Source organism: Emydura macquarii, unplaced genomic scaffold, assembly GCF_026122565.2.
Source record: "Emydura macquarii macquarii isolate MOO-44397 ecotype Brisbane River unplaced genomic scaffold, CSIRO-AGI_Emac_v2 contig_2636, whole genome shotgun sequence".
NCBI lineage: Eukaryota > Metazoa > Chordata > Testudines > Chelidae > Emydura > Emydura macquarii.
Window position 1 is genome coordinate 41,936,211 of NW_027132773.1, and position 60,948 is coordinate 41,997,158.

Here is a 60,948-nt window from a genome sequence, read left to right on the forward strand (position 1 = left end):
TGCAGGGAATTGTGTCTGATACAAGGGGAGGGAAGTTGAGAGAGACTGTTTAAGAAAGCTGCCCCTGTTACAAGAGGAGTAGGAATGATGGTAGAAGAGATGCCTGTGACAAAGGGACAATAAAACTGTTGGGTGAAGAGGAGGGCAGGTACACCCTCCCACACAGGAGATAGGTGCCACTCCCAGTGAAGCGAGTTGACAAGCAACAAGGAGGGATATAAGTCCTCATGAGATAGCTCTTAGAGAACCAGAGATGACAGTGGGAGGCGCAGACGTACCTGCAGAACTACGTGATACAGTTGGTTGATAAACAGTGATATTGGCTCAAGATCCTCCATGATGTGAGCAAGGGCCAGAGAGGCTGCGGGAAGAAAAGAGGCCCAGAGGCCAGAACCCTGAGCAAGACATTGTCACACCTATGAGTAGAGGGGACACTTTAAGAGCAAGTGCCCCTATTGGGAAGATATGAAACCTCGCCCCAAGGGAAATAAGTCAGAGAAACCCCAAGGTGTCCGACCTGTGAAGAAAACAGGAAGGGGGGGACACTTGTTTCACCTATGGAAAACCAGAACACATGAGGAGGTGATGCCTTCACAAACAGAACAGTAGCCCAGGGAAGGGCAGAATCCCAATGGGGGAGGAGGAAAAAGAGACAAGCCAGGAGAAGGGCAAGGGGTCCAGACAGGGCCAAGAGGAAATCCCAGATACCCAGAGAGGGTGCACTAATGTGGTGGCAAATGCCGAGTGTTACAATGTCTAAACTTTGGACCACATTTGATTTGATGGATGTTATTCTGTTTCTGACTTGAATATCTCCTTTTCCAACGTCTTTCTTAATTTTGGTTAGCATTTTTAGTGTCTTGTTTGGACTTGTCTTTACTTTTCTTCTGATTTTTCTCTGTCACTTCAGTGCTCCAGCTTTTCCTTTCCTTACTACCCAATCCACTGACGATATTTAGATGATGTTTCTTTATAGGGCTGATTCTTCTTCACTTCCTTAAGATTTTCTTTTACTCTTTTGTGTACTGTTTTGGAATTGAATACTAATGGGTGTCTCCCAATTGTTCCCAATTAATATTCCTTGTACATGCTCAGAACAAGATTGGCAAAACATGACAACAAAAGCCAAATAACCTTGGCTTACTTTCTTGGCATTCTTCTGAGGATGGCTTCTGCAACTTCAGGAAATAGCTAAATATCTTTAATACTTAAACTTCTTGCTCTGCAGAATCTGGACAGCTGTTAGGTCCTCCCACAACAATTACCAGTTACATTAAAGAATCCTAGTGCTGATAGCATCAGAGTTGGACACCAGCCCTAAAGATCATAATCAGATCTGGGTCCAAGCCTTCCCAGAATTCAAGGAGTGTTCGTATGACAAATGGCTCATTGTCTGTCTGACTTACAGAGGATAAAAGTCTGATACAATTGCAAGCTAGAACCTGCTCTTATGCTTATTTTATGCTCTTGAACCTGGAGTTTGTAGATTAATTCATACTCTGAACACAGGATAATTAGGATTATCTATTTATTCCATAAAGGGGAAATTCATGCGTCTGCAGAGAGACAGCATAAAAACTGTGAACCAAAACAGGGTTTAATTTGGATTTAAATGTCCAGAGGACACTTTCTACAATAAACAAAATGTGTGCAATCTTGCTGTTTACCAGTCTGAAGTCCCTGGTTGAGTTTATCAGGTTGCCTTCATAGAGGTTTCTTCCCCCCTTATGAGCACTGAGCAACTTGGGAATATGAATATAAAAAATACCTGTTGTTTGGGAAAAACAAAATAACTGCTCATACCTACGAATAAAAATGAGCCTAACCCACATGGTTTGAGGCCCATCTCTTATTTGCAAGTTAATCCCCACTCAACCTAAAACCTCATGCATGATGCCAAAAGGGACTCATTGATAGCCAAGTGGGCTCTCTTCTCTCTGCTGGCTCCAGTCCAGCAAAACCAAAAGCACCAGGGCCTGCTCCATTATGTGGCTCCCCAGTCCCATTGCACTGTAAGCTCCTCCGGCTTAACTGCTACCCAGTGCAGTCCCACAAAGGTAGCTCTGCTGCCTTCACTCTGATACCACAAAGATCATAGAGAGTTCCACCAGGTCAGCTCTACACAGGCTTCTGTACATGTCAGTAGGAAATCCAGAGCAAAACAGAAGCACTGCTCTCTTAGACAGAGCTCCTCAGACTCCCTTGTATTTGGGCCCTTTACCCAGCCAGAGGCAATTACCTGACAGCTCATGGTGACCTATAGGATATATTTTACACAATCCTTTCAGAAATACCAATACATTAAACTATCATCATTCATCAGATCAGATCCTAAACTCCAAGTAATGCAACACAACATACTATTGAAAACTATGGGTTAGCAAAATTTTGAGTTAAGTGAATGAATCTTGACAGCAGCAAGACTTTCCCCTTTCTCCTAGAGGGTGCAGCAGAGTCCCATCCCTCTTAGCCATCTACTTCATATGACCTGTGTTACAAACAACCTCAGTTATTAAACTATTTCACTTTTAACATATCAACTTTATTTTTCACTATTTTGGCTGCTTTTTGGAATTCACACAGCTTGCACTACGCAAGCAAATTAGTCAATTTCACTTTATTAGTCAGTTTTTTGTCATTTTTGACCAACATTTTAAAAAAACCACTAGTAGTTCTGAGTATCTCAATTTTTGTGTGCCCAGTAAAATCACCCTAATGGGGCAATTTTCCAAAGGTGGGGATTCAGCACTTTTCTGGAAATCAGGACCTTTTAAGATGTCTCAAATTGGGCAACAAAAAAATTTAGGCACCCAGAATCACTAGTCACTTCTGAACTTCTATATTTTGTGGTTCATATATAGCCGTGTTATGCTGCAGTGTTTGCGTTGTGAAACACAGCAGAGAGCTATTCATTTTGGACATATTAGGGTTGCAGGATCAAATCTATGAACAACAATGGGTCTCACTGTGGCTTGGAAAAATTGAGTAAAAGAACAAAACTCCCTGAGCCTGTTTCTCCTCTTCCTGATACTGGTATAATAACTATATTAACTAGAAAGAAGTTTTCCTGCATGTGCTCTGTTATAAGAGAGAGGAAAATCTGGCCTTATGCTCTTTTTTCCATCCATCTCGCCATGTACTCTCATACTGATAATGTTTTATTAATAAAATAGCGACAAATACTGAATTGCTCCTTTAACACAAGTGGTAGGATGCTTAAGATCACAGCTACTATACCCGGTGATGATAGTGGTACTTGTAAAAATGAGACCAGGAACTCAAAATCAGTTGAAATGTCTTGAATTCTTGGGCCCCTAAGATGCTCTAGGATGGGCTTTGCCTAATAAGAAGAGCATGTGAATAGGCTGTGATCAGAATCTGTGATGTCTATTAAGCTAATATGGAGTTCTCTAACTCCCAGAGAAGTCAATGGGATTTGGGAGTACTAGTAGGATACTTTCAATAACTTTCAGGGTTGCACTTTTAGGGTGAAATTCACCCCTGTGGAGAGGGGCAGCACAATGCCTTTGTACCACTGTAGCCTCATTTTTGAGGCTCCACAAAAGTGGCTTAGCCTGGGGAAAGACTGGCTTCAGTACTTCACTGTACTGTGGACACCTTTCTCTAACTATATGACCAGTGCTGGTGGACCCAATAATTATGTAAATGTTTCCATGGTTCAGATGTGAAGGAATGACATACGTTTTATCTTATGTTGTTTGCTGAACCTAATTCACAATAGCAGTCACTGAATATTTGGCAATAAAAGGTAACTAATCCTTCTTTTTTAACATTACGTAACATCTTCTCTAATGATCTGGAGGATGGAGTAGATTGCACCCTCAGCAAGTTTGCAGATGACACTAAACTGTGTGGAGTGGTAGATACACTGGAGGACTGGGATAGGATACAGAGTGACCTGGACAAATTGGAGGATTGGGCCAAAAGAATCTGACAGACAGGACATTTCTGATGGGCCTGGCCATACTATTTAAGCAAGGGGATGAAGTTTTTCTGTGCAACTAGGTGAAATTCCAGTTATCTGCTGCTACAGACTCTACTAACTTGCACTGCTTCTGAATTCTGTTTCCTGACCCTGGTTCCACCACCTTGCTCTGAGACCTGGTTTCTGACTCATTTTTGTCTCCCATTTCTGACACTTGGTTACTGACCCTGAGTCAACCCCCAACTCCGATGCCTGAATTGTGACTTCGGTTCTAGTCACTAGATGGGCCATCCGCAGCCCAACCCTGACAGGAATCAGTCAGGTCAGTACTTCTCAGCTCCAAGAAAAATACAGTGGAAAAACTGATAGCAGAATGAAACACTGGTGCATAAAATAACCCCCTCCCCCCAAAATAATGAAACCCCAAACCTTTATTCCTATGTCCCACTGTGCCTGTAAAACTACTTAAACAAAATTCTGAACAAGAGTCCACCGATGCTAAACCAAGAATAATTGGGATCTAACTTGCATTAAAGTTTTTTAACAACTTTTCTAATGACTCTTTTCTATGAATCAGTTAAGAGTACAACGATAAATGCAAAGAAAAAAAAACCTCTGAACAGCAGATTTGAATGAGATCATTTAGTGTCAACATTGAGTCTTATAACTCACTTACAGGTGAGCAGATGCCAGAGCAAGGTATATATGCAACTTAAGTCCCATGTATGTCCTTACTCTAGGTTTAGGTAACCACACCCTCCTCAAGGTGAAATTCTCCCCAGTGTGAAGTCCTTACTGCAGAGCTTTAAGCCAGGGTCAGGAGAAACTATGGTGCAAAACCTGTCACTGCTGTGCTCTACCACTAGTAATGTCCTGCTTACTGATCATGTTCCAGTGCCTCATGGTGCTGAGTACAAGCTGTTTCCTGCTGATGGAGAGTTCTGTGCTGATAACTGGAGTGCCTTGGAGAAACCGGATTTCTGTCCCTACAGCAGGGTCCTTCTGGGGCACTTCAGAGATCAACGCTTTCTGTTTACGAAGAAAGTGTCTCTTCACCAAACTCCCTCTACAAAACAGACATCAGCTCCGGACACTATATCGCTCTCCCACACTCTGACTTGGCATAGGAGTTTGAGGCAGGTCATATAATGGTTTGTGAGCTTTACAGCTGCGGAATCTAGCGAAGAGATTAATCTAATGAAAATCTCTAGGTCTAGGTTGGATATTAGGAAAAGGTTTTTCACTAGGAGGATGGTGAAGCACTGGAATGGGTTACCTAGGAAGGTGGTGGAATCTCCATCTTTAGAGGTTTTTAAGCTGCTGCTTGACAAAGCCCTGGCTGAGATGATTTAGCTGAGGTTAGTCCTGCTTTGAGCAGGGGGTTGGACTAGATGACCTCCTGAGGTCCCTTCCAACTCTAATCTATGATTCTATGAATCCAACCAAATACCTTCTCAAATGACGCCAAATCTGCTTGAATCAGCTGGGGTTTAGTTGTGCAGATGGCATTGCAAGGGGTCTGTACACTGGAGGGTGGAATTGTCCCCTGTGCAAAAGACTATCACATGGCCAATGCATAACTTGCATCTCACATAAGATATCAAAGTAGTATTTAAATGGTGCATAGGCCTCGTAGTGGCTTTTCACTCTAAGAAGGGCACGGTTAAGTAGAAATATTATAGTCATCACTTATCTAGCATTTTACATTTGCCAAGTGTTATGTAAGCATAAATTAAGTTTCTCACCACAACTTGAAAAGGCAGTAAATATTAATACCTCTATTTTACAGGGAGGGAAAGGAGACATCAAGGGTAAGGACTTGCTTATCACTAGATGTTCAAAAGCTTGTGTGGGCACAAATGCTTGTGTGGGTATTTCAGGATGTGAGAGAGGAGTTTCTAAAGTGGGTGGCTCTGCACACTCAGGGTGTTTATGCAATGGGAGATGAAAAGGATGCAAATGTATGGGTGGTGGGCGTGGCTTTAGGAGACATCCAGTGACTGTGGAACAGGCACTGTGTGTACGACTGTCCATGCACGGGTGCATATGTGCTTATTTACTTTGTTGGATTAGAACCAGAGTGGCCAGTACTTTGCAGAATACAGCCCTTAACTTTGGTTATTTGGTTCTTGAACTGGGTGCAGGAAAGTAAAATATACACACAAAAATCTGTTTGTTTTACCTTAAACATAAAAATCTTCATTGTAAACAGGACCAATACATGAAGTAGTGCCACTTGGTAATGCATTTAGATTAAGTTCCCTTAACTGGGAATGTTTATAACATGTTCATGAATTATAAATATACTATAGCATGGTGCCCATATGTTGACCTGTGCAAATACATGATGTTTTGGTTCCCTGGCAATTAAAATAATGGTTTTAGATTGACACAAAAGCAATTATTTTTTAAATTTTTTAATAAAGAAAGTCAAAATAATTACATTTGGGGCTGAACTAAATATTTTGTTTCAGCCAAAATAAAATGTTTCATGTCAGCTTTCAGCATTTTAAAATACTGTAATTTTTTTAAAGGAAACTTGAAAACAAAATATCATTCTGAAATGAAAAATTAAAACATTTTTATTTTGAAACTGCTGAAACAATTTGACACTTTTGGAATTTTTGTTTGTTTTAACCAAAGAACTTGGTGAAACTGACACAAACTCACAAAAAGTTTCAGTGTCACTGTAAACGCGTCCTTTTGGGGCAGCGTCGGGGTTTCCCCTCTGAGCCCTTTCTGGAGGGGGGGGGGGGGGGCGGACCACTCCTCCGGCCCCGGCCCTAGGCAGGGCGGGCGAGCCAATAGTCTTTCGCCCCGGCCCTAAGCAGGGCGGGCGAGCCAACAGTCTTTCGCCCCGGCCCTAGGCAGGGCGGGTGAGCCCCAACAATCAGTCTAGTGCCCAGCTCAGAAGCAGGGCTGATGAGGCCACAAACAATCAGTCTAGCGCCCAGCTCAGAAGCAGGGCTGGTGAGGCCACAAACAACCAGTCTAGCAGTGGCGACGGTGAGGAGGGTAAGGTTCTCTCGGGGGCTTGGGAAGGGGGGAGGGGGACGCAGGCCCACCCTTCTCCACTGCGTCCCAGCCCAGGGCCCTGGCAGTGGCAACAGCGTTTGCCACGGGGTCGGCGGGGCTCCGGCCGCAACACGCCGCCCGGGGTTGCCTCTGACTCAGCCCCCGTTTAGGGCTGTCCCTGGGCTCCTTCCTCCCCGTACCCCCAGGTACCTGCTTCCTCCGGGCCGCCGGCAAGTGGTAGTCCCACCAGGCCCTCCTCGTCCACGGGGGGCAGTTCCGGCAACTCCATGGGCTCCTCCTCGGAGGGGAGCTCCTCTAGGTCCTCCGGCCCCCAGGCTGCTGGCAGGGCCGGTAGGTTCTCTGGGTCCCAGGCTGCCGGCAGGGCCGGTAGGTTCTCCGGGTCCCTGGCAGTGGGTAGTCTAGGTGGCTCCTCCTCTGACTTCCGGGCAGCAGGTGACTCAGGGGGGCTCCTGTCCGACTCCCAGGTAATGGGGAATTCCGGTGGGTTCTCTGTCAGTCCCCAGTCTGGGGTCAAGACGGGCCTCTCCCCTTCAGCCTGAGCTTCAGGCCCGGTCTGAGTGTGGAGCCTCCAGGGAGACGCGTCCTTCTCCCTCGGCCGTCGCCCTCTGACTGAGTTTGCAGGCCGGGGTTTTAAGGGCCTGGCCCTGCCTCCCTGCTTCCGGTCAGGTGGTGCCCGTCCGGCGTCTGAAGGCCTGGCCCCGCCTCCCTGCTTCCGGTCAGGTGATCTTCTGGGCTCTAGCAGCCAGGGTGGGTTTGATTCTCCCTCTGGGCCTCTTTCAGAGGGGAACCAGCCCTCCCGGCTACAGTCACTGAATCTGGATATTTTTGGTTAAAAAAGCTTAGTTTAAAAATTTTGCCCAGATCTACCGACATGTGTGACCAGAAGGCGGATGGTGAGAGAAGTCTAGATCTCCTCTCAGACATGACTTGTCACTTAGTGCTATTTTAAGGAGCATTCCAGGGGTAAACAACCTGCTCTTTAGTAGTAATTCCCTGACCCTGATGGATAATTCCTCTCTACCAGGAACGATTTACCAGTCTCCATCAGGGGTGGGGATATAATTCAAACTCTTCCATCAGTTAAATGGCAGAATTTTAAAAGGATGTTCATGAGAATCATCTCCAGCACATTTGTGCCCATCTAGTTCTAAGGAGTCTATGGGGAAAATATGTACCTTGAGATGTGAAATACAGGCAAGCCAGGAATAGATATTGACGTCCATGCAAAATAAATGAGACTTTGACATCTTCAGATGGGCACATGCTCTTTTTCACATGTCTACGCACTTTTGTGTTTTCAAGAACTCACCCAGACAAACCATATTCACTTAAAGTACAACCATAGAATCACAGAAGTGAAGGACTGGAAAGGACCTCAACAGATCATCTAGTCCAGTCCCCTGCACTCAAGGCAAGAGTATATAATAACTAGACATCCCTGACAGGTGTTTGTCGAACCTGCTCTTAAAAACCTCCAGTGATGGAGATTCCACAACCTCCCTAGGCAATTTGTTCTAGTACTTAACTACCCTGACAATTAGTTTTTCTATTGTCCAACCTAAACTTCCCTTGCTGCAATTTAAGCCCATTGCTTCTTGTCTTATCCTCAAAGTTAAGGAGAACAATTTTTCACCCTCCTCCTTGTAACAAACTTGTATGTACTTGAAAACTGTTATGTCCCTCCCTCAATCTTCTCTTCTCTTGCCTAAACAAACCCATTTTCTCCCCATTTTTTCCTCATAGGTCACGTTTTCTAGATCTTTAATCATTTTTGTTGCTCTTCCCTGGACAATCTCCAATCTTTCCTGATATGTGGTGCCCAGAACTGGACACAATACACGCTGATAAGGCCTGAGCTGGAGTAGAATAGAAGAATTACTTTTCATGTCTTGCTTACAGAACACCTGCTGATATATCCTAGAATGATGTTTGGTTTTTTTGCAACAGCGTTACCCTGTAGACTCATATGTAGCTTGCGATCCACTATGACCAAATTCCCAAATTTCTTTTTTGCTGTGTTCTTTCCTGGGAAGTCATTTGCTATTTTGTATGTGTGCAACCGATTGTTCCTTCCTAAATGGAGTACTTTGCATTTGTCCTTATTGAATGGCATGCAGTGTCTCTATCTGTGAGGTGAAGAAGCTGAGTTGACAATCTGAACCTTCAATTCTAGATACTTCAAACCTGATTCTCAGGCATGACCAAGACTTCTCTGGGAGAAGGCAGACAATCTGGCTGAAATGCCGTAGAGAGTGGAGGGGAAGTCTGTGTGAGCACGTGGCAGCTGAAGGCAACTACAGTGAAAGGAAGAAGCTGGTCTACAGCTGGCAACATCGGACTGGAGTACATACCACAAGAAGCTGTTGCCAGAAGCAGTCGGGAAGGGGTTTGTGTATAGTTGCTGCCTGTCCTTTGTGATCTTGCTGCTGTCCCTGCCAAAGATGGCTTGGGAGTGTCCTGCTTCAGCCTTTCCAATATCATCTTGAAAGCCTAAGTGCCTATTTGGACAGAAAGGAGAGGCGTGTGTTGGATGCACGGGCGTAATTACAGGGAGTGACGGCATTCAGCACCGCAAGCAGGGGACACACCCTCCATGATGGGACCAGCCTGTTTATAATTCTGCTCTCTCTTCCCTGGATGATTTTAGTATTTTTAAATGCTAAACTTAAAAGAAAACCTTGTTGACTTTTCTACTGAAAACACAAGGGAGTGAGGGTCTTGCTTCCAGCTATGCCAAGGGACAGCAGTGTCTTGGTCATTCCAAAGACTGCAAAACACCCCCGAGTGTCTTTCTTTGCCCCATTGCTATCCGTGCATCTGGTGGAGCTTCACACTGTCCCCCCGCCCAATCCCATTAACCACTAGAGTCTGCCCTGTCCTGGCAGCTCTGCAGGTGAGTGGCAGGAAGTGGCTGTCTCTCTGCCTTGTCTATCCCAACCTCCTTGTCCGGGCAGATCCTGTGAGGCTGCCTGCAAGGAGAATGCTGAACTACCAGCTGGGCAGAAAAAAAAAGGGAGTTAGGGAAGGGAGACCATGATGGGGGAGGGATGCTAGAAACGGGAAGGGGTTAAACAGCAGGATATGAGAGAGACAGGGAGGAGTAGGAAAGGGAGTAATGGAGCAGGGAGAAGAAAAAAAGGTGTATTTGGGGTAAGGGCAGTGACTGAGACAGGGAGCAGAGAGAATGAGGGGAGGGGAGTGAGGCTGTGGACCTGGGGGAAGGAGAGGACAGACTACGGGGTATGGTGGTGAGGGAGGGGAACAGAGGGAAGGGGAGACACTAGATGAAGGAGTGACTAGGGAGATTTCAGAGTGGGAAGGGGGACTGGAGACTGAAGAAGGGAAGGGAATCTGCTGGGTGGGAAGAGAGTGAACTGCAGTGCTTTGAGGAAGGAAGAGAAGAAGCATGGCAAGATGCTGAAGGGTCCTGTCAGGAGGCCAGACAATGAACAACAACATCGAAGTAAGTAGAGCTGGTTGGAGAGCTTCAACCTCTAGGAAAATGAAAGTCAAATCCTGTGAATGTTTTTTTTTGTCCCTTCCTGCCCCTCTTTTCTGACTAACTCTAAAAGTCAGTAATGGAGGGTCAGGGGGAAGCCCCTAGGAAGCGCGGTGGGGAACTCATCATGCTCCTGGGAGCCTCCTGGGGAAGTAGAAGTTTCCTAGGATAGCTGGGAAGCAGCTTTATTTCTCCCATTCTCCCCTAGCCTGGGGCTATGATTACCTCTTTGAATAGGTTTTATCCTAATACCAAAAGGCTTGTGGTTTAGGGGCTGCTCAGTCTGCTCAGCATCACGGTCCTGAAAGAGTGGACTCATGAGAGGTGCCCCAGACCTGGAGTGCCAGTCTGAGAGTAGCAGGATGCTGGAGCAGCTCTGTGCTTGTGGTAGAGGAGCCTAGCCAGGGAGTTGGGCCCAAAGAAATAGATGGAAATAATGCACTGATAGCAAATAATAGCACTGATATACTATCCCACATGATCTTCTTCTAGCCCAATAGGGTCATGATCCAAAACCTACATGAAGACATCCATTAGTCTGAATGGGCTTTGGATCACCCCCTAGGTATAATCCTCCTTTAGGTCCACATTCCCAAGCCCACATCCTGTGAGTGGACTCCTGGCCTGTCAGTGTATTTTATAAATAGCTATAAGAATTTCAGTTTTGGAGATTTAGTAATGATACCTCCCTCCCTAAATCCACAGGGTGTTGTGAGGATTAGCTTTCGTTTGCAGAGAGCTTTGGAGACATTGGAGCGAAGGCTCATTATCAAGGTTTCTTTCTCAATTAAACCTGTTCTCCTGGATTGTCCAAATATATACCTGATACATTTCCTCTGAGCTCAGTTATTGTCTTGGGGAAAGAGATCAGATGCAGGAGCTGGTGTGGAAAGGGTGTCTCTAGGCTGGTGCTTTATGTGAAGAAGTGGGTTATCTTTGGCCACTAGGGTTCTTATGTTTCTATAGCTCTTGAGACAGCTTTGCCGCCAGGGAATTTAAAAGGTCTCTGCAACCTTCTTTTCTTTCTTTGTGACCGATGAAAGATCAATGGACTCTTAGAGGACTGGCCAGCCAGGGTTGCTACAGTAACCAGATTTCTCTGTGAATAAGGAGCTAACTTAGCAGGCTCTTCTGCAACAATCCCTTCCTACTAACGGAGTTATTGACAGCAGCTGTCTCACCATACAGGTATGTCTGCACATTGATAAGTTAAATACAGTTCCAGAGCATGCCACTTGTCAGTGTATCCGTTTGAATATAACTGTCAGTGGACCTTGCTGCTTGGAAATGCAGTTATATATTTAATGGCATCTTCAGCAAAAGTTAGTCACATCATGTGTCTTGTCTGTTTAGCTCTCTATGAATTGCACATCTGCTAAGGCAAAGTTTAGGAAATAATAAAACATACTGTATGTAGTGCTACTCAAATGTGTTACCATACATGTTAAAAAATGATTGCTAAAGTGGAGTGTGTGGTGTGTATATATGCACCCCAGTGTATATATACCATTTTGCTGTATATCAGAAGTGTGTGTGCATGTATATACTGTAGTTAGGATTGCCAATAGTCCTGTATCACAAGAGACATCCCTTATTTAAATAGAAAATTGCCAGTCTTGTACGAAATCAGCACGGGATGCCTTTTATCCTATATTTCAATGGCAGAGGGCCAGTACTCGTGTGCATCCTTCCACTCCCCTCCTGCCCCTGGCCCTTGAGTGTGATCCTGTCTGCTTTCCCTGTGCAGCACTGGAGGGCCAGGGTCAGGACTTGGGAGTGGAGTGGAAAGAAACACCTGGGAGTACTTACTCCAGCCTTTGCGTGCAATTCCCTGGTCAGGTCTGTCTGGCAGGGCAAGTGGACAGGGCTGTGTGCCCTGGAGCTGTGCTAAAGGGTCAGGGCTCTGTCTGGGGTTCAGTAATCCAGGGATGTAGCCTCCCCATTTGCAGAGACTCTGCCAACGTCCCCAGCAGAGGAGCATCACTTCTGATTAGTGGCTGCTAGAGCAGCAGCAGTGGGTGAGAAAGGCTGGCAGGGAGCCTGGTTCTGGCAGCCGAAACCACCTGCACAGAACTGTGTCCACTTCCCTTGCTGGGCCGAGCCCCCTCCTACTCTATCCTGCAAAGATTTCTTCATCTCTGTACAACGAGATCCGGAGTTGCTGAGAGCTGCAAAAAGCATCAAGAAATACCCCTGGTGAATGTAGATGAGTATTGCTTATAATAATAATAATAATTAATAATGGTAATATAGGGGTGGGGCGGGGATGCTAAAAAACCAGTCCCTTATTTTTGAAATACAATGTTGGCAATCCTAATTGCAGAGTATATTATAGATACAACTATATCTATTCATATATGGGTGTACATTATGTGTATGTGTGTGTTTGTGTAAAACTTAATTATGATACTGCCAAACAATATGAATACTGGGTTGTATATATATAATTATATTTTAGTTTATTAATGTATTTGATAAAGATACTTATGTAAATATGTAAATTACAGTCAGGTTACAGTCAGGTTTTTTTGATGCTTGTGTTCCAGGTTCAACCAACACCCGTGATAACACAACCAAACGTGTCATTACAGTTAGCACAATCATAGGTAACTTAAACTGCGGACAGATAGCTAGCTAATAGTTTTCTTCTTTTGTCTCTCTAATTAATTAAGATTGCTAATAAATCATACTACATTTTGGGGGAAAAATCAAATTTGTAATAACTTAGGATGTTTTTATCATCTGATTCTCTTTAAAAACTCAGTATTAATTAAGATAATGAATTTTATGCCTGTAAAATTGTTATAAACAGCAGTGAATTGCAGTAAATGATGGACAATAACCATCTGCCGTTATTTTGTTACATTCTTGCAGTATGACTTACAGCACCCTTTCATTATTTTTACTGCTAGGAAAAAAGTCAGTGGTGTAGGTTTTTCTCTATTTTATTATTATGTTTTGGAACAACTCAAGGCATAACTGATAGTTATGATACACAAATATGTCAATGGTTTAAACTAAAAGAATAGGGCTAGTTCCTCAGTTTATGTAAATCAATGTAATGCCATTGACCATAAGAGAGCTACTCTGATGTACACTAGCTAATGATCTGGCCCATGTTTTTCACAAAAATAGAAGTCAGAGTTGTTATATACCTATGAGGTCACCTGTTCCATCCCTTGATGTGCAGGGCTGTCCCTGACAATATATTTCTTTGTGTCTGTCCTGCATAGTTTGAAATGTCTCTTCAGCTATAATAATTCTTAGCTATAATGTCTCTTCAGCTATAATAATTCTTTATCTGCTGCCAAAATGGTGTCTCACAGTCTTCTTCTCTCTTGTGACTTGGGGTCTTTCACCTTGTTTTGTTTGCAAGAGCAAAGCACCTTCTCAAGGGGAAGACAAAACAAACAGGAGACTTTCATTTTTCATTTGTCAATGTATGTGTGAAGAAGATGTTTTGCCTGGTACAAGGTGGAGATGGGAAAAATCCTCCTTTTCATAATAAAAGACTTTAAGCTGGAGGGCATTGTCTTCAACGCTCAGGTCACCATGTACCTGAAATATCCATGGGAAGAGGACATGGAAGGGGGAAAACTCCATAGCAATCCTGTCACAGACTTTTCTTGAAGTCATATGGGTAGCATTTCAGAGCAATCAGATCCCAAGAAATCTATAGGAGGACTGTAACCCCATGCTAGCTCGGGGGGAAACTTGTCTACCCACAGGCTTTCTGACAGGGTGGTTTCATTGGCACCATGTTGTCATGGCTTTCCCCCCTGCTGCTGTCTTCTCTGGGATTCCTGACAAATGAATTGCTCTTAACATGGAGGGGCCTTGGTCTATATTAACTCTCCACATGGCTTTCTGTAAGCCTTATGGGGCACAAGGTATGTTCTTCTGGCACAGCCCTGAGGTATCCACCATCCTGACTCCACCTCAGCCAGAGATCTTCATCTCCAAAATGGGGGATCTGAATGTTCAAGGAAGTGGGCATGGGTTTGTGGAGGTGGCTGACCTCTTCCTGCTGTAGCAAGAAAGGCTCAATACAGAAAGGACCCTCTGTACATCTAATATTGGTGGGACAATCCCCAGTTGGGTATAACACATTGGAGTTTGGGTAGTTCCATGAATTTGGAATTGCAGTCTTAGGGACGATACTATGAAGAAGGTGCAGAGGGAGTTTTTCATGGGAAGAACCAATCTCAAAGACCTCTATGGCAGGAATCTCTCTCCTTCTCTGGAGTGTGCACAAGGCCTGTCTGAGGGAAAGGATGGCAATTAGCTGATAGGACCCCCTCCTTTGCAATATTGGCAAACAGACTTTCAGCGCTTAGACAATGAGACAGTAGATTTGTTTATTCAGTTGGAAAAATACTGAGCATTTTTTTAAAGTTATTGCATGGTGAAACTTGGGAGCACAAAACAATAATTAAGGCCACCTTAACTGCAATACAGAGTGATCACCACCTCTTCTTTTGTCATGGATGGTGAGGCTGTCTCTTCTTTGGGAGTAAGGAGAACTTGGCAGGCATCATCCAGTTGAGGTACCAGTGAAGGTGTGATCTCAAATAGCTCCATTATGCTGCAACTTTGAAGCAGGGAGGAAAATTTCACGAGAGGTGGGGTACGTCCAAATGGGGACTGAATCTATCAAATCGTCAGTGACCTCCAGAAAACAGTGGATTGCTCCCTTCTCTATGCAGCCTCTTTTCCTTATCTGTCAGATGGATTCTTCCTACCGGTCTCCCTCACACCAACAGGCACTTTGATCTTCTTCCACACCTGACATAGTTGATTTTTCAGTGGCTCTTTGATTCTGGCTTCTTCAGAAAACTGAGCCAGGATCTCAAGGATCCAGGGACCCTGTATTAGGGCCCAGTCTTCTAAGGTGTCTTCAACACATATCAAAATAATATTTAATCATCCCCGGAATACCTAACACATGGTTTAAAGAACCCTCCACCTAGAGTCGGCTCAAACACTTGTTCTGGTGTGCTCATTTTTCCTAGCTCAGAGTTTCATGTGCCATAATCACAGAGAAGCAAGATTCTTGGACTGAGACGTTGCAAATGAGGGCTGGTGGCAAACTCTGAGCACAGACTCCCTCACTTATTCACCCAGTTAAGCACCAAGCTCATTATAGTATGATAGAGCTGCCAGCTTTACTGCTTCATTCATTGGGAGGAAACTATTGCATCAGTACATCCCAATGTTTGCATTGTGCTTCTGCAGCATCATGTCGCCAGTCCATATTGAGGCTAAAGATATACTGAGATATTCTCCATATCTACAGGAAAGGCAGGAACCCCACGCCTTCAACACTTATCAGCATGGGATACACTACATTTGAGTCCCTAGTAGATTATGAAGGCACCGCAGCACCTCATAGAAAGTCAGACTGCATAAGCAGCAGAACTGTCTCAGTCTCTTCCACTTTCCAAGGGGAGTGACTGTTTGCTACATTTACCCATATTCTATCTCGTGGCATGTATGGAACAAGTTGCCGGCCTGAACCCAACTGCAAATAGTCAGATGTTCATATCACAGAATCCACTGTCATCACTTACACTGATGACGGTCTCAGCAGATAGGCTGAAGACTGAATGAGCCATAACGAGTAAACTTAACTCACCCTATATTAAATATTATAGTTCTCAAATAGAGTACAAAGTACTTTGAAGATGCAAGGCACTACATCAATGTTTTTTATTAGTGGTGGCTCTTGCATAGTAGAAGTGAGATATATTGTTGGGGATAGCATAGGTGGAAAGCTCACTATGTTGCTTCCCATATTTTGCCTGTTTGGTGGATAATCTCCTTGGCAAGTCAATGCAGTATCTTACTAAATTTCACTCAGAAAAGAGGAACATCTGTACTCCTTTTGGTGCAAAAGAGACAGATCTCCCACCTGTTGCAGAGTATGTAGTATGTTCTCCATTTAGGTGAATCAGGTGATGTGATGGACAATTACACAATATCCTTTGGCTTGGATACAGTTGGGCCGGGTGCTAGCAAGTCATGAGTTCTAAACTCCCCTTCTCATTATGTTTATTTTTGTGTGGCACTTCAAATCCTTTACTATTGAACAGGGACTCATAGCCCTTCCCTCAAAGAGAGGCAACTATCATTCCTTCTATTTTTTTTTAAAGCACTACCAGATAGGCTGCAGAAGGTCATTTGTGGTGAAAGGTGGACATAGAACCTAGGTCTTAATATGACAGATCCACATTCCGACCCCACAGCCACAGCAACTGTCATAATGACTCTACCCAATTGATGTGCTAAGCTCTCTTTTCACTACTTCTCTAGTCTCTAGATTTCTTCTGCATTCCTTTTTTTCTGGGCCAGGTATTCTAGAGCTTACCTAGACTACTGTTTGCTTCATACATTTTTCTGAGCCAGCAAAAGCAGACTGGACTTCTCTCTCCTCACGAATTGTGCAAATTATGAGCTAAGATAGTAGGTGTGGTGGCTTGCCAGAAGATAGTTCCCTGGGGAAGTGGGTGGAACCCAGCCATTAACTCTCTGCAGAGGAGTTAGCAATGGGCAGTTCCAATGAGGAACCATCCAGTGCAGTATGACTGGGGAGATAGCTGTGCCTGCAGAGGATGACACCTGAGGGGCATGTGTAGAGATGCAACAATAGAAATAGTTAATAATAATAGTGTATGGAAGACAGAATGTTGGCTTGTCATCAACTGTCCCACTTCACTCTGTAAAAGCCCTCCTGTTGGATTTGGCTCTATACTAGGGGCAGATGGACGGGTATTTGGTGCACCCATGTGGGATGTAAAACTGAGCCACATTCTGTGGGGGTCAACAGCTGATGACAAACCCCTGAAAACAAGTCTTGTACAGGATCTGCATTGGAAGGTGGCTTTCAAAGGAGCCCAGTCATATCTCTTTCTCATTTTGAGAGGGCCCAGCTCCAGCTCTCTGCCCCGTTAATCCCTGTAATGTTCGTAATGTATCTCGGTGGCGGGAAGGAGCAAACGGACAAAATGGTTCAAACTTAGCTTATTTTTATTAGAGGAGATAGTGAAACAGAGAAGTTACAGGGAACATTCTGCAATAATGCCACAAAAATTCCAGCGTTAATCCAAGCACAAAGAGTAAAATAAGAACACAATCTAGAATGAAAGCAGAAAGTAATATATGACACGTAGGGATGGGCAATTTACACCAAAAGGTCCTCATCCACTTTGCAACCATGCCACAGGACTTCTAGCACTATTGCCCACATTAAGAAGAGTATAATGAGACTACAATCCACATAAAAGAAATAAAGTAACACTCAGCAGGTAGACACATGCATCTCACATCAGGGGAAAATGTCCACAGTTATTATTATTATTATTATTATTATCATTAACGGAACAACAACAGCACTTAGTAATTAAAAGGGCAAGACAGAGACCCACCAAGAGAACGCCCACTGCGATATACACTTGGGGGTCCATTAGTCTAGGTAGAGTAGGCCAAGAGGACTTACACGTACATCTTGGTCTACCTAAGTGGGAAGGAAGGCGCTTACCAATGCAAGAATGAGAAGACCCATTCTTCGTTCTATTAAGCTAGTGGTGACCAGGGAGCCGTCCTGCCCGAGGCATCCACTAGCGCTTCCACGGATCCACGGAGAGTCTCAGGGAAGGGCTACGAGGTCTTCTTATACCTTTTTACCTCAGCTAAGGGTAGATGACATATATCTCAATCCCTATGGAGATTGGGCCTTATCCTTGTGTTCCATTAGTCTATTGGTGGTTAATTAGGGACTTTCCGTAACAAGGTGATGTTAGTTGTTTATTTCAAAAAGGTTAGTCTTAATGCTGACACTACTTAATTTTAATGCTAAAACAGCCATTATTCTGATGATCAGATGGTCAACAGATGTTTATTTTCATCTCAGGGACTTTCCAGGCTTAAAGACTGTTCCTCTTTCCAATTGGGGCCTTTCAGAGGGCAGCTTCTGAGTCTGGTTCCCAAGAGGCCTAAACTCTTGCTACTTTTACTAGCAAAGCTTGCAACTACCTTCAGGGCCTCGCACTTGTCAAGCTTAGCTGATTCACGTTACAAAGTCTTGAGCGCCCTAACAATCCCCAACCCAGGCAAAAATTTCTTCAGCAAATACAGGTTGCAGAGTGGGGCCCCTCTTCATGTCTCTCAACCTTGAAACCTGCCACTATGTGTCAGAAACAGTTGGAACACATGGCAAGAGGTCAAAATGTGAAGTGCTTGAGTTTTGTTTCATGTGCTCTGATCAACCTATGAACTATGATGCTTTTTGTTAGCAGTGGTTTCTCGCTGTGCGAATCAAATAAACCTGTTTTTAAAAAAAGAAAAGAAAAGTGGGAAATCAGGCATCCTATCATGTGCTGTCACCAGGGTCTTTTTAAACAATTGGTGGGCTTGACTCACACACAGGGTAAATCTACACTGCAAACTCCTTGTGGCATCATATAGGGTATATATGCTGCACACCATCCTACAAATATAGAGTGAGGCACTGCTTAGACAAGTAAAGTAAAGATGTACCCTACATGGCTCTCTATGTATCCGAGCCATGCCTCCCCCTTTGACACTGCTATTTTTCGGGGTCTAGAGTTCCACTGGTGGAGCTTTTCCCCGACTCAGGGAGCGGCTGTGGCTACCAGAGCCTTTCTCTTCTGCCTCCCCCCATGAGAGCCTTTCATTGATGCATGCTGCAGTTTGCTTTTCCCTGAGGTGTGTAGCTACACATATCCTATATCCTGCAGGGTGGTGTGCAATGTAGATGTTGCCACAGAGAAAACATCTTTGACCAGAGGTTTTATTGTTAGAGTTATCAATTATTGACAGGAATTTCACTGATATGGTGTGTTACACAGGGCCAGGGCCCCCACATGGATGGCCTAGTCTATGCAGTTTCTCCAGATACACACACAACCTGCAGGCTCTGTTGGGGTGGAGAAGAGGACAGATTCCTGTTGTTCTATTGGGAAAGGAGTCAAACCCTGGCCCCTGGTGAAAGTGTTCAAAGTCATGGAGTTTCCTGGATTTGTGTAGAGTAGTGTAGGGCTCTTTGAGACTAACATTGATGTATATATATTTATGTGTAATAGCTGAAGAAAGACTGTGATACTACTTTGTGTAGATTGCAGTGCATAAGAAAGAGGCTACACCCTGCAATGGGAAACAAAGCACCCAACTTGTTGAACTCTGTTACAAAACTGTCCATAGAAATAATAACCTGCTCCTTATTTCAACATAATTCCACCAGCGACAGTGAAAGCATGATTACATTTGGGTTATAACTTGACTGGGGTTATGATTGCCCAGTGCCTTCAATGGAAACAGTGTTTTGTAGCAAAACAATGACATCCTAGGTCAATGTTTTTTAAAAAAAATACTGAGTACACTAAAGAAGCATGGAATTATGAATGTTATTCAGCTCTGTCTTTTTAATCTGACAAATGGGATAGGCCATGACACTGAAGAAATGATTGGCAACTAAACAAGTCAGTTTCCCTTTATCTCCCTGGCCTCTGCCTTACTTGGATCAGAATTTGACAAAAATTGAGGCTGCTGAGTATTTTACCACCAGATCTAGGTCATGGGTTTTAGTTCAGACTGTAAAAATAGATCCCATACAGAAATGCTACATCACTTTTTCTTCTAACACATGATAATATTAAGGGAGGTGACATCTTCTGGAATATATAAACACTCCCACATGTTTGGGGGGATGTGGCTTCAGTGTAGGAACTTAGATGCTCATCTCCTGGAAACTCTGGCAGGCAAGTCATAGACTGAATCCTGGTGTATTTAGCTGAAAAGTCAAACACCCTCTTTCAAGGTAAGTCCTATGATGGACATGTAATGATGAGAGGAATCTCCACATATATACTCCTTGGTTTAGGGGGAGAAGAGCTCTCCAAGATATTAATTTATAACTTCGGGGGGGGGGGGGGGGAACAGCAGAATTTGAAAAGTTCTACTTATTTAAAGGACACTGTCAACTTAATCATGTGCATTAAAACAAACAATTTTTCCCCTATGTTACTAATTTCAGGGCTGCCAGTGTTCCTCATTTTACAGCAAGACTTGTGATATTTGGTGGTTTTATTAAAGCTCTGGTTCCTTGTGTCATGTGACTATGTGGGAAGCACAGCTTTGTTTTTTTGTTTTTTGTTTTTTTTTAATTACAAGTAAAATTGTAGCCCTCAGTTGTGGACAGAGCTTGCAAACATAACTCTAATGCACACCAAAGGATCAAAAACAGAAGACAAGTCAAAATAACTTCAAATGTACATTTTTAAAATATCATAGTTTTTAAGAGATGATTCATAATTATTGAACACAGGAGGTTGTTAATAATGTTTATTATTTATGTTGAGATGTTTCATAATCCTTTTGACTTTCACTATTCATGCTATTTGTTTCCCAATTGTATTCCTCTCAGCTGGAAAGATGTCAGGTTCACTTCAGGAACATAGAGCTCCAGTGTCTGGGTTGCTAAAAAATTTAAGGCAGTGCTGATTTGCTTAAAAACATCTGTCTGAGAGAATGTAAAGAACTTCCTAGGAAAAGGCTGATGCAGTTCTTAGGCTTTTATAAAGGCTTGGTTTTACACAACCTAAACTGTGAGCTAAACTTGATTTAGTAGTAGCCTTTTAAATAGGCACTCATAACACACAAATAGCCAACTAAATGAAGCCAATGAACAAAGTTTAAGGAAATTTTACATTTCCCCCACTATTCATTTGCTATCCAGACTTTTGAAAAGACATTATAAAATAAAGGACATTTCAAAGATCAGCTGCATAGACACCAATAAGTAAAAAGTCTTATCTTCATGCCCAGCATTGCAGAAGGGGGATACTGTTGGATAGTGTTGCTAATACTAAAATCAAATCTAAATTAACTTACATTGTTTCATGACACCATATATAGTCTATTTTGTAACACTGTATTCTATTTCACATAATACATGTCACATGATGGAGTAGCTATGCTCTGAACTGGAACTTATCAACTGTTTTTTAATATTTTTATCTTCATATGTTAATCAACTGTAAAATGATAATAGCTAAGGGTTACATACTGACCTCTATCTGCAATTGAATGTTGTCAGTAATCTTGTAACTATCTGAAAGCAATTAACTATTACACAAGAAATCTGAATTGCATAACTTGGGATGTGTCTAGACAGTTATTGGTAGAACAGCAGTGAATGATTTACATTACAAAAGTAGGGAATTATGACAAAAGTTATTACCAACCAGTTGGCAAACATAGTTTGCAACTTTCATAAATGCAAAGATTTTATGTCCAGAAAGTAATATTAGATCAACTAGTCTGACCTCCTGTATAACACAGGCCAAAGAACTTCACTAGAACTAGTTAGAGAAACTTTGATGGAACAATATTCTGTCTGAATATGCAGTTCTGGTGAAAGTGAAATACTAACTGGAATAAAAGAAGTTCAGACAATGTTGAAATGTCCTGTTTCCACAGTTTTGGAACAAAACATTATATATTATACTAGAATACAAAAAAAAAAGAAAAAAAAAAGGCAAACATGAAACAAAACAATACATATTTTGGCATTTTATTCACTGAGAATTTTGAAATATTGGGGTTTCATTCAGATTGATAATAAAGTCAAATGTCAAAATCTTGACATCCTTTGCAAAATGAAATTTCTGTCCTCTGCGGGGCTCTAAATTAACCCAGTTGCCCTTGTACTGAGCCTAATAGCTTGTGTTTGATTAAAATATATCATCCAAAAAGGCATCCAGTTTTCATTTAAAGATATCAAGAGATAGAGAATCCCTTGGTAGTTTGTTCCAGTTTAATCACCCTCACAGTTAAAACTTTGTGCCTTGTTACTGATTTGAGTTTTACTGGCTTTTGCTCCCAGCCATGGGTTCTTATTATGCCTTTCTTTGTTAGACTTAAAACCCTTTAGTAACTTGTTATTTTCTCCACTGTAAGCAAGTCAACCCTCAGTCTCCTTTTTGATAAACTAAACAAAGCTCCTCAAATCTTTTACTGTAGGTTATTTTTCCAACCTTTGAATCATTTCTGGCTCTTTTTTTGCACCATCACCAATTTTTAAACATCCTTTTGGAAAGGAAACCAGAACTGGACACAGTATTCTCGTATCAGTCTTTCCAATGTCATAATCAGAGATAAAATCACTGCCTTACTCCTGCTCACTACTCTCTAGTGCATATATCTAAGAATTGTGTTAGCCCTTTATTCCTTTATTGCACTGGGAGCTCATGTATGTCCACTACGACCCCTAAAATCCTTTGGATAGTCACTGCTTTCCAGGATATAGTACCCCATGTTGTGAATATGGCAAGCATTCTTTGTTCCTAGATATTTGACCATGTATGTTTACTTAACCCTAAAAGAAAACAACTTTGTTAATGAACAGAAAAGGTTAACAATAGAAAGTAGTACAGCAACTCACAGCATGCAGCAAAGAGTAGTTTTGCTCTTACCCTGAGGTTTCAGCTGAGTAAAATTTGGCAATGGTGAACTCTGAAACTAGTATAAATTAAGAACTAACCCACTTTCTTTCTCCAGCGTTCTACTGTATCTGGCACCAACTGCAGCGTTAGGCCCCATTCCTGCATAGTGGTAATGGGAGCAGAGGGCTCACCACATTTTGTGGAGCTGTATTTTTGTTCACCTACTTGTCAGTCATGGCCAGACCCTAGACTGTGCTAGCACCTGCTAAAAGCAAGGATCAGACCCCATTTGAAAACTGAGGGCCTTCTTGGTTCTGTCACTGAATGGTCGTGTAATCATACCTTAAACCTGCCATGGATCAAAGACTGAACACTGCACATCCTACACTTCATAGCTGGGTATGAGGCACGAGAAGGTTGAAGGTCAGGGAGAGAGGAAGGAAACATTTCTCTAGCAGGCAGATTTTCTCAAAAGCTTGGAATGTTAAAATTAACCCTGGGATGGATTAGTGGGTGAGTGCAGAGGAGGTGTGTAACAAATTAAATTTATCACCTGGCTCCACACTTTACCACAGTGTTTGTGGTGTCTCAGCTAATCCTATTTGATCTGTCCTGGTATTTAGAACACGCCCTCCATGGTGGTACATCAGCACCCATCACGCGGTGTCATTCTGCAGGTAGAATTTCTGCTGACATCTCCAGGGCCTGGCACGTCTATTCAGAGCAGCACATAAGCATTTGCTTAGCTTAAAGCCGATGCTAAATTCCACTGAAGGCGATGTTCAGGTTAAGCATGGACTTAAATTCTGTCACAAATATGGATGGAGGGAGGCATGTGCTTAAGTGCTTCCCTGAATCAACATGTGGGAATATTATTCAAAGACACAGTAATAGCATATGATTTAATTATTATTAATAATATAATTTAGTACATAGATACCTCTAGGGGTAACGCAAACTGATATCAGGGCCCCATTGTTCCAAGCACCATGCAAACAGTCCATAGTAACAGACAATCCCTGCCCTGAACAGTTTACAATCTAAATAGACAACACAGACAATGGGTGTGGGGGAAAGGATATAATATAAAAGCAGACTGAACAATGGGATGGCGGCATATGTCATGTCTCTTCTACAGCGCTGAAGACTTTCAGTCGCAGGGAATCAGACAAACAGAAAGATGTGAGAAGGGTGGGCAGGGGACAAGAAGAATAGATGAAAGGAGAAGAGGTGAGGAAAAGAGCAGAGAAGGCAGATTGAAGTGACGAGACTGTGAGGGAGCGGATTGGAGTGAACAGCTAATCAGCAGAGGGGAAAGAATGTCCAGAGTGAAAACTGAAGTGCATGCCCATTTATTTATAAAGTACTGCTCTGCTTCCCTGTCAGCACATGCACACGCCTAGGGACTTGGGACACTGCACAAACACTTACAAATACGTTACAGTTAAGAACATTAGATGGTTTTAAAATGTAAGAATGCCAGATAAACTATTTCAACAGCCCAACGAGGTTTGTGCAGCTTTAAAGTTGCTTTCACTTGAGCTCTAAAAGAATCTTGTGTGTGTGCACCTTCTAGGACTTGCCTGTGGCAAATGCAAATCTGCATTTCTTCAGTGGAGCTAAACTTACCCCAATTGAGGACCTGGCTCTCCGTGTTTTAGAAGAATCTGTTTTCACTGAAGCTTTTATTCAAGCATATCAATTTCCTGACTCTGTTAGAAAAATTCATAATTGCAATGATTTCTGAAAAAAGTAACTCCAGATTCAGCTATTCTGGCAAATTCCTGTTTCATGCCAGTATAATTTCACTGATTTCAGTAGACTTGCTCCTGACTTACACCAGTGTAACTGAGAGGAGAAATCAAGCCTAAGAGAAAAGGTTCTATGGATGCACATCTGCTCTTTCATACATGTGCATATTTCCCGTTTGCTCTGGTTTAAATAGCCTCATTTATACTGCTGTAAATCCAGAGTGTGTTGAAGTCATTGCAATTGTCTGTTTAAGCAGAATTAGTACTAATGTGTGTCTTCATTAATTTCCCTGAGGGCAGAGTTTGGTTTATTCAAAGTTTATTTTTAGGTTGTTTTATGCATAGGAGATATTTTCTGCATGAAAAGTGAAGGATTTAGTCAAGATGTAGCTAATCAGGGCATACATATACAGCTTGTCAGAGTCACACAGATGTGGTCTTTTGAACCATGCACAAGTTGCTAGATGAGTTATTATGTACAATAAAAAATTTGTCTTCTTTTTCTGGCCATTGACAGAGGCAGGATTCCAGAGCAGATACCTTTGTGATATGACCCAGTCTGGCAAATCCTATGGGTCAAATCTGGTAGTCGCTACTCAGTCAAAATTCTCATTGCAGTCTCAATTCAGTGGTAGACTTCTGTAAGGAGTTTGACTGAATAATGATAGAAAGATTTGGCTGGATGAAGTTGGGGGAAGAAGGGGGGAATGAGAAAAAGTCCCAGTGTTCCAGAGAAGTAGGACTGTCAAGATGACTTCATGCAACAAATAGTTAAAATGTCAAGGAGTCTAGAAATAATTTTTTCCTGCCAAAATCTCATTGATAAAGGGGGCTAGCTTTAGCATGTTAAAACTAATCTTCCTATTTGTTTCCCCTTATGTACTTTGGACTTTGAGCTCTTGATAATGATTTTCTTGCTCTCCCGTTTTATTAGCAGTTTCAGTTGGTAAGATCTGTGGATGCATCGGGACCACACAGTTATACAAGGACCTCAAGGCTAGAAACAAGCTCCCAACCGGCACTCTGAAAAAGAAGCAGAATGGGCTGTAGCAGAAACTGTGGCCTACTCGCCGGGGCTATCATTGGCGCATTGCTGGCTATATTTGGAGGTGCCCTCATACCACTTGGAGATTACTTTATTGACAAAACAATAAGAAAGGTACAAGTTTTGGTCTCCTTTAAATCTCCTATGATTTGGGGTTATTTTAAATCTCATAACTTTGGCTGGGAATATTTTTTCTGGTTTTGAGAAAATGTGCACAATACTACAATCAGACCTGAAGGCTTTTCTTTACTGTGAACATGAAAGTTTTAGAAAACTGCACATGTCGAAAATAGCTTTGAGCATTTCAATGTAGGTTTTTTCTTTTTCTCTTATTCTCCCTCTAGTTCATGTTTAGTATGAGGGGAAACTGGTAAGAAATAAAATCATAGAAATGTAGGGCTGGAAGTTACCTCAAGAGGTTGTCTAATCTAGCTCCCTATTCTGAGGCAGGACCAAATATACCTACACTGTCCCCAACTTGGTGTTAAGTATATTTGGTCCTGCCTCAGAGCAGATGTTTGTCCAATTTGTTCTTTAAAACCTAGATTGATGGGGACTTCCCAACCTCCCTTGGAAGCCTATTCCAGAGCTTTTTACCCATATAATGAGAAACTTTCCCTAATAACTAACCTGAATCTCCCTTGTTGAAAATTATGCCAATTACTTCATTACTTTAGTACATTATATAGTAATTTCAATTACTCCACTGAAGGGAGAACAATTGATCACCATCCTCTTTTTAACAGCCCTTAACATATTGAAGGCTATTATCAGGTCCCCTGTCAATCTTCTTTTCTTAAACTAAAGATGCCCAGTTTTTTTTAACTTTTCCACATAGGGCAGGTTTTCTAAACCTTTCATCACTTTTGTTGCTCTTATCTGGACTCTTTCCAGTTTGTCCACATCTTTCTTCAAGTGTGGCACTCAAAAATGTACACAATTCACCCGCTGCAGCCTCACCAGTGCTGAGTAGAGAGGTCAGATATAGGATAAAGATATAGTTAATTATGCACAGGGAGGAGATCTGCTGAGTAGAGCTTGCGACAAATGTTTCCTGGAAACCATTTTTCCTTTGGAAAACGCCATTTCATCAAAGTCAAAATGTCTAATGGAAAATATGAGTTTTGATGAAAATTTCTTCAGGAAGTTTTCTCAGGATAAGGACAGAATACACGAAAAAGAAAGAAAGCCATGAATAACCAACAGTCTGGTGGTTCAACTTAGTCAGCTGCGATGTGAAAGACCCTGGGTCAAGCCCTTACTCTATATGATTCAGAGTAGGAACTGGACCCCAGGTCTCGCATCCCAGGCATAATCACTGCGTTATTGGCTATTCTGGGGTCTCTAAGCTATCTCTGCTGGTTTGGGGTAGCTGTTGTTTTTCATGAAAAATATAGGTCTCTTTAATTACACACTGGAATAAAAATAAATTTTGAAACCTCTACATTTTTCATAAAATGGAATTGTCATTTTCTGTCTAGCTCTACTGTTGAGAATGAAAATGCTATTTTTACAAAGTTGCTTTTGAGACTAGAATCATAAATCCATATTTCAAAGATTTTCACACTGGACTCAAATCCTGTGGGAGGACACTGGCGGTACCATTATCTCTCCTAGATCTGAGTTAATCCCTATGGTGTGTATAGGTCGATGGTTGCTCAGGGAGATGTATTTTGATATCCATCCAGGTTCAATGAATTTGGTTTATAAACTCTTGTTGCTGGGATTAAGGAAGCAATTGTGTAATAAATTAATTTGCCCTCTCAGCTGTTTAGGGTCGAGACCTGACACTGTTCAAAATAACAATGAATAACACAGTCACAAACTACTTATTGACTTTTATCCACATCATGCAATCACCATCAACCTACCCAATTCACGCCCAAACAAATCCCATTAAAGCAAATGGGACTTTGACACGAATAAGATAGGAAAGGTTTGGCTCCACAAATTAACACCATTAACAATCCTTACCAAGAAGAGCTGATTTATGTCTTGCTGGTCTGGATTGAGGTATACAGACAAAGCTGTGAACAGAAGCCTGAATAATGCCAGTGCTTCAGGGGTTTCTGCCCTATAGGCCAAACACTGCAGTCTTTACTGAAGCCAGTTTGAGGATTGCCTGAGTAGACTGCAGGATTTAACTCCATGGCAGTCCTTTGCTTTCACTAAACATATTTATTTCCATTTCAAATGTTGTTTTTTTCATCCAATACCTGTGAGGATAATAAATCCCAAACCAGATGCACTTAGTAGTTTGACCTCTAACTGCACCATTATCTCCTAGATAAGGGTCTGTGGGCAGGTGCTTGATATAGCCTGCTCTAAAACAAAGTCCACACGATATGTGGAATCAAAAAATCTGGGATGCATCTTCCTTAACAAAGACATGGCAATAACAAACTTCTCCCCAGATGTTGCTGCCTCTGTGGGCCCTAGCCTGTAGAAATGGCAGTGAACCAGGAGACTGTAGTCAGGGTAAATGCAGGACTATCTTTATTTTCTGTTTTCATGGATTCTTATCTCTTTACTAATTGCCCCTGGCCTATGTCTATATTGCAGCTATATGAGAGCCTCCCAGGCTGGGGAGACAGACTCATGCTCCCTCTGTTCAAGTTAATACACTAAAAATAGCTGTGTGGATGTTGCGGCTTGGGCAGCACCTCAGGCTCTCAAGCCCACCTGACCCCCTGGGTCTGAGTGTGGGTTGCTAGCCCGGGGCTCTGCTACACCTGCAATGTCCACACTGCTAGCTTTAGCATGCTAGCTCCAATGAAGCTAGGGAAGGTTTGTCTGCCCACTCTGTGCTGGGAGGCGCACTCCCAGCCACAGTGTAGACATGCCCCTAGTGGCCACTCTGAATAGTGGTTCTAAACATCACGTAGCCCTGGACTGCTTAGCCTCCACCCTGGAGTCTCTCTTTGTATAGTGCACTCCCACTCAGGGCTGGTGTGGTTTTCAAAGGCAGAAGCCTATTAGGGGCGTCTCCACCCAGCCTGCCTCACTCCACACCCCTGCATTGTCTGGGTGCTACACTACTGCTACTGGGGCAAGGGCACCATCAAAACCAGCAGTCAGGAGCTGTAGCAATAATGCAGTTCTGGCCCAGTCACCTGCCAGCACAGCTTTCAGACAATCTGCCCTTTACATACACTCCTAGCAGCATCACCAAACAGCAACTTTCATTGTTTTAATTATTTCATCCCCAGAGCTGTCAATTTGATTATTCTAAGGCATCAGAATGAAGCCAATTATTTTTGAGTCTCATCATTCCCTGTATTTTTTCTTTGCTAGCTAACATATGGATGATAGGGATAAAAGGGGTGGGTTCAATCAAGGAGTAAGTGACTGAAGGTCCCATTGATTTCATTGGGAGTTGTTCGCATTTAGGTCGTGGAGAGGATTTGATCCTGGGACTACTGCAATACAGAGTTGTTAAATGTCACACTCAACACACTGTAACCAATAAATGTAATATTAGAAATGGTCAAAATCTTTCCATTGAAACATGTTTTGAGTGGACAATAGCTTTTTGAGTAAATGGAAATATTTGCAGAAAATAATTCAGCTTTTGTCAAATTTTTGGGTTTTAGTTTTTAAATAAAAATTTTCAGGGCCTGATTGTTTAAATGTTAACCCAAAATATTTCCCAAGAAAAATGTGGATGAAAATGAAAAAAATTGAAATTTGTATTGAAACTTTTTGCAAGAAAAAAATAATAATTTCCTGACCCCTTCTATATCAAATTATCTGGGCTCTGACTTACTACAGAGAATTATTTCCCAAGTGTCTGGCTGGCGGGTCTTGCTCACATGTTAGGGTCTAAGTGAGTACCATATTTAGGGTTGGGAAGGAATTTTCCCCCATGTCAGATTGGCAGAGATCCTGGAGGTTTTTTGCATTCCTCTGCATCATGGGGCATGGGTCACTTTCAGGTTTAAAATAGTGTAAATGGTGGATTCTCTGTAACTTGAAGTCTTTAAATCATGATTTGAGGACTTCAGTAACTCAGCCAGAGGTTAGGGGTCTATTACAGGAGTGGATGGGTGAGGTTCTGTGGCCTGCAATGTGCAGGAGGTCAGACTAGATGATCATGATGGTCCCTTCTGACCTTAAAGTCTATGAGTCTACCTCAGTCTGTGCAGTCTCACCCATTTATCATGGATAGCAATTAAGCATTTGGAAAGCATGTTGTGGGTTGTACTTGATTTCCCAATCTTAATTTGAGTTGACAAATATAAGACAGAGAAGAAACTGCTGAGTATGGACATTTCATTTCAGCCAAGAAAATGACACAATGGATCATGTGGTGAGCTAGTCTCTGTGAAGTTCACAGCCATACCCTCCAGTCCCAGTTCTGAGAGGATCTGAATGTAAAGGACAATCCCAGCTTTTATTAGAAAAAAAATAAAATAAAATAAGGTGTCTGTAGCCCTTTTCTTGCAAAGGCTCCTTTGAAAATACAAACTGATGTCCAGTCCCTACAGACAAATGTTTTCTGCTTTGATAATTCCCCTTCTCCTACTAGCTACACAGGGCTGGATTTTCAGACCTAGTGGAACCTGTCACCCTGGGTGCTTTCAGGAAGAGCAGAGCAGTTAGTGGTTTGGGATTCAGTGCTTCTGAGGCTCCAACTTCACTGCCAAAAGAAGTGAGGTTTTACCATGGAACAATGAATGCGTGTTAGCTTTTCTGCTGTAAAATGCTAGGGGAGATAAGGCAGCTGTACTTTTACCATAAGGTTAACTACGCAAGGCCAGCCACATATAATGTTATGTTCGCTGACCTACATTATGGCAAAAACTGCAAGTGCTTTATCTCTGCTAGGATTTTACAGCAAGAGAGCGAATGTGCATTTGTTATCCCATGGTATAAAACATGCCTTTTTTTGGCAGTGAAGATATAACAACAGCCTGCCTTTTATGGTGCCAGAACTTCTGCAAGTTTCCTCTAAGCTGGAGCCTGCTGGAAAGCTAGCATGGCCTCCTGGATACAGACTAATAGCATGAAATATCCCTTGACATTGTATAGTAAATACGGGGCTGAGAGCAAGAGACTCTTGCATTCTAATCCCAGCTATGACAGTTTCCTTACACATAAATTGCATCACTTTAACTATATGGTATAATGAGAATGGTACAACTCTTCTAGTGGATGTAGTTATACTGGTACTGGCACCATTAGATTTGTTTAACTCTGTCTATACCAGGGGACGTATGATACCCCTAGCTGAAATTGTTATACTAGTACAAAAACTTTGCACAGACCATGCGTAAGTCAAGTCACCACTTTTTTTGCCATTGTTTCTCCTTCTGCAAAGTTGGCATAGTACCTACCTCCTGGAGGAGGGGGTGGCCAGTGCGAGGATTCAGCACTAAATGTTTGTAAAACATTACTCTATTTGTTCTGCAAATGAAAAGAATGGGGTAATTAGGAACTGTGCCTGGGAACCTGACAGCAATCACAGACTCTCATCTTTGTAAAATTGGCCTTGAAACACTTAAATGATGGCACAGGTGGATTCCACTTCTGCAGTAGCAGGTTGGGGGGTGGGAGGCAAAGTCTCACCCTTTAATATAAAGTAAGTCAGTTAAATGTGGGGAAGCCCAAAGAGTCCTCTGCCTGGCCCTCTTCAAAGTCAACATCATGCACTGAGGTTAGGTGTGCTCATGAGGAATGGAACATTTGGAGAAAGGAGGGTTGAGAACTTAATTTTCAGATGCATCCAAAAATGCTACAAGCAGCTCTGGCCTGAAGATTGCACCCATCCCTCTCAAAGAGGGCAGTGGGGAAAGAGAAGGAGATCAGTTAGAAGAGGGCCATTGAACGGGGAGAAATGTCAGTTGGTCATTGCTGTGGAATAGATTTCCAGACAACAGCTCCACTGATTTTGTTCTGACTTGCAAAAGTAAATTGTATTTGCAAAAAAGGGCAGCACTTGGATTTTTAAGAAGGGAGTAAAGATGTTGCCTAGAAACCCATCACCTAGCAACAGGATGCAATCTCTGCTTTTCCGACTGTCCTTTAGAGGCTGGGTCTCCTCCTGTTGACTTTCAGTGGGGGTTGATGCTCTGACCTTTTCACTATTGGTCAGGACCCTTCCCAGGTGTATATGGGGTCAGGACTGAATCCTCACTAGTGAATCACCTCCAGCCATAGAGGATAATGAGTACAGACAACTCGATCCTGAGCAGCGGGAGCTGTACAGCACGTATGTGAACTCCCTTCTCCTGGTCACATGGGGAACTCTCTGTGAACATCAGGGTTCCTCAGTTCCTCCCCTTCCCGAGAATGTGAAGATACTTATTATTAATCTTAAGGTGCCTTCTCTCTGAGAAACCCTTGGGAACTGGTGTTGTACTGAAATCTCAGGGTCCTCGGGTGCCTATGTGTTTGCCTGCCTTTTCTGCAAAATGGCTTTATAATAGAAGGTTGATCTTTTGCCTGGATCAATATACTGCTATGCCAGCCTCCCTGGCCTTCTGGGGCTTGCACAATATTAAAGGCTAGTGTGTTTTTTGAATCAGACTCTCTGTGCAAGAGCACAATCTGAAAAGCTACCAGATCTGTTGCTGCTGAGTTCCTGTTACCTCTCACTCAAATATCTGTGTAAATAAATTACTGGAGAGATTCAAACAAAAGGCCCAGACTTTTAAAGTATCACCAGGATATTTGCGAATCAGCATGAAAACTGGCTGTATTTAAACAAAGCAATTATTTTAAGCAATATCTTGATGTAGTGCTCTCTGAGCTACAGTATGCTCTTCCAAACAAAATGGTTCCTAATTTATCCATTCTTTAGGTAGTTCTGGTTTGTGCTGGGCAAGCTCAAAATGGCAGAAATTGTGGTGCAGAGAAAATCTGGAGAATTTTCTTTTACAATGCTCTGAACTGATGCTAGCATTTTGGTTTCTACTGCTACTGTAGGAGCTACAAATTAACTAATTAATATTGCACAAGACTGTTACTAGGTAGAGCTATGTGAAACTTTATGGACAAATAGTTTATTTGTCAAAAAATGCAGTTTTGGTTTGGCAAAAAAATGGGGGGCGGGAGGAGGGAGGACACAAAAAACTGAAAAAGTTAAAATATTTCATTTTGGCATTTTCAAAATAAAATGTTTTGACTTCTCATTTTTAAACAATGTTTCATTTTGAAATTTAGCTAAATTTAATTGTAAAAACGAAAAGGTTAAAAAGTCACCCCAAACCTGTTTCATTTCAGGCAAATTATGTTTTCTATTAAAACTGCAAGGAATTTTTTTTCACTTTTTGTTTCAGCAAGAAAAACCAACCCCAAACCCCCCCCCCCCCCAAAAAAAAAAAAACAAAAAAAACAAAACAGTTGGGGTTAACCCAAAATAAACTTTTTGTTACTGATTTTTGGGTCAGTGGCTGAATTGAGAACTCAGTCAGCTCTTTGCTAAGTGGTTATAACTTCTCTTTAACACAGAGAGTGGTAAGTGACTGACCTACGGTCCCAAGGATGTCTGAGGCAGAGTAGGTAGACTGGGGTTCAATGCCTATGTCCCAGGCTATTGCCCCACCATCCTTCCTTTCTATCTCGGAATGCTCAGCTCAACATTTTTGCTGTGGTTAATTTTAGTTTTGCTTTCAGCAAGATGTCATTGAAAATGGTACAATAGCTTATGACAACTGGATCATACCAGGGAGTCCAGTTTACAGGCAGTTTTGGTTCTATGATGTGCAAAACCCAACAGAAGTGATGAATGGATCGCGGCCAATACTCAAACAAATTGGACCTTACACATACAGGTAGGCAAACACTTTCAACTACATTATATGTCATATTAGCAGTATTGTGAAAGTTACTGAAAGTGCTTCTGAATGAGACACTGTCCCTGAGAAAGAGCTACGGACATAACAGATGTGCCTTAAAATCTGCATAGGCCCATTGCACTCACAACCACATTTCATGCGTGTGCACAGATTGGGTAAATGCACATATAAATAAGAAGTGAAGTGCAAAATAATCTGATTGTCATGTGGGACAGTTTGCTTGCTTCCCCGATCTAGCATGATGCTTAGGCAGGCTGGCTCCAAAGTCTGGGAGCATGCAGGGATTTATGGGCATAACAGTGGCGTATGCATTTTGTGGATGTACTACTTGTAGTATTATCAGTTCCAAGCATTCAAATATTCAGAATAGGGGCCCCTAAAATCATGAGATTGGCTTAAAAATTTTAAAAAATTATTAATGTTGCATGCTTTTTATTTGTCTTGTGATTTGTGAATCTTTAGGAGTTCCATTTCCAAGCTTCTCTCTGCAACCATCAAGACTAGAAGCTTGCTTTATTTGGGGGGGGGGGGGGAGGGCGGGGGGGTGAGAGGAGGGAGGTGGAAGAGCACTATGATTCTAATGTCTGCCTGTGACTCTGGGAGATAGTGCTTTATGAAAAGCATTAATTATGGCAAGACGTACAATAAAATTGAGACAGCTGGCAACACTGTTAAATGTTGCATCTGTAGCTAAAACTTTGGCCCTGAACGTTCACAAGTACTCTTAATGTAGTCTGCAAAATGTAACCACCAAAATATTCCTTTCTCCAAGTTTGTTTAGCAAGGCCCAGATTCAGCAGTTCATCCCTATTCAGCAAAGCATGTAAGCACGTGATTAACTTTAGTCATGACCTTAAATCCAATTTACAGACATCAGGCCTCTTCCACCTCAGTGTCCCCTGGGGACACAAGAGTTTTCCCTCCAACCCACTGAGAACAAAGCGTAATAGCTTCTATTGACCTTCCTAGGCACATGAGAGAGTCTCACCCAATCAGAGAACTTGAGAATATATGCTATGCTGAAATCCAACTAATTCAGATCAAAATTTAAAGAGTTGTTGTCATCCAAATAGTCTCACCTCTTCCCCCCCACACTATCTGATCATGCACTGAGGAAATTGCTGAAGAGGCAAAAATATTCCACAGGAAACAGTATTTTCACAGAGGCTCCCAGAACTCTGAGTGTGTCTAAAGTGCAACTGGGCTGCATGAGGGCAGCACATGTGCTAGCTTAAATCTAGCTAGCACAAACACCAATAGCAGTGACTCTAGTGCAGCCTGGGCTTCAGTGCAGGCTGTACAAGCCCACCTGGGACCATGGGTGCTTCCTCAGACTGCTAGTCCACAGTGAGACCCGTGCTGCCACGTCTTCATCACTATTGGTACCTGAGCTACCTAGATTAAAGACAGTATGGGTATATCTACATATGCTGTCATCACACCTCTCGCTGAAGTGCAGACGTACCCTACCGGGATCTGTTCACTGTCATAGTTAGAGCTGGTTGGCAAATGGTACAAATTTCTTTTTGAGAAAGTTTTGAAATTTCTCAGGGAAATCTTTTCATCGATCTTTCAAACAACAGAAACCAGCTCTAGTCGCGCTCAGTGAGTCACACGGCTCTAAAATCAACATTAAACTATGCTCTGTTTTTATTTTGTATTTTAAGGATGCGATATTTACCCAAAGAAAATATCACTCAACATCCTGACTACACTGTGTCCTATATGTTGCCAAACATTGCTCGCTTCGAGCCTGATATGTCAGTTGGAGCAGAAAACGACACCTTTACATGCATCAATCTCGCTGTTGTTGTAAGTAAAGAAAGGAAACAATAATATCACAGCTTGGGTGTTGAAAGATTATGGGCAAAAGGAGAGATGTTATTGCTAATAACAAAACTGCAGGATGGGCTCCGTCGTCCTAAAACACTGGGGGCTTGATTCTTTGCACCACTCAGGCAGTGTAAAGCAGCCTGAACGTGGGCATTTATTAGTGTCATTTAAGGCTCCTTTCTACTCTTGATGTATAGTAGTCTCAGTGTAAAGCAAATCAGGCCCATGGACCAATTACTGTCAATAAAACACAAAGCCAGCAGCAAAACCTTTCAGGTGGGATTTATCCACCGAAGGCAGGAGAAGTTTATTGGCCAGTTTTAATGTGAAATGGAACTGATTGTCTTAGAGATCGGAATTCCCTCTCTGTCTCTGCAGTGCAAGAAGTGCAGTGCGTTGCAGGTTTAAACACTGTTCTGACAGCCTCTTCAACCCTGCTCTGGAGAGAGAGGCTGGAACAAATCCCATTCTAGTTCTATACTTGGTCTCCCTGCTACAACTGCTAACGACGGTGCCAATTAGTGCAAATGTGGTTGTGTCCCCTGAGCCATTCAGTCCTATTGAGACCACAGTTCTTTTAAGAAAAGCACATTGCCCAAGACTCCTGGGACCTGATCTGTAGAGTGATAGTGAACTTGTTTTTGTCTGCCTGAATTATTTGTGTAGTTTCATATCATTAGAACATTTGGCTTTGAATGACGGAAGTTATAAAATGCATCTTCGTATTGGCTCTGCAATTCATATTGTTGCTGAATTATCTCGAGTTACGACGAATACTTTGCACTATTATTTTGTGTCTCCAGATTTTAAGCAGAACTGCTTTAAAACAGATGCTAGGAAGTGACCCCTAATTAAAACAACTACCATTTATTAATTATTATTATTATTTCAAGCAACAGCACACTTGATGCTGTGCAATACAGAGAGAAAAAAACAGGAGTCGAAAGATAGTCCTGTAGTGAAGGCACTGGATAAGGACTCTTAAGATGTGGGTTTAATTTCCATCTTTTCCACAGACTCTCTGTGTGACCTGCACTTAATTTCTCTGTGCTTCAGATCCCTATCTGTACAATGAGAATAATAACACTCCCTTTTCTACACCTTCATGCTGTCTGGTGCCCAGAGAAGTGACTGTCCTTGTAATGCCAGTAATAGCATGGTTACAGTCTAAATTTGAAATTTTTTTAATTTCAATGTTTATTGGCCAAAAGGAGATGATTTTGTGTGTGCGTGTGTGTGACAAATTTGTCCTTTTTTTTTTAAAAGCCAGCTGTAATTCTAAATTAGATGAGCATAGCTCTTTTCAATCAAGAGCATCCAAGTGCTTTAGCAATGTTAACGAAGGCTAATATTTTCGAACCTGTATGCACAAAGTTAAGTACCTAAATTGATATTAAGGCCCTATTTCCACAAAGCATATGTTAACTTGAAAGCTCTGCCCAGTCCCAGACCCTCTGTGCTCCTGTCTCACCCACTCTCTTGCAGTGTGGGAGAAGTGACCCTGACAGCTTGTTCTAACGCCTCATGTCTTAACTTGAACTCTGGACAGGCTTCACAGAGGGATAGGGTAGGTCTTTATATCTTCTTACCCCACTTCACAGCCTCCTTAGTCCCCGTCCATATCTGTTCCCAAGTACATATATAAATACTAATAGTGCATATATCCTGCCATATCATACTAACTGTTATTATTATTGTTGCAGGCCGCACCTGCCCTGTACCAAAACGCTTTTGTACAGATATTGCTAAATACGTGGATCAAGTCATCTAAATCTTACATGCTACAAACCAGAAGTGTGAAAGATATTCTCTGGGGCTATGAAGACCCATTCTTGAAGAAAGTACCATATCCTATGGACCGAAAAATTGGTGTCTTCTACCCTGTAAGTCAAAACTGACAGGAGAAATGCCTTTAGTTAAACTTCTGTGGAAAGAGACTTGGACAGCCTAATTGATTGTGGCTGTTTAGGGATATAGTGGCTAAGGTATGTCTACACCACATTTTAAAGCCTGCGGCTGCGAGTCTCAGAGCCTGGGTCAATAAACACTAAGTTAGTGGAGCTTGTGCTATGGTGCTAAAAACAGCTGCACAGACATTCAAACTCGACCTAGAGCTCAGGCTGTGAAGCCCAGGAAGGAGCTTGAGTTTCCGAGCCCATTCTGCAGCTAGTGTCGCAATGTCTACACTCCTGTTGTAATCACGGGAGTGCTCGCCCGATTCTGTAGACTTGGCCTCTGATATACCCTGCCGTAGGTTTTAAAAAGCAGGATAGTCATACCCTAATATGTCTCACTATTCACAGATATTTAAATTACCTCATGGGAAGCTAAAATAAGGAAAGAAATGGCCATAATCAATGGAAATGACTGGAGAGCATCAATATTCCATATGATCCTGATGCTGCAAAAATACCCCCATACACGGACCCTGCTTCTTTGCAGAGTTTTTACTGGAGTCAGAGGAACTCTGTACAAGAGTCTGTGTGTGTGAGGATCTGTTTTAGGAATGGAGCCGAAGATGATGATGGATTGGAAATGGGGGGAGAGAGAGCTTCTCAGTGGCATTCTTATATCCGATAAAATCAGGAGAATATGCTTTCTTCCATTTAGTTAAAGTGAGGCACAGTCGTGTGTGGGAGGGGAAGGACAGCTAGGCGGAATGGCATAGCTCTAAGTCATCCAAACATTTCAAGGATAAGTGTGCGAGTGGCTGGAGTTGGAGAAAGTGTTCTGTATTTCGAATCCCTTTTGGAGTTGCTATCTATTTGTCCACTTCTCTACATTGAAGCAACAGACAGAAAGAGAGCTACCCACCCAGCATGTACAGCAGATAGCAACATTTGTACTAGCCAGCTGGGATGGCACCCGCAGATATGGGAACAGATCCACCTTCCTAGTCCTTCCTCTAGCACTTAGCTGAAATCTTTCCCAGCAGCTGTTTAGAAAAGAAGAAATACTTTATACTGTCTCCCTGCACTAGAGCACCTAAGAAGTAGGGGGCAGGAGCTGACCCTTTAGGTCCCGATTAGCAAAGCACTTAATTCAAGTACTTAACTTTAGGCACGTAAGTCCCTTCATGTATAACAAGTTTAGCACATGCTTAAGTGTTTTGCTGGATCAGTTTCTTACTTTCTGTTTTCTATTAGCATTAACAAATACATGATTCCAAACATCAAAATCTCCATCCCAACAGTAACTCCAAAATGTATCAGGACAAAATCCAAAATCCTGATGTTTGCGTGGTCAAGAAGAGCATAAAATCCATAGAGGATAAGAACATAAAGGCTGATTGTTCATATGTGAAAGTCCCGGAAGCAGTAAAACTAAACTGTTATACTCTGTGTCTTTTGCAGTATAATGGCACATCTGATGGACAGTACAGAGTCTTTAATGGGAAAGATGACATAAGCAAAACTGGAATAATTCAATCCTATAAAAACAAAAGGTACCATAAGCATTGTTTATAAGAGAAATGTATGTATTTTCTAGGTATGACTATACAAGACATTAAAGGCCTGATTCAGAACCCATTGCAGTCAATGGAAAGACTCATTTAATTCAATGAATGCTAAATCAGGTCTAAGATCGGCAAAACCATATTCTCTATTTTAGCCCATATAACTCTGTTATGGTCTTGAATTTCAGGGAGTTATGGATAGTGTAATCTAGTGAGTTGCTACTGTTTTCCTTTGCAATTGGATCCTTTTAATCCCTTTCCCTATGCCACTGGTTTCATGGGATATGATTAAATACAGTTTGACCAAAAGAAGTTGTCACTGTTTTCTATTCTTCCTCCTTCTTCAATGCATTGAACAAGTGACTACTTTATAGTGGAGCCATTAAAGTTGGAAAGTCATGGCAACTCCAGACACTGATAATCATTCATTCATCACAATATAAAACCTGATAAAGGAGGTATTTACTTTTGGGGCAGATTAATCTCCTGATCCTTGTGAATTGCCTGCTCTGAAGAAGTTAATTGTAACTATTGTGGATTCTGTCCATATCCCTACATCTAAATACTCCTCTAATGCACTGTCACTAGAAGCATTTCAGAGAAGATATAGGGATTTTGTATAGACAGCAACCTTTATTATGCCTTTATCCCCAAAACAAAATGATCTTTCAGTCCTTCTCACAGGGAGTTACAAGAAAAACAACTAGTGGAAGGATTGTTCAGGTTGTGTGGAAATTCAGAGATTTTTCCATTCCATTTGTTTTCATGGTTATTATTTATATTTTCATCTGGAAAATTAGCTTTTGTTAGTGAACACTTATTAAGCACATATTTAAGTTCATATATTCCATCTCACCTGATCCCTGTTTAAGACAAGTCTCTATACACTACCAAATATTCTACCAGCTAGTGTTAGGAAACAGATCTGTTAGTACTAGATTCAACATAATGTAAATACAAATACCGTTGAAACCTTTGGACATACACTTCAAAGACTCCAGTTCCATTAAACTGGAATTCTTATTTCTGTAAGGGGCCATTTAACCTTTTATCCTTTTTTTTTAACTAGGAGAGCTCATCATATTTCTTGGTTATGTTTCCCCATTTGCAAAGATCAAAACATGTGCTTTTGAGCCTAGAATTAAGGGAAACAGCATGCAAAGGAAGGAAGAACAAATTCCCTTTTCTCCTTTCACTTACATTAGGAATAGTTACAGTAAAGTCAATGGAGTTATAGTGGTGTAAATGAGGAGAATCAGGTCCAAAACCCCTATGAGAAGAGCAAGGGAAGTGATTCACTCTGTAGCATTCTGCATCTGAACTGCAAATCACAACAGCCCCCTGTAACAAGGAAGGAACTTCTCTATATTGAAAGCAACCCTCTTCCCTTACATAGCTACACAGGCCCTGCTTCAGTAGTGAATGATTGCAACTATGTAGCAGGGCTTATGTAGTTAACTGGGTAATGAAATAGATTACCTTGTGGCATGACCAGGAACTGATTTTGTTTGTTTTTGTTTTTCGTTAAAGTACTCTTTCCATCTGGGATGGCCAGTGTGACATGGTCAATGGTACAGGTGAGCCTCTCTCCCTTTCTCTGCATATGTAGATATATATATGTTAAACGCATCTTTACCTAGTATTATGTGAGAACTGAGATCCAAGATCTAAATTCATGTAAAGATTTACCTTTGTTTCCACTTCTGAGTTCTGGTCATAAGAAAATTCACAGCCATAAAAGAAAATTCCCATCTTAGCGAGAACACCATGGGCTGTGGAAAAAGATTCCAGCAGTCTTTCCCCCTTAATTGTGTGCACAGTAGAATGCAACAGATTTCTTTTTGTGTGATTTCTGAATACAATCTGTCTCAAAATGCTACAAAGAGTTAAATAATGGGCTCACAGAAAATTACACCAGAGAAAGCATTATACTGCAGGTGTTGGAATCTGGTGAGCCAGGGCTCGTGGAGGCCAGAGAGAAGGCTGTTGCAATAGTAAAAGTGTTACAGACATGGACAATAAAGGCAAATGGGGGTCTGAGCCCAGGGTAGTGACAAAAGATATAGCATTACACTGGAGGATATGTGGAATGTTTCTTTCTTTGAGACACTTAGATGAAGTAAGTTGAGATGAAGCCACAAATTCATTTGGTCAAAACAAGCGAGGATGGATATGGAGGTGTCAAAATGCATGAACAGTTGTGTTATCATTGTCACTGTAAAAGCAGTAGCTAAGATTAAATGTAGACAAAAAGGGAGAAGGTAGATAGGAAAGAGTAGAGGATCAAGAAATTAACCCCCTGGGACTCCATCCTAGCAACAACACAAGGGGACACAACAAACTTTGAGCAGTTTTTTATCTCACATGTCATATGTACCTGCAGTTCTCTTTTCAATAGGCCTTAAGCCAGAGAGTATGAAAACAAGCAGGTTTATTTGTACTGTACAGTGCTAGCTAGTATAGAGCATTTTCCTTACAGGAAGGCACAAATAGTTGATTCAGATATAATAGCTTACAAGTGCTGAAGCTTCTTATGAAGGCTGAGTCAGGAAGGACTGATTTTGTGCTACTGATTATTTGTTAAGCAGTTTTCTTAGGTCCTGGGACCTTTTTTCATTTCTTTTGTCTTTGACTTTAAACTTTTTCTTCTTTGCCTTTATTTTGCTCTTCCTTCCTTGTGATAGTGAAACCAGGTTTCAGATCTGTAGACTATATACGTTCTTTGGTAAATGGATTCAGTGGCTCTGGTAAGGTATAAACTGAAGTTAATAAACCCGCTTTTGATGAATAAAAAGGATTCTACATATACATTCACAATGGCTGCAGAAGAGAGACTATGAGCTTGGAGAATTAAACAGGACCCTAAAATCATGTCAACACCTGTGAAAGCTGCTTTCTTGTCAGGTACTGTATCTGAGAAGATATGGATGGAGAATGAAGGAAAGTGTTTTGTAGCGAGAGATGGAGTCGAACCAATTGTACCTGCTTTAATTCTTTTTCTTTGTCTCTTTTATGGTTGTGAATCTGTCCTTAACCTAGAATGTAAGGAGGAGGAGGGATTACTTGCATTAAACTGTCAAAGGACTCTAAATTTTCTTTTAAATTCCCAGCACTCTAGCAAAAGAACAGAAGATTTAACAGTAAAATTAGCAGCCTCCAGAGATAACTAGTAGTCACCGTGTTATCACTCAGTTTTCAGTGGAAATTCAATTTGTCATCACAACACCATCTCACATCACCACAACACCTAGCTCTAGGTTTAACTAGGCTAACTACAAATCAAAGTTTTGTAAGGCAAGAATTCCTTCTTCTCTTGTGGACTTTCATATCACGGTGTGGAGCTGTTTCCCCTTACTAGAGAAAACAAAGTGTTTAAATTAAACACAATAGGCAATATTCTCATCCAAGGATTTGATAGTGAGTCAGGTTTTCCCATTTCCTAGACTGTCAGGATTTAGGAACAGCGCACACCCTTGTGGTTGGATAGAATCTGAGCTCGGATAAGAAAAGGCCCTGCTGGTAATAGAGGTTGAGGATGGTCTATAAGAGAATCTCCTTGCTCCTGTCATCTAGGCTGAGGATGCAAATATATCAGAGAAGTATTCATGCCTCTTTGATGGATGCTGTATAAAACAATAAAAGAAGCTGTTATAGGATCCAGAAAATGTATTGGTTAGAGGTTTGTTAGAGCTTCCTGCTGGGCAGGAACCATCTTCAGTGGGATGGTGCTAGTGATATTAAGTGTATATGTAGTTAGAAGCATGGGGTTAAAAAACCTAAGGATATGATGCTTAGAAGTGTTGAGCATCCATAATTCCAGTTGAATCAATAGGATGCTCATGTCTGATAATCAGGTCTCCAACCTTCTAGCCACACAAACCTGGGAGTTGAATCTACTAGACAGCAGGGAGCCCCAATTAATACTTTTATGTGCTCCATAGCTTGTCCACATACCCTCATATTTGCTAAAGTTATTGCCTGCTCACCACAGACTATATAAACCAAATTTAAAATTAAAAGACGTTAGATTAATATTAGGGACTTTAGAGGGGGTTTCTAAATTAGGTTTATAATAGTAAACAAGACTTACCCTATAATTTGTGGAAATCTTTGTGTGCCCAAGCACTAGATTTATCTTCCTTCGTCAGAAATTTATGGAAAAGGCCCTGGCTCAATGTGGCATTATCAACGATCTCATGTAATAAAAGTGGCATTTCATTCAAGCTCTTATTTCATTTTGTACACAGATGGTGCATCATTTCCTCCTTTTGTAAAGAAGGACCGGATCCTGCGCTTCTTTTCCTCTGATATTTGCAGGTAGGACACTTGGAGATATCCATGTTGTGCACATATTCCTATCTGTGCACACCAAAAATCATGTTCTTTGAAAACCTATTTAAGACAGATACTGAAACTGCTCTGCTTGGTCTCAGGTCATTGCAGTAATGCAATAACCAAACCTTTGGCCTTAAAGTAAACAGGTGAATCTGCTGTGTTCATGATTTCCTAATTAAGGCTGATTCTGCCACCCTCATTTGTATTTGTAGCTGCAATGCATCTGAGCTGCTAATAATGTATGCTGGTGTAATTCAGTAGTAACTCTACAGAAGATCATAGTTACACTAGTACAAGTGAGAAGAGACTCAGGCGCATTGAGTTCAAAGGGACTACTCACACAAGTAATGCTCAGTATTAGGGTTGCAGATTTTGGCCCGTAGGGTATATCTACATGACAAGCAGCAGTCGCAACAGTGAGTCTCAGAGCCCAGGTCTACAGACTCAGGATTGCGCTTCGGTGCTAAAAATTGCGGTGTAGACATTCAGGCTCAGGCTCAGAAGCCCACCCCGTTGCCTAGGTGTCAGAGCCCACACTCCAGCCCAGGTCCAAATGTCTACACAGCTATTTTTAGCACCATAGCATGAGCCCTGCAAGCCCAAGTCTATAGACCCAGCTGTGAGACTCACTGCCACAGGCAGCCGCTTGCTGTGTAGTCATGCCCTTAGAATACAATTCACCCACGTGCATAGTGCTAGCATCAGGTATTTAAGCATTATTTTGAAGGCTTATGTGGAACTTAACTGATGCACGGGCCATGTACATGGGTATATTTCACCCTTCATAGTTCAATTGCTTTATCTGAGAATATGATGTATATTACCCAAAATAAATTTAAAAAATTAAAAATTTAAAACATTTCTTTGCAGGGTTTTTGGTTTTTTTTCAATCTGGCCTTTCTGCTTTTGCCATACAATGTCCCTGAATACTCCAGTGGGATTGTTACAAACACTGTTCAATAGATTTCAAGGCAACTGTAGTTTAATTCTTTCAGGAGACACATTTGCAGGCTCAACTTTGATTTTCAGTGTCTGGAATTAACTTTTTCTTCTTTACCGGAATTTGAAATGAGTCATTTACTTTTAAAATTGCATTGGAAAAGATCAATGTTTATAAATCAAATTCTTGTCTTGGAGCAGCTTGGACCTCAAAACTGAAATCTGCCAAATCACAGCAAAGGGCTTTTCGTGTATCTGGCGAAGAAGAGAAACACTCTTTATTCAGGCTGTTGGACCCTGTGTGGTTCTTTAGTTCTCAGATCAACTAATTATAACATCTTCCTCCTGGTTACTGTGGTAGTACCACACAGGGTCTCTCTAAATTCTGGCCTAGTCTCATCAGCTAGGGAAGGTCATTTTGGATGCGCTATAGGACACTGCAACACTGCTTGTTTCTAAGGGCTTGTCTATACTAGAATGTTTTGCTGCTTTAACTATACCCCAGTAATAACTATACCTACAGTAGCAACCTCTCCCCCCTGGATACAGCTATATCAGTATAAAAGGGTTTATACCGGGATACCTTATTCCAGTTTGCCAAGTGAAATGAGCTATACAAGTATAAAGCATATTTATACTGTTAGAACTACATCCATACTAGGGCTTATACTAGTATCACTATATCACGGGGAAAAAAAGTCACACGTCTAACATAGCCTTAAAACATTTCCACTACATAGCCAGGCAGAAACAATGACTCTGAAAGACTTAAAACATTTCATCACAACAGGTTCTGTAGATGTGTGCCAGGGAAGGAGTTGTTTATACATTTATTCTTAACTATATATTTTTGTCTGTGTTTCTATATTTTATATTATAGAATCATAGATATACTATATATCATAGATAGACTACTGATCACCTGACCAGGATGGTGATAGTAACTGTGAAATGCTCAGGGAGATTAGAGAGGCTATAAAAATAAAAAACTCATTGAGGAAAATAGAAAGGATCATAAATTCTGGCAAGTGACATATAAATATATAATTTGAAAGGCCAAAAAAGAATTTGAAGAACAACTACCCAAAGACTCAAAAAAGTAAAAGCAAAATTATTTTAAGTACATCACAAGAAGGAAGTCTGCTAAACAACCAGTGGGGCCACTGGATGATCAAGATACTAAAGGAGCACTCAAGGAAGATAAAGCTGAAGATGTGAGGGAGATTCCCAAATCTGAGCCATTCTTTTTAGGTGACAGTTCTGAGGAACTGTCCCAGATAAAGGTTTCATTAGAGGAGGTTTTGGAACAAATTGATAAATTAAACAGTAGTAAGTCACAATGACCAGATGGTATCCACCCAAGAGTTCTGAAGGAACTCAAATGTGAAATTGCAGAACTACTAACTGTGGTATGTAACCTATCATTTAAATCAGCTCCTGTACAAGATGCCTGGAGAATAGCTAATGTAACGCCCATTTTTAAAAAGGCTCCAGAGGCATTTACAGGCTGGTAAGCCTAACTTCAGTACCTGGCAAATTGGTTGAAACTATAGTAAAGGACAGAATTATCAGACACATAGATGAATACAATTTGTTGGGGAAGAGTCAACATGGTTTTCATAAAAGGAAATCATGCCTCATCAATCTATTAGAATTCTTTGAAGGGGTAAACAAGTATGTGGAAAAGTGTATATAGTGTACTTAGATTTTCAGAAAGCCTTGACAAGGTCCCTCACCAAAGGCTCTGAAGCAAAGTAAGTAGTCATGGGATAAGAGGGAAGGTCCTCTCCTGGATCAGTAACTGGTTAAAAGATAGGAAACAAAGGGTAGGAATAAATGGTCAGTGTTCAGAATGGAGAGAGGTAAATAGCTGTGTCCCCCAGGGATCTGTACTGGGACTAGTAATGTTCAATATATTCATAAATGATCTGGAAAAAGTGGTAAACAGTGAGGTGGCAAAATTTGCAGATAACACAAAACTACTCAAGATAGTTAAGAGCAAAGCAGACTGTGAAGAGTTACAAAGGGATCTTACAAAACTGGGTGACTGGGCAACAAAATGGTAGATGAAATTCAATGTTGATAAAGGCAAAGTAATGCACACTGGAAAATGTAATCCCATCTATACATATAAAATGATGGAGTCTAAATTAGCTGTTACCACTCAAGAAAGAGATCTTTGAGTCATTGTGGATAGTTCTCTGAAACTATCCACTCAATTGCAGTGGCAGTCAAAAAAGCTAACAGAATGTTGAGAATCACTAGGAAAGAGATAGATAATAAGACAGAAAATATTGTATTGCCTCTTTATAAATTCATGGTATGTCCAGATCTTGAATACTGTGTGCAGATCTGGTCGACCCATCTCAAAAAGATATATTGGAATTAGAAAAGGTAAAGAAAAGGGCAACTAAAATGATTAGGGGTATGGAAAAGCTTCCATATGTGGAGAGATTAATAAGACTGGGTCGTTTCAGCTTGGAAAAGAAATGATTAAGAGAGCATATGACAGAGGTCTATAAAATCATGACTGGTGTGGAGAAAGTAAATAAGGAAGTGTTATTTACTATTTCTCATCACAAGAATTAAGGGTCACCAAATGAAATTAATAGGCATCAGGTTTAAAAAGAACAAAGAGAAGTATTTCTTCACACAACACACAGTCAACCTGTGGAACTCCTTGCCAGAGATGTTGTGAAATCAAAAACTATAACAAGGTTCAAAAAAGAACTACATAAATTGATGTAGGATAGGTCCATCAATGGCTACTAGCCAGGTTAGACAGGGATTGCTGTTTGCCAGAAACTGGGAATGGGTGATGGGATGGATCACTTGATGATTATCTGTTCTGTTCATTCCCTCTGAAGCACCTGCCATTGGCCACTGTTGGAAAACAGGATACTGGGCTAGATGGACCCAATATAGCTGTTCTTATGTTCTTAGCCATGAAGTTAAAAGGGACTGTGAGGGTCATGTAGTCTAACCCCCAGCCAAGATGCAGGATTTTTTGTGTCTTAACCATCCAAGACAGATGGCTATTCAGCCCCATTTTGGAAACCTCCAGTGAGAGATTCCATGACTTCCCTAGGCAGTTTTTCCCATTGTCCTACAGTTCTTACACTTAGGAAGTTTTTCCTGAGATTTATAAAGTCACCACTGCCTGTGTCTCTTTTTTTGGAAATGTCGTATACTCTATGCCATTGTCTGGGCAGTTCCACAAACTGCTAACCCAGGAATCACCCAAACAGATCTCAACAGTGCTTTATCATTTAAAAAAAGAGAAAGGTAGGAAGTCTCTATAAAGTATCAGACATGAATGTGTATTAGCAACCAAAACACCTATAATACAATTTAAACAAGAGACAAATGAAATATTTCTCTTTTATATTCAGATCTATATATGGCATATTTGACAGTGAGCAGATTGTGAAGGAAATCCCCCTGTATCGTTTTACAGTTCCTCGTGCAGCATTTGCATCTCCTCTTGAAACTCCAGAAAATGTTTGCTTCTGCACAGAAACTGTTCTGTCAAAGAATTGCACAGCATCTGGAGCTCTGGACATTAGTGCCTGCAAAGAAGGTATAATAATAAGATGTCACTAATCCAAACTGGGAGAAAGGATGGTTTGTAGTTAAGGTTGGATTCAAGAGACTAAGACCTGGTCTACACTTATCGCGGATTTCGGCAGCAGTCAACGGGAGATACGCAAGCTATACTGTATGTAGCTTGTGTATCTCCCATCGACTTCCTCACGTCTACCTACCATGGTGTCCACACTGCGTTGCGCCAATGGGAAATGCGCTCCCATTGACGCAGCGCTACTCTTCTTGCCAGGGTGGATTACCAGCATCGACTTCTGGGTTTGATAGATCGAACCTTCACTGCCACTCAATTGAACCCGCAAAATTGATCCTGCACTGCTGGCAGTGCTGCCAGCAGTGTAGACATACCCTTGGATTCAGTTCCTGACTCTGCCACGATTTCTGTGTGACCTTGGGCAAATAACTTAATCTCTCTGAGACATCAGTTCTTGAAATGGGGATTTGAATACTCCTTTACCTGAATGAGGTATTGTGAATATAAATTCATGAATGCTTGGGAGATGCTCAGAGACTGTGGTGATGGGGCTATGTCTGGCTTCAGAGGTGGTACAAATGCAAGAAATAAAAATATCGGAGATGCATAAGGAAGAGAGAGATGGACATATCAATACTCTTTACATATTCAGGGCTAAATTATCCCTTGTCTCTGTGAGATCTCATATACATGGTATGATAACTCTATGTGCATATAAAGGGCAAGAGCAGCAGCTGTTTTAACTCAGTGTAGTTCCACTGGAGTAAACTTACACCCACTGGAGATCTGGTCCATATGCTATATTTTTAACAGGAATTAATCTTACCCATGCAAATTATCTACATGCCAATAGGATCATAGACCTATTGACACGTAGATAATTCTGTGCTTTAGGTTTAGTAAATCTTCATAATGAATGTGTATTTTTTTGTGTATATTGCACATATACAGACACACACAAATATATATTGAAGTACATATATATGTGTGCCTATATATATATATATATATATATATATATATATATATATATATATGATGTACTTCAATAAGAGAGACCAGACTAAGGTTTGACTTTCCGAATTTGTTTGTCCTTTTATAATAGGAAAACCAGTGTATATTACACTTCCCCATTTTCTGTATGCAAGTGACGATGTGTCTGAGGATATCGAAGGATTGAGTCCAAATAAGGATGAACACGAGACCTTTTTAGATGTAGAGCCGGTAAGCCAACATTTACAGTATTTGCTTCTTGATAACCATGCGCAGTATTGCTTTGCAGTGTAATTATAATACTGATTCATTTCAAATATGATCAGAAGAGCCCATACTTTGGTGTTTGGGTTTTGCGGAACCCCATCAAATGGGGTTTAGAATTAAGCCCTGTCTTTTTCTGACCTCCAAAGTTTGGAGGCTCACATAAAAGCGTTAATTTTGACCCATCTCTATAATTGACAGATTAGGGTCAATTTGGGTTGGCAAAATCTCAGTTAGGTTTTGGTTTTTACAAAACTATGCATGGATTTCATTTTATATGGACCATTCACATTCTGAGAGAATTGGTTCAAAGAGTCTGTTTTTGCGCACTCTGATTGAAAAAGGGATACTTTAAGATGCTGTAGGAATAAATTGTTACACAGATCATGCTTTTTAAACTCTTGCTACTTGCATTCTACATTGCCAAATTGTCTTTCTTCCAGCACAAAATACAAACGTTTCTTCACAATACTATTCAACTTCTCACTCCACATGAAACCAACTCATATGTAAATCATAAACAGATATATAGAGAAATATAGAATCAAATGACCTTTTTTAGGCAAACATATGCTATATGTAATAACCACATAGTATGATAGTTTGGTGACCACAATTTTTGCTATGAGTTATGGTGTCAAATATGATCGTCTTGTTCTATGGTCGCTATTCTATGTACATATAATGTACAATGATGAATGTGGCATCATGTGGTCTTATAGTTGTATGCCATACATTTCAGAATTTCTTCCACGGTGGGTGCAAAATCTGTTGGGACCACATTTTCAGTTGATGTAAATAAGCATAACTCTATTGAAGTCAATGAGGCTACTCTACTTTACACAAGCTCAGGATCTGGCCCAAAGTTGTGTTTAAGCCAAAGTTGTTGTATACTCCTCCTTAAGTTATCTCCTACAGAGTTCATCTATTTTTGTTGTGTTTTATATATGTTTTGATTTTGTTGGTTTCATTAAGTAGTAATTCTCATCTAAACTGCAGTCATAGTTTAAGTTGACCAAGTAAATGAAGTACAGCCTGTTCTGCCATCCAAATAAATGACTGTAACAATGAAGCCTTTCATTTATCTGATTCTAGAGTGTATTTGATTGTCACACTTTTGCAACTGTGAAAAATCCCAATAAAAACATTGTTGTTGCACATCTGATTTTAATCAGCTTCAATTTTCTCTATACTTAGGTCCTAGTCCTGCAAAGCATGTGCTTAACTTTAAGCATGTGAGCAGTCCTATTGAATTATTTCAATCCAGCTATTCACATACTTAAAATGAAACACTTTTTATGCTGGATTGAAACCTGGCAGAATAATTAAAAAAACAAGTTAAGGTGGGGGAAAAACTGAACAGATGATATTGAAACTTTTGACCTTTAAGATGAAGTTTAAGATTAACCTGTGTGTCTGAGAAACTAGTTGTGAGTCTCAGTTCTCTTTCTAAGACACAGATGTCCACAAAAACCATCTCTGCAATTGGTATTAATTAGAGGTGGTTGAAAAATGGAGATTTCACCGCATGGAAATTCTGACACTTCAAAATTTGGGTGCGTCCTGAATTGGGATGGGAAGTCGAAATCTTGGAATTTTTCACAAAACAAAATATTTAGAAATATTTAATTTTGACCTTATAAATTATAATATAATGGATTATAACATAAACATTAAAATATCTAAATGAAATATTTTGACTAGAGCTGGTTGTGAATTTTCTGACATTTTTTTGGTTAGGAGTGAAAATTTTCATAGCAGTGTATCAGTTCAGGATGGTATTTTTGGGAAGTGAGCGTGAGAGCAGAATAGTCAATAGCCTGATGCTCAGGGCATTCCCCATGTATGTGGTAGACCAAGCTTCAAGTCCTGATATAAATCAGAAAGAAGAAATACTTGAACCTGAATCTCCCACATCCCTCACGAGTGCCCTGGCCACTTGGCTATGCTGCGGGGAAAGGAACATCTTTCTTACAATTTTTTTGGTGAAAAAATTCAAGCGGTCTCTTTTTCGTTTCAAGACAGAATGAAAAAAATTTCAAAAATCTCAGTTTTCATTAACTGGAATTCTTCTTTTTTGGCCAACCCTAGTTTTGACCTTATCAGAATGAAACACTTTGTCTTTATTGAAACAAAACATTTCAATAATTTCCTGCCAAAAATTTTGATGAAATTGATATATTCTTGCAAAGTATTTTGATTTAATCAAATCATAATTTCTGATGGAAAATAGCTCTAGTATTAGTCTACATTGTTGCTCGTCATCTCAATAAAGACATAAGAACAGAATGGGCATGGAGAATAAAATGTCCCTTTAGCCTCTCGAGGGAATCTCAATGGCAAAGAAGTTCATGAACAGTGGCAATTCAAGTTTCTCTGAAGCACTATTCCAGACTGAAGCTTGTATTAGCCCGCATCACGAGCACTAAATTCATTGTGGTTGTTTAGTTGCTTTTGTTTAATTTAAGTTTTCTCCTTTTCTTTCTTTCTTTCTTTAGACCACTGGGTTTACATTACGATTTGCCAAAAAGCTGCAAATAAACATATTGGTGAAGCCTGTATCAAAAATCGAGTAAGTGTTTTCTCTGTCTTTTATTTCTAAAACTCAGGAACAATATTTTGTTTGTTAGCCCTTTTGTAGTTCGAGTGGCTGGCTCTACAAAAATGCTTGCTAGAGTTACAATAAATATAATCTAAATATTAAATGTACATTTCATAATGACAGTATTATGACAGTATGTCTCAGTTTTGCAGAATGGCAGCTATGTGTTTGTATTCCTAAACCAGCTCATTGAAGAGTCCTAGCATTGGTAAATCCTTGGGTAGAGTGGAGCAATGTAGTAGTTCCTATACAGCTCACATCTCAGCAGTTGGCATAGGATACATGGCTAGGGTATCCCTGAGTGCTGAACATCCTTTGGGAATTGGTGGGTGGCGGGACTGGGAGCAGTTGAGGACCTGGGCTCACAATATTACTATTAATGAAAACAGCAATTAATACTTAATCTCAGTGGTTCCTGAGACTTCAGGAGAAGAATCATTTGATGATTCCACCCTGCCACCCCAGTTCTGAATTTAATCCATTGATCAAGCCCAACAATGAATACTATTTACTTTTATAAACAACATTGAATTATGTTAATGGAGACTTAGGGGTCTGTCCCGCAGGATAATACATATTTTGTCCTTGATCCTGCAAAACACTTAAATGTGCATAATTTTAAGTATGTGAATAGTCCCAATGATTTCAGTGAGATTACTCAGGTACTTAAAGTGAATCATATGCTTATGTGCTTTGCTGGATTAAGGGCGGAGTGTTCTGCAACTTCCAAGGTCGAGTGCCTAATTCTTTTGCTGCACTTCAGTATTTTCTTATATCACCCAAAAGGGAGCTTTATGAAATAGAATATTAGAACACTTTCTAACAAGTTCGTAAATCCATTGCAATCTGAAATAAATATAAATATACATATAAAAAATTTCAACCTGCTCTGTAGCTCATTAAAAAGGAAAACCAAATATTTGTAAATGTCATTAAATGTTCCCTGTTTTTAATTTAGAAAATTTGCTTATATTTTGATATTTTTTAAAATGTCCTTCAACTCAAACATTTGCAAGTAGAATTCAAATTTCAGAAGTCTTGGGAATGCCTGGCATGCACTAGGGGCCTGATCTGATGCCCATTGAGGTCAATGGAAAGACTCCCATTAATTACAATGGGCATTGGATCAGAACCTGTAGTCACAATATGAATCTATAAACAATACATGGGAAGAGAAGCAAAAACAGAATTAGATAATATATGGAGATTGTGCATAATATGATCATTACAAAACACTGCCAGTGAAAAAGATAACTGATACCATTATGTGAGACAGTTGAAGCAACATGTTACATGGGAGACACAAAGTATGCTTTTTCAAAAGAGAATCTTTACTTTTGTTCTTCATTGTTTGATTTACCTTAATTTAAATCAAAAGTCATTCTCACTGAAAACTGTATGGAAAAAATATATATGCTTGTATGCATACATTAGTCTTGGAATGATCCCATTATTGTGCATGCATATATATATATATATATATATATATATATATATATATATATAAATATTTGGGCTAGGTGAGAAATAGCTTTCCCATCACATAAGAATTTTTGATATTTCAAAAAGTTTTCTCATCTCGAATTAGGATGTGAAATTGAAATCTCAAACAGTTTTATAAAACAAAAATTCAAACATTTTTTGGTTTGTTTCAATAATTTTGAAAAGTTTCATTTCAGAGTCAAATTTTTGCTTTTCCTTTACCTTTATTGTGACTTTATTAAAATTTAGAAATAAGAAGTAATTTCAAATCCTAAAATGGAAACTTCCTGGTTCTATATGGTCTATAAGTTTGGATAATTCTCAATTCATTTTTAGCAAACTTTTTTTGTCAGTTGTTGTGTTGAATTTGGCACTGTTTAACAAACCATTTCAGTTTGAACAAACAGGCATTTTTTGACAAAAAAAATGGTTTGTTCAAAAGTTCCCAATCAGTGCTAATAAATACACTCACAGATGTGCATATGTACTTAATGCTTTGAAAGAGATTACTGGTTCCATTCATGGTCCCTATTTTAAGTATAAAATATATTTCTCAAGCTAGTAGAATCTTTTAAAATTGAAGGAACCTTTTAAATGTATCCACTGTACATACACACATACTTTTTCAAAATTATTATTTCTATCAGGTAGCACCTACAGGCCTCAGTCGGGGATCAAAATCTTATGGGACTCTATGTACTGTACACACATTTAATTTAGAAGACAGACAAAGAGCCGCCTCCAACCCCACAAGTGTTTGCAATCTAAGTTTCTCATGAAAAACAACAGACAGATATGAAAAATGGGTTTGGGGAGGGCAAGGTAGAGGAGAAACAATTATGCTTAGTATAATAAACATATAGATTGATCATACAGACATTATCTATCTATCTATCTACTTTTTCACACCCAGAGTGCTAGATGGAAGACAGTATGCATAATTGCTGTAGTTAACTGTATACTTTCTACATAGGAATGCTATTGTTTGAATTTACTGGAGGTTTCCCACCTGAACACATAAAAATTGTACTTCCTGACAATTTCAGCAAAGCGGCAGATTATAGGGGGATGAGAAATTGCTAAATGGAAATTGTGACTGTGGAATGTGTAAATAATATATTATGATTGTTTTAACTTTTTTATTCAATATTTTTACAGTGCTTTATCAAAACTTACAAAATCCTATATTTTTCCTGTTCTTTGGCTGAATGAGGTTAGTATGTTTTCAATCTATTAATCATTCTAATTATTTCCTCTTTATTAGAAATAATCTAGGCGATTTACCAAAAAAGATCCAGAGCCAAAACGTTCAGTCTTATTTGCCTGAAGTTAGGCAAATATAGCTAGATTCACAAAAGACGTTAGACTCCTAACTTCCACTTCAGGTGCCTAAGTCCAATATAAGGGTCACTGAGATCCTCAAAACCCCCACTCAGTTGTTGCCTAGCACTGTAAGCACCTAAAGTCCTGAGTGACTAAATTTCCAGTGTTAAAGTTCCCTGGGTGCCTAAGTTTCTCCAGTGAGCATGAGCACAGATGCCTCATTCTAGGCCCTCAGGCACTAATCTCATATCTGGGCCTCAGCAGGTTCCTCAAAGTAGGTGCTGACCGACCTGTCTCACCAGTGGGGTTCGACCAAGCAAGCATTTTCAGCACAAGACAGCTGGAGGAGGAGGTGGTGGTGGTAGTAGTGATTGAGGCATTCTCCTGAGATGGGGAGATCCAAATTCAAATGCCTTCTCCATGTCAGGCAGAGAGGGAATAGAACCCAGTTCTGCCACATCCATGATGTGTGCTCTAACCATTGGGATAAAACTAGTTTGCAAGTAAAAAGTTAGGCTTACACACCTAGCTCCAGGAGGGGGTTCACAATCGAGAATCCCAGTCAGTGACAGCCCCCCCCCCCCACCTGGATTTAGATGCCTAAATCCCTTATGGGGAGGGGCTTAGGACCCAATCCTCTCCTTGGTATTTCCCATTGTCTAGCTCTGGCAGCTCCATGCTCAGCAAGCTGACTTTTGCGGATTCCCATTCCTAGGTGCCTATCCCTCTGTGTAGGGAGACTGGGCACCAAACTTGGGCTGTGGATTCCACCAGGTGGCTGGGCAACAGTTAGGCCTTGCAATGCTGCATATTGCAAGGGGCAAGTCACTTTGTGGATCTAGCCCTTGAATCCATATATATGTTAACATTATATGCCATCACACTGCCTATAACATGTATATGTTCAGTGAGAAAGGACTTGCATACTTCAACTATAAATGCTTTTGCACTCTTTCAGACGGCCATTATTGACGATGAGAAGGCAACAATGTTCAGATCGAAAGTGATCACTCCAATCAAGCTGCTGAACTTGCTGCAGGTGGTGCTGATCGTTGTGGGTTCTGTGATGTTCCTAGTATTCATGGTCTCATATTTCATATGCAGATCGAAAAAATTAAGTAAGTAGATCTTTGGTGCGGATGGTGCAGCTGTCAATGGGAGCTTCACCAGAATAATGACTCCAGGATCCAGCCTAGGGTTGCCAATTTTGGTTGGATGTATTCCTGGCGGTTTCGTCACATGACGTCATCTTTATTGAAAGATTAATTATTAATTCCTGGAGACTTCAGGACAATCCTGGAGGATTGGCAAACCTAAGAGTCCAGCCCCAAGAATTGTTTAATAAATTGCTATGTTGTATTGCATTGTAAATGCAAATTAACCTCAACACTTATCCTTTCACTTTCACTTTAGGGTTTTCTTTTGAAAAGGTCCAGCATTTTTCAGTTGACATTTGAAAATTCTGTTCCTAACCCTATTCAATCAATGTGCTATTGACATATTGAAATGCATGCAAGATCAGCCCATGGGAATTGGGTGACTCCAAGAGTGATGTCCTGTTTTAAAAGAGTCAATGGGTCTTCTGTGACCTGAAAAAAACTCATACATGTTGCTCAGATATATTCCACAAATCAGAATGACCTCCATGGCTGCTCCCCTGTCCATCTATTGGGTCGAATGTCAGGTGAAGCCACATGGTTGCAGATCTATATGATCTCCTAGCAGCAAGTCCTTTCTGGACTTCCTAAAACCTCTTTGCACTGGGGTGCAGAGTGATATAAGGATCTCTTTCCTAGAGTTCCCAAATTCTCCCTGCTCACCATTCTACATCAGAACCACACCAGTTTCTCGGGTCTTGATCCTATGTAGCCATGGAGCATATGATCCTATAATGCACAAATAGGTGCAGCAGAGTAATTCAAATAATGGCAGTGGATTTGATATAAAAGTTTAGTTGGGGATTTTATGAGAGATTTGAAGGAAATGAAGGAGTGTATCACATCAACTTCTATCTAATACTATCAGAGCAAAAATATTATATCATAGTACAGAACAGTGGGTCCCATGATATAAACACGAGGTTTTCAGTTCCACAATGCACCTTTATCTCAGGTCAAATGAGTTAGCCATTTTGTAGGAAGAGGATATACCACATGATTCATTAACTTCTGACTTTTTTCCATTATAGGTGACAAAGGAGTTTACATGTAGACAATAGTTACTTCAAATTTCAAACAAGGAATTTGTAAAATTCAGTGGCAGAACAATCTCATCCTATGATATCGTTTATACACATAAATACACTACAGAATGAATGTGTCTTTCCTTTCTGTGAAGAACATACGGAATCCAGCTTCTTAACCAGCAACACCTGATGTTTCAAAAGGCCCATTTTTACAACTTCATTAAAGAGGACACCACAAAATCATATTCTGAAACCACTATCATTGTACAAACTTCTTATTACAAATAACATATGAACAGGTGAAAACTGAAATCCAGTTTGGAATCAAATCCACTTTCTGCGATTTATACAACTTGCTGGTTTGCTTCTTTTGGGACTGTGAAAATAGGAGTAAAAGCCAGTTGCTGATGTTCTGGTTCAAAGCATGTGAGATGATGACCCCACAAGCTCCGGCAGTGCCCTAGAAGTTACATGCATTATTTTCTTTCCATTCCTTCAAGGAATGGCAGTTACTGCAATAGAACTGCTCTCCTCTCTTCAGAGATGTGAATTTTAATGAATATAAAGTTTATGATGTAAAGTGGTTAATTATACTATGTGAATGTGAATAAAGGGCTTCTTGAAAGGTTTATTGTAAACTGTGCATGTACAGACATGCACACAATACATGCATGCGTGCTAACAGCGGCTGATCCACATCCACAAACTGCTGTCCTTCTAAACATTTGTGTGGCAGCCCATCCCTGTCCCTGGTCTGCTGCACTCTCCCTCACTCTTTTATGCTCAAACTGCTCCTTCACTTTTTTGGCACTTCGTTGCATTCCCCTCTGCAAAATAAGTTCCACTTCTCCCAGTCCCTCCTCTCAAGCCCTACTCTTGTGTCCTCCACCACCAGCTTAACATGGAGAGGATAAAGGGCCTCTTGCTTCTTCCCAAGTTTCCCCAAAACAAGAGCAGCAGATTCCAGGCCTACTTGTTTCTTCTCCTCCAGTGGCAGGAGCAGATTCTAGAAAAGAGCTAGCTAGCTAGCAGACCTGCTAACACCCACTGTCTTTGGTAGAGCATCAGGCCGTCCCACTCTCCAGATGTAGAAGAACACAAAGGAATGAGGTCTCCACAAGGCTATGTGCTACAGCTGTACTCGCACAGGCAGCTGTTTAACAGGAAAATTCTACTTGGGGCCTGATCCTATGGCCACTGAAGTCAAGGCAGGCTGTTGGATTGACTTCAGTGGATGTGGATCAGGTGTCTGGTGAGTCTACAACTCACTTTGAAGTCAACAGACCAAACCCTGAGAGGCACGAGCACTTACAACTCTCATTCCCTCACTGAATTCAATAAGAGCTGTGTGAGTGCTCAACACTTCTCAGGATTTGGTTGTTGTGTCTTCAAAGGTGAACTGCAAAGGAAAAATAAAAACGAAAGTCACCCAGCCCCAATTCACAGAAATACAGCCTAAAATGGTTAACAGCATGGCCTGGCATGCTGAAGCATTGCTGCAATGGACTTCCAGCCAAGGGATGACATGAAGGATGACAGCTCATTGCTGATATCTCACAACTGCTGGTGGGAAGGGAAAGAAATTGATTGAAATGCTATTGTATGTTTACAGAACATTCTGCCCTGGGATTAAAACACTTAGTTCCCACTGAAGTCAGTGAGAATAGACCAGGTATATCAAAGTGTACAATCTGACCATTTGTAATAGATGTGCACTACGTTGTCAATTCTAACTTTATCTTAGGATTTTCCAAAACTACAGCAAGAACGCTAAACATACAATATTCTTCTTCTTTCCTTTAAGTTTAGCGTATATTGATATATCAATCACTTGGAGATCTTTTTTTTTGTCAGTATCCCAGCGTCACAGCCATGGGCTGGATAAAAACAAAGCCCACTAATGAAATACTGAGAAAAGCACACAATGTGCATTGGTAACTACATTCAATATTATAACCACAAGGAATTAGAGCTGGTGGAATTATTAATTTCTAATGGTGGGTCAGATCCTCAGATGGCATAAACTGATAATAGAATCAAACTGCTTTATACCAGTGGTGGCTCTCTCCCGGTGATTTTTGAACACTTTAGCTCTGTTCCTCTTTGCTAAACATTTGCATCCTGATTTCTGTTAACATATCGCTACGTGTAAATTCTTCCAAATTGCAGCCCATATGTTTCTCATAAGTTGTTTACGCTGAGTCTGTTCTCCACTGCCTTGTACTTTGTGTACTCATTTAACTCTGGGCTAAATTATTGGAAAGAGACTTTCCTACCAGATCTTGAGCTATGGCCAGGGAATGTTTCCAAAAGCTCAGGATGGGGAAGCAGGGCACAAAGGTGCCTTTAAGGTACCTTCGTATCTCCTGATCCTGGAGCAATCTGTGTGTGTTGGTCAGGTTTAGGGACAAAGTTAACTTGCACTAGTTGCTAACAACCCTGAGGCCGTTCTGACATCCAAGGATTGCTGAGGTCCAGGGACACCATTGTCATACTTCCTTTTCTCCCATTATGAATGCTATACTACTTCTTTTGGTTATTCATTGTGACAGAATGGCCCAATGGACAGTTTGGTGTAACTTAAAACAGTCCTAAGATGCTCTAATTAAAGTGGGCACTGGCCAAGCACCAGGGAAGAATCATGAGAGCACAGGTCAGTAAGATACCTTTATCTCTTCTCCTCATGACTGAACCAAGCACAGCCATACCAGCTCATGATCTGACCCCAAGTCCCACAAAACAACTAGTCTTTTTGCTCTGGAGTCTCAAGGTGAAATTCCAGCCTCTTTCAAGTCATTGGCAAAACTCCTGTTGACCTCAATAGGGTAAGGATTTCAACCTAAAATTTTGGCTTGATGGCTATTGCCAGCAAGTCAAATGTTCCTGGCTTAGTGTTTATTGCAGCTGTGGTCCAGAATGCTAATCCATGGGTTTAAAAGTCTTAGGGCCCAATCCTACATACACATTAGTAGCTTTAGTCCCATTGGTCTCAATGCAAGATTGGGCTATTAGGCTACATTCACTATCTGGCCTGCACTTGGACTATAATCAGCAGTTATTTTGCTCAGGGGACTGTATACAGAGATTCTGTATTAATGTACTGAAAACAATAAGCTAATGTTAATTATATACTTTTGTACTTGTGTTACTGATTAGCTCTCCATTTCTCCTTGTTAAACCACATACTGAATATTCATTTATGACAAAGGTTTCCAAGCCTTAAGCCTTAAAGAGGAAAATAAAGCTCACTATGTAATGGACACTTTCTTTCTGAAATTCATGACTGGAGTTATACATTAAAACATAACGGAGATTTGCTTTAGGTGTATTTCAAGATGAATGGAATTCATTTATTCTATACAAGTCACAGTCTCTTAGTGTATTTCACTCTCATACTTCTACAGTACTTACCATACCGTAAATCAGGGGTAGTCAATTATTTTTTGTCGAGGTCCAAATTTCTTGGTCACGGTATAGTCAAGGTCCAGACTACAGAGAAAATAATAATAGTAATACAATAACAATAACCATAAGTAAATAAAAAGATTTCGAGGTCTGTTCAAAAGCATCTGGCAGTCTCGATTTGGCTTGCAGTCACCAATTGACTAGCCCTGCCATAAATACCAGTGGCATTCAGTTTTTATAATATGCATTATTATAAGGGCTAGATTGTGCCTTTAAGTACACTCTGAAGCAAGGGTGGAGTGTAAGATGCTCCACCCCCGAAGCAGCCCCAGGAGGCATTGTGCTGCAGCGTCACCCTTTCTGGCTTCCCCAGGGACTGGGAGGAGTAATAATTTGTAGCTGACCTAGTCCATCAACAAATTACAACATTTATCTGCTGGCTCAACTGCACAGACTGGCTATGTCAGAGAGTGGAGCCTTAGATCCACCCATTCCCTCACGCTTCTTGATCACCTGATCTAATTCCTTAATTATCCCTCATCTGGGTATCCCAGACTGTCTTATTCCCAGCACAGGTGTGTCCTCTGAGTCACAGTCTAGCTTGTGATTTCAACCTTTCAAATCCTTCCTAAAAACATCATTTGCTCATTAAGCCTATTAGTGTCTGTTCACCTAAATAAGATGTGCTGTTACCCCCCACTAAAAATAAACTGCAAGCTCTTAGACAGCCAGGGTGACTTGAACCATTTTGTCTGTCCATTTAGATTGGGGAGGGACTGTACTGAGTGGACTGTACTGAGTGGCTGAGAACACTGCCAGCTTTTCATAAATAATTAATAAATAATAGTACATGTATTTTTCTTTTTTTTTTTTGGTATTGCTTTGATGGAGTAACTAAGAGACACAGAAACAAATAAACAAATTACCCATTTAACCTAATTCTAGCCACATTTCTCATTATGTATAATGTATGTTCTCTTCACTCCTCAAATCTTAATGAGCACCGGAGTTCTCTG

At 40.8% G+C, this 60,948-nt stretch overlaps 1 protein-coding gene and 1 long non-coding RNA gene across 2 annotated transcripts; one reads left to right on the forward strand and one right to left on the reverse strand.

The window, feature by feature from the left end:
* Positions 1 to 25,643: 25,643 nt before the first annotated feature.
* CD36 (CD36 molecule (CD36 blood group)) lies at positions 25,644 to 59,725 on the forward strand. Its single transcript, XM_067564543.1, has 13 exons — positions 25,644 to 25,852; positions 33,356 to 33,513; positions 35,205 to 35,349; positions 37,074 to 37,253; positions 38,724 to 38,815; positions 40,358 to 40,404; positions 43,075 to 43,144; positions 47,494 to 47,681; positions 48,784 to 48,902; positions 51,434 to 51,507; positions 54,178 to 54,232; positions 55,301 to 55,460; positions 56,531 to 59,725. The coding sequence occupies exons 1-13, from the start codon at positions 25,733 to 25,735 to the stop codon at positions 56,551 to 56,553; spliced, it is 1,431 nt and encodes a 476-aa protein (XP_067420644.1). The 5' UTR covers positions 25,644 to 25,732; the 3' UTR covers positions 56,554 to 59,725.
* Positions 41,181 to 43,183, reverse strand: LOC137163979 (uncharacterized). Its single transcript, XR_010922890.1, has 3 exons — positions 42,918 to 43,183; positions 41,810 to 41,862; positions 41,181 to 41,571 (listed from the first exon to the last, which is right to left on the reverse strand). It is a non-coding gene; the product is annotated as an uncharacterized lncRNA (long non-coding RNA).
* Positions 59,726 to 60,948: the final 1,223 nt, after the last annotated feature.

Bases quoted from the DNA above. Each gene is read 5' to 3' on its own strand.
- CD36 (XM_067564543.1), top strand. From the start codon at position 25,733: ATGGGCTGTAGCAGAAACTGTGGCCTACTCGCCGGGGCTATCATTGGC. The intron at 25,853-33,355 runs GTACAAGTTTTG...TTTTGCTTTCAG, and splicing joins TTGACAAAACAATAAGAAAG to CAAGATGTCATTGAAAATGG. The intron at 55,461-56,530 runs GTAAGTAGATCT...TTTCCATTATAG, and splicing joins ATGCAGATCGAAAAAATTAA to GTGACAAAGGAGTTTACATG.